Raw genomic sequence first — 60,948 nt, 5'->3', positions numbered from 1 at the left:
TCATTCAACCACAGGGCAAATTTCCTAACAACTGATCAGGGTACCCTTTCCTCCTCAAATTCTGATTCTGTAGGCCTTTTTTATCCCATGATGATCACCCTCCCTTCCCCTATCAAAGGAGCCTTTGTTTTGCCAGATTTAGTGTGTGCAATGAGGGTATGAACTGTGAACACTGATGCAAGCGATATATGCAGGAAACCACCAAATGGCCACCTCTACTTGGGATCTGGGGAAACACTCCACTTGCCCACGTCAGATCTTTTTCTTTCTGTTTTATTTGGCTGCAGCAGGTCTTAGTTCTGACATAATGGAATCTTTGTTGTGGCATGTGTGCTTGTGCACTGCCCTGCAGTATGTGGGATCTTAGTTCCCTGACCAGGGATCAAACCCGGGTACCCTGGAGGTGGATTCTTAACTAGTGGGTCACCAGGGGAGTCCCATGATGGGCCATTCTAAAGGTGATTTGTCCCCATTGACTGTTCACTTTTTCAGGGTAAGTAACAAACTTTGGGATTATTTTACTCCAGCCCAATCTCCTAATAGCCTGCAGGACTTGGAGCAAGAGGGCAAGCAAGAGAGAAATCTCAGGAGGCCCCGAAACCTTGAGCATGAGTGATGAGAGGAAATCAGCCCAAAGAACGCAAACGCAGCTCTGACATCGCTGGAACCAGCACTGGGGATAGCGCTGCCCAGCGCTTCACACTTCCTACGTGCTTTGTTATTGTGAGGTAGCAGCTTTGACCATCCAAGCCAGATTGAGTTGGCAGAATTCCCGCCCAAACCCCAGTCAGGCCAGCTCCCATTCTTTCTGGAGACCTGGTAATTGTGCCCAAGAAACTCTGTTGCTATAAACCATGGAATTGTTTGCTTTCTGGTTTCAGACACATTTGAGATGTGAAAAGTTTATCTCCTTGGTCTTGTGACACCCAGCTAAGGAGATACCTCAGCATCTGCGGATGCAGCCACGAGGCTCCATGTTCTGTGCCTGAATACCAGGAATGTGCTCAACCCAGGACACGCAGTCCTCACAGAGACAGCGCTTGGGTGACAGATGGTATGCCGTGGAAGAGGTGACAGCCTAGGGAGGTAAGCTTTTGGGGGGTAGGGTAAGAGAGGCTGATGGAGAGAGCTTGGGCAGGAGGGCCTTGGAAGCATGGGATGAGTGAGAGATTCAGAGAAGAGAGACGAGAGGGAAGGCTGTTAGCTATGATAGAAAGTGAGCGTTGGAATTAGACCAGGGGGAGACCCCAGTTCAGCTGTTGACAAGCTCTGTGATCTTGGATAAGTTACCGTCCCCATTTTTTCCTGTTCAGTGGGGGAGAGGTCTACTTTGTGGGGCTGTCACTGCATTAAATAAGTGAAGGAGTGAGGACTTCTCTGGCGGCCCAGTGGCTGGGACTCCATGCTCCCAATGCAGGGTGCGTGGGTTCGATCCCTGGTCATGGAACTAAGATCCCATATGCCACAACTGAGACCAGGTACAGCCACATAAATTCATTAAATAAAAAGAAGTAAGCAATCAGGAACGTATGTGACACCAGCGTTGGTATGTGATCGTTAGACAGTGGCTGAGAGTGAACACCTGTTTGGGAAATGCTGAGGGCTGTGCTGAGCTCACTAAACAAGACACAGTCACAGCGCAAATTGACAGATGCAGTGGAAGGCAGAGAGGGCGGCCGACTCCAGCCCAGAAGAGCCACAGTCAGGGCTCGTGAGGGGTGGCGGCATTCTCCCCGAGAGGACAGCGTGTGCGGGGACACGGCACTAGGGTCTCGGAGCATTTTCTGGGGCTGGAATGTGAGAGCAGTGGAGGGTGGGGGGGGGGGTGCCATCGGAAAGGTCAGCTGGGGTCAGCTGGCTTGGCTGACGCTTTGAACTTTCCTCCGCATGACTGGGAAGCCAACAAAGGTTTTAAAACGGCAGTGACCGCGTGGGGTTGGGCATTTGGGGAAGATGACACTGCCATCTACGGATGCTCCTGGGTTGCGTTCCAGGCCTTCCCGCCGGGTGGTGTGTTCACTGCGTTAACGTTTCGTCTTTGCTGTCCTTGCACATAGGAGCTTTGATCATCACCTGTGTATGGTAAAGGAAATGGAGGCCTAGGGACAGTTCTTTTTTTGTGTAGCTTTTTATTTTGTGTTGGGGTATAGCCGATGAACAGTGATAGTTTCAGGTGAACAGCAGAGTGACTCAGCCATGCATACACGTATCCATTCTCCCCCAAACTCCCCTCCCAACCAGGCTGCCACAGAGCACTGGGTAGAGTTCCACGCGCTCTACAGTAGATCCTTGTTGCTTACTCGTTTTAAATATAGCAGTGTGTACCTGTTCATTCCCAACTCCCTAACTATCCCCTCCCCCCATCCTCCCCCCTGGCAACTGTAAGTTCATTCTCTAAGTCTGTGAGTCTGTTTATGTTTCGTACGTTCCTTTGAGTCATTTCTTTTTAGATTCCACACATAAAGGATATCATTCGCTATTTCTCCTTCTCTGACTGACTTCGCTCAGCCTGACAGCCTCTGGGTGCATCCGTGTTGCTAGAGATGGCATTATTTCATTCTCTACAATGACTGAGTAATACCCGTTTTCTGTATGTACTACATCTTCTTTATCCCTTCCTCTGTCGATGGACATTAAGGTTGCTTCCACGTCTTGTCTGTTGTAAGCAGCGCTGGGACGAGCATCAGGGTGCACGTATCCTTCCGGATCGTGCTCTTCTCCAGATACATGCCCAGGAGTGGAATTGCAGGGTCATATATGGTAGCTCTGGGTTTTTTTAGGCAAATTGCTTTTTAAAAGAACTGGACAAATGAATTCTAACAATCACAATGTAAAGTGAGGATATCTGAGATAGTTTTGAAAAACTACAAGGGAAAACAACTATAGGGAAGCCCTGTGTTCTATCAGTATCAAGACTTAATATTAAGGTACAATAACTGAAAGAATGTGATAAATGGGAATAACCAGACAGAGGAGTAAATTAGGAAACTAAATAGAAACAGACCTATATGTGTATGTGGGAATATAGTGAGAGCCAGAGAAAGCATGCACCTGAGTAGGAAAAGGATTAGTCCTTCAGTAAATGGTGTTGGAATAATTGGCTAACCAAGTGGGAAATAAAACAAATTTAGATCCCTACCTCACAGCATCCAGTGAAAATGAACTCACAAATGTGCCAGTCAGTTCAGTTGCTCAGTTGTATCTGACTCTTTGCGACCCCATGGACTGCAGCACTCCAGGCCTCCCTGTCCATCACCAACTCCAGGAGCGTGCTCAAACTCATGTCCATTGAGTCGGTGATGCCATCCAACCATCTCATCCTCTGCCGTCCCCTTCTCCTCCTGCCTTCAGTCTTTCCCAGCATCAGGGTTTTTTTTCCAGTGAATCAGTCCTTCGCATCTGGTGGCCAAAGTATTGGAGTTTCAGCTTCAGCATCAGTCCTTCCAATGAATATTTAGGACTGATTTCCTTGCAGTCCATGGGACTCTCAAGAGTCTTTTCCAACACTGCAGTTCAAATGCATCAATTCTTTGGTGCCCAGCTTTCTTTATGGTCCAGCTCTCACATCCGTACATGACTACTGGAAAAACCATAGTTTTGACTCTACAGACCTTTGTTGACACAGTAATGTCTCTGCTTTTTAATATGCTGTCTAGGTTTGTCATAGCTTTTCTTCCAAGGAGCAAGCGTCTCTTAATTTTATAGCTTTACACAAATGTGTAAAATGAGTCAAAGCTTTTAGGAGAAAATACAGAAGCCAACTAATATATACAGGGTCACACAAGCAATACATGGAATAACTGTAGTCAAACCCAAGGGGTCTGATCCCAGAAACTGCCTTCTCACCCACTCAGGAGTACTTTCTCCTGGTCACTTTAGTGTGTAAGTTGGATCGGAGCTAGGAGAAACTGAAGTCAGGAAGTGGCGAATGAATTTGCATCTGAGGACTTCCTTGCGGAATCATCATCACTCAGCCAGCAGGCCGGGCACTGACAATATGCCAATACACGGCCAAGTGTCTGTGTGACCGACCACCAGGAACTCAGTGAACGTGTACTGAGAGCAAGTGTATGGGTAGTCGTAACACTTGGGTGGGTGAGAAAAGGATAAAAGTAAGGCAACAGTGGTGAATCATCGTGTGGTGGGGTGGAAGGATATTAGGGAGTCATCTAGTCTAATCCTCTCACTTTGCAGGTTGGGAAATAGACACAGTGGGAAGGGACTTTTCACCAGTATTGGAGTCTGAAACCCGAAGCAGAGAATACGCATCTCTGGCCATGCTGTAAAGAACCAGCTGTTCCAACTCTGTGGACATGAAAACATCTCTTTTTTTTTAATGGTTATCCCACTCTGGACACCAAACACTGTCCAGCCGGTGCCGAGTCTAACCCACTGTCCATCACTTCCTCACTCATGCATTCACCATTATTTATTTAGTCTTTCTTGTGCCCATCTTCTCCCACTGCAGCCCCCCTACAGAATCCCAATCCTGAATTCACCCCTCTGATGGAAGAGCTGAGCCTGTCCAAAGAAAATCATGTTCTGTGGAGTCACTGTGGGTTCATGCGTCCCCTCTAGAAGGCATGCGGTGCCACCTGTCAATGGCTAGTGACTGTCACATTGACAAGTGCAAAGGCCACTTATTTTCTCCCTGACTTAACTCCCTGCTCCCCCCAACCCCCACAGTGTCCTGGCTTCACTTCTGGTTCTCCTCCCAGCCACAGCTTTCAGAGTAAAGTTCTAATACCCTGGAGTGTAAATCACTCAGTTGTGTCTAACTCTCTGCAACCCCATGGACTGTAGCCCATCAGACTCTTCTGTCCATGGAATTCTCCAGACAAGAACACTGGAGTGGGTTGCCTGCCTTTGGGGATCTTCCCAACCCAGAGATTGAACCAGGTCTCCCGAATTGGAGGCCGACTCTACCAACTGAGCTACCAGGGAAGCCAGTACCTTAGAGTACCCAAAATGTTTCGTGATTTGCCTCCTGCCCACCTTTGCAGACTCCTTTCTGCCACCTGCCTTGCCCCTTTTTCCCCCTGGCCTCATAGAACTTTCTGCAGTTCTCCAAATGCACCATTTATCACTGCACTGTTTCAGAATTCACACATGTTGTGCTACCCCCAGTTGGTTCTACTCCCCTGACCTCTCAGCCCAGTATCCTGTGAACTTTCCCAGCCTGAGGGCAGGAGCTCATGGAGGACTGACTGGTCACTTCCAGCAGGGCTGTCTGAGACAGACAAGGAAGGCCAAGATAGGTTGAAACTAGAGAAAGGCCGTTGTGGATGTTTGCAGTTTGCGGGTGGAGTCGAGGGGAATTTGTTTTACTTGGAGGGAACTTGATCTGAAAAAATTGAGTGGACCAATTATAACAACTAATATTTGATGAGTGCTTTCCACTGTACCAAGTACTCTCCCATCAGTTCAGACAGTTCCGTGATCTGCTTATACAGGGCTAAGGGCCAGGGCCCTGACCTTCACATCCACCCTCAGAGGCAGGTACTTTGATCCCTGACTCACTGTTGATGGAGCTGAAGCCTGGAGGCTAGAGAACAAGGGAAAGTAGGTCAGGTGTAGGTGAGATTTAGAAGGTGAAGGAAAGCTAGAGGGAGGCAACTACCTTGAAGTCAGGTTTCTGGTGCTGTCAAGGGGTGACCAGTAGGAACCCTGAAGTGGACGGAGTCCCAGACCTCCCCTGCTCAGGCTGCCAGTAATGTCACAATGTCTGGGGTGGGGTCTGTGGCGTCTCTCTCTGCCTTCATCCTGTGGACCTTGGGGTGAGGGCCGCTCCCCTGGGCAGTGTCTCTGAAGCTTGTCTTCTGCTCCTGGAGCAGCCCCCTGCTCCACCCTCCCAAAAGAGGCCCATGGGTCTCTGGGAACAGTGGAAGAACAGCTGAAGCAAAGATACTGAGGTGGGAAAACAGAAGATACACGTAGAACACCAGGTAACTGCACAGAAATAAGTGAGCCAGGGTAAGGAAGAGCCAGGGGACTTCCCCTGTGGTTCAGTGGCTAAGACTCCATGCCCCTGATGCAGGGGCCTGGTTTCAATCCCTGGTGAAGGAACTAGGTTCCATATGCTGCAACTGAGAGTTCTCATGCTGCAACTAAAGGTGCTGCATGCTGCAAATAAGACCCAGCACAGCCAGATAAATAATTTTTTAAAGGTAACCAGTCAGATTGTTTTGTAGTCCTTTACATTTATGGAGCAAGTTATTATTTGGGCTTCCCTGGTGGCTCAGAGGTTAAAGCATCCGCTTACCTACTGTTTAATCCACACACACACACACACACCCCGCTTTTTTTTTTTTGGACCTTGCCATGCATAGCTTGTGGGATCTTATTTTCCCCGACCAGAGATTGAACCTGGGCCCTCGGCAATCAAAGTGCAGAGACCTAACCACTGGACTGCCAGGGCATTCCCCCATAAACATCATTTCTTTCAGTCGACAGTAAGCTTATTTATGAGATGGGTATTATCAGTTACATTTTGGAGTCAGGGACTCTGAGATTCCAAGGTGTTGATTCCAAGGTTAGTTGAAGCCACAAGAGTGGCTAGCAGTGGGGTCAAGGGCAGTTGGGGCCAGCCTGGCGAGGTTAAGCCTGGGCAGCATATGGTGGCCAACAAGATTCTGCTGCCGTCTTCGTTCCGTTTTCTTTGTATGTCTCCCCCTTCCCAATCCCTGGGCACTGGCCAATCAACCCACCTCTCATTAACTCATTTATAGAATAAACAGGCGCTGATCCTTACTTACTGAGGCATTCTTTTATTTTTTATTTATTTGGCCATGCCAGGTCTTAGTTGCAGCGTGTGGAATCTAGTTCCCCTACGAGGGATGGAACCTGGGCCCCCTGCTTTGGGAGCACAGAGTCTTAGCCACTGGACCCCCAGAGAAGTCCCTGTTGAGGCATTCTTTACTCCTCATATTTTTTAAACTGTATTGAGCTATAATTAACATAAAATGAGCTGCACCTAAATTTAATATGGTCTTGACATGTGTGTTCAAATGAAACTGTGATAACCAAGGTAGTAGATCCATCCTTCACGCCCCAAGGTTTCTTTGTGCCTCTTTGTGATCCCTCTCACTCAACTCTCGTACTTTCTAATCTGCTTTCTGTCACTGTAGTTTGTGTTTGCTAGAGTTTCATATAGAATTATGCATCAGAATCTATGCATATGAATTCAAGTTGGTGATTTTTGCATACAGATATCCAGTGGTTCCAGCACCATTTGCTAAAAAGGCTATCCTTCTATTTGTAGATGGCTGTGTTTTTGTTTTTTGCCTTGGCCGTGCAATGTGTGACACGGGATCTTGGTTCCCCCACCAGGTATCAAACTTGTGCCCGCTGCACTGGGCGTGCCAAGTCCTGACTACTGGACTCCTAGGGAGGTCCCAGTGCTTTTTCTTTTGGGGCTGCTGGGTCTTCGTTGCTTTGCATGGGCTTTCTCTAGTTGAGGTGAGTGGGGACTTGTGGAGCGTGGGCTCTGGGCACATGGGCTCAGTAGTTGCAGGCGTGGGCTCTAGAGCCCGGCAGCTGTGGTACACAGGCTTAGCTGCTCTGCAGTGCGGGATCTTCTTGGGCCAGGGATCGAACAGTGTCCCCTGCATTGTAAGGTGGAATCTTAACCACTGGACCACCAGAGAAGCCCCTACTTGTGTTTTTATCGTGAAAGGATTTTTTTTTTTGGTCACATGCATCTATTGAATTGATTATGTGGTTGTTTTCATTTGTCCTATTAATGTGCTATGTGATTGATTTTCCTATAGTTGAAACCCCCCTTGCCTTCCTAGGATAAATCCCATTTGGTCATTGTGTGTAATCTTTTTTAATGTGCCATTGGATTTGGTCTGCAAGCATTTTGTTGAAGATTTTTGTACCTGTGTTCATTAGGAATATCGGTCTATAGTTTTCTTATGGAATCTTTCTCTGGCTTTGGTATCAGGATAATGTTGTCCTCACAGAAAGTGTTCCCCTACTCTAGTTTTTGGAAGAGTTGGAATAAAATTGATGTTACTCCTTCTTCACATATTTGGTAGAATTGACAAATGAGGACATCTAGTCCTGATTTCTTTGTCACAATGTTTTTGATTACTGATCCAATCTTCTTACTTATTATAGGTCTGTTGAGAATTTCTATTTGTTCTTGAATCAGTTTTAATAAAATTTAGAAATTTGTCAATTTCATCCAGATTACCTTGTTTGCATAAAATAGTTCATAGTTTTCCCTGATAATCCTTTTCATTTCTGCTTTAATTTCTGCTTTTAGTTATTTTCATCTTGTATTTTTTTTAGTCTAACTAAAGTGTTGTCAATTTTGTTATATTTTCAAAGAACTAACTTTTGATTTTGTCAATTCTCTGTTGTTCCCCACCTCCCATATTTATTTGTGCTGTATCTTATTTCCTACCTTCCTTCCTTTAATTTGCTCTTCTTTTTCTGGTTCCTTAAGGTTTAAAGGCAGGTTGTTGATCTGAGATCTTCTATTAATATAAGCATTTACAACTATAAATTTCCCACCGTGTACTGCTTTTACTGTATCTCGTAAGTTTTGATATGTCTTCATTTGTCTCAAAGTATTTTCTAATTTCCTCAGTGATTTCATCTTTAACCCATTGGTTTTTTTAATGAGTATGTTGTTCATTATCTGCATATTTGCTAATTTTCCAGTTTTAAATTCAACCCACTGCATTCAGAGAACATGCTTTGTATGATTTCAATTCTATTAAATTTATTCAGAGTTCTTTTATTGCCTTACATGTATATTAATGAGATATTGATCTGTAGTTTTATTTGTTTGTCTGACTTTGGTTAGTGAACTGAAGTAAAGTGAAAGTCGCTCAGTTGGTTCTGACTCTTTGCAAACCCATGGACTATACAGTCCATGGAATTCTCCAGGCCAGAATACTGGAGTAGGTAGCCTTTCTCTTCTCCAGGGCATCTTCCCAACCCAGGGTTTGAACCCAGGTCTCCCCCATTGCAGGAGGATTCTTTACCAGCTGAGCCACAAGGGGGCTTTGGTAAGAGGGCAATGCTAAGTTAGAATGAATTAGGAAGTGTTCCCTTTTATTCAAGTTTTTGGAAGAGTTTGAGAGGGACTGACGTTGATTCTCCTTTAGATTTTTGGTATAATTCATCAGTGAAGCCATCAGGTTCTGAGTCTTTCTTTGTTAGGTTTTAAAATTTGTTAAAATTTGTTTTGAGGCCTAACATATGATCTATCCAGGAGAAAGCTCCGTGTGTACTTGAGAACAATGCATATGCTTTGGAAGAAGTGTTCTGTATGCATGTCTGTAAGGTCTGGTTGATTTATAGTGGGTTTTTTAAAATTCAGTTAGTTTTATGTTTTACTACACTGGGTCCTTGTTGCTGTACGGGGACTTTTCTGTAGTTATGGCAAGCGGGAGCTACTCTCTAGTTGCTCTGTGTGGGCTTCTTGTTGCAGTGGCTTCTCGTTGCAAAGCATGGACTCTAAGCATACAAGTTTTAGTAGTTGTGGCTCAAGGGCTCTAGAGTGTGTGCGTTCACTAGTGTGGCACACGGGCTTAGTTGCTCCGAGACATGTGGGATCTTCCTGGTCTAGGGATCAAACCAGTATCCACTGCATTGCAAGGAGGATTCTTAACCTCTGGGCCACCAAAGAAGCCCTATAATGTTTTTCAAGTACTCTACTTCCTAACTGGTTTTCTGTATAGGATCATTTCAGTCGCTTAATCATGTCTGACTCTGTGACCCATGGACTGCAGCACGCCAGGCCTCCCTGTCCATCACCAACTCTCAGGGTTTACTCAAACACACGTCTATTGAGTCGGTGATGCCATCCAACCATCTTATCATCTGTCATCCCCTTCTCCTCCCGCCTTCAATCTTTCCCAGCATTACGGTCTTTTCAAATGAGTCAGCTCTTCGCATCAGGTGGCCAAAATATTTGAGTTTCAGCTTCAACATCCGTCCTTCCAGTGAACATTCAGGATTGATTTCCTTTAGGATGGACTGGTTCCAATACAAGAAACTCTGAAGAGTCTTCTCCAACACCACAGTTCAAAAGCATCAATTCTTTGGCACTCAGCTTTCTTTATAGTCTAACTCTCACATCCATACATGACTACTGGAAAAACCATAGCTTTGACTAGACAGACCTCTGTTGGCAAAGTAATGTCTCTGCTTTTTAATATGCTGTCTAGGTTGGTCATAACTTTTCTTCTAAGGAGTAAGCGTTTTTTAATTTCATGGCTGTGATCACCATCTGCAGTGATTTTGGAGCCCAAAAAAATAAAGTCTGACACTGTTTCCACTGTTTCACCATCTACTTGCCATGAAGTGATGGAACCAGATGCCATGATCTTCGTTTTCTGAATGTTGAGCTTTAAGCCAACTTTTTCACTCTCCTCTTTCACTTTCATCAAGAGGCTCTTTAGTTCCTCTTCACTTTCTGCCATAGGGTGGTGTCATCTACATATCTGAGGTTATTGATATTTCTCCTGGCAATCTTGATTCCAGCTTGTGCTTCCTCCAGCCCAGCATTTCTCATGATGTACTCTGCATATAAGTTAAATAAGCAGGGTGACAGTATACAGCCGTGAAGTACTGCTTTTCCTATTTGGAAACAGTTTGTTGTTCCATGTCCAGTTCTAACTGTTGCTTCCTGACCTGGATACAGATTTCTCAAGAGGCAGGTCAGGTGGTCTGGTATTCCCATCTCTTTCAGAATTTTCCACAGTTTATTGTGATGATCCACACAGTCAAAGGCTTTGGCATAGTCAATAAAGCAGAAATAGATATTTTTCTGGAACTCTCTTGCTTTTTCAATGATCCAGATGTTGGCAATTTGATCTCTGGTTCCTCTGCCTTTTCTAAAACCAGATTGAACATTTGGACGTTCTCCGTTCACGTACTGATGAAGCCTGGCTTGGAGAATTTTGAGCATTACTTGACTAGCATGTGAGATGAGTGCAATTGTGCAGTAGTTTGAGCATCCTTTGCCATTGCCTTTCTTTGGGACTGGAATGAAAACTGACCTTTTCCAGTCCTGTGGCCACTGCTGAGTTTTCCAAATTTGCTGGCATATTGAGTGCAGCACTTTCACAGCATCATCTTTCAGGATTTGAAATAGGTCAACAGGAATTCCATCACCTCCACTAGCTTTGTTCTCAGTGATGCTTCCTAAGGCCCACTTGACTTCACATTCCAGGATGTCTGGCTCTAGGTGAGTGATCACACCATTGTGATTATCTGGGTCATGAAGATCTTTTTTGTATAGTTCTTCTGTGTATTCTTGCCACCTCTTCTTAATATCTTCTGCTTCTGTTAGGTCCATACCATTTCTGTCCTTTATCGAGCCCATCTTTGCATGAAATGTTCCCTTGGTATCTCTAATTTTCTTGAAGAGATCTCTAGTCTTTCCCATTCTATTGTTTTCCTCTATTTCTTTGCATTGATCACTGAGGAAGGCTTTCTTATCTCTCCTTGCTATTCTTTGGAACTCTGCATTCAAATGGGTATATCTTTCCTTTTCTCCTTTGCTTTTCTCTTCTCTTCTTTTCACAGCTATTTATAAGGCCTCCTCAGACAGCCATTTTGCTTTTTCACATTTCTTTTCCTTGAGGATGGATGGAGGTTCTTGATCTCTGCCTCCTGTACAATGTCACGAACCTCTGTCCATAGTTCATCAGGCACTCTGTCTATCAGATCTAGCCCCTTAAACCTATTTCTCACTTCCACTGTATAATCATAAGTGATTTGATTTAGATCATACCTGAATGGTCTAGTGATTTTCCCTACTGTCTTCAATTTAAGTCTGAATTTGGCAATAAGGAGCTCATGATCTGAGCCACAGTCATGTCCCGGTCTAGTTTTTGCTGACTGTATAGGACATTCTTTCCGTTATTGAAATTAAGGTACTGAAGTCTCCAACTGTTAGTGTAGAGCTGTCTGTTTCTCCCTTCAGTTCTGTCAATGTTTGCTTCATTTATCTTGGGACTCTGTTGTTGGTGTATGCGTGCATGCTAAGTTGCCTCAGTCGTGTCTGACTCTCTCCAAACCTGTGGACTATAGCCCACCAGGCTCCTCTGTCCATGGGATTCTCCAGGCAAGAATGCTGGAGTGGGTTGCCATGCCCTCCTCCAGGAGATCTTCCCGACACAGGAATCGAACCTGTGTCTCTTATGTCTCCTGCACTGGCAGGCACGTTCTTTACCACTGGTGTCACCTGGGGAGCCCTGTTCACTGCATACATAACTGTTAAAGCTTCTTCATAGATTGACCTTGGTATCAATATAAAATGTCCTCCTTTGTCTCTAGTAACAGTTTTTGATGTAAAATCTATTTTGTGATATGAGTATAGCTACCCTAGGTCTCTTTTGATTATTCTTTACATAGAATATCTTTCCATTCTTTCACTTTCAACTTATTTGTGTCTCTGGGTCTAACGTAAGTCTCTTGACAGCAGCATATACTTGGATCCTTCCCCACCTCTTTTCATTCCAATCCCAAAGAAAGGCAATGCCAAAGAATGTTCAAACTACCGCACAATTGTACTCATTTCACATGCTAGCAAATTAATGCTCAAAATTCTCCAAACCAGGCTTCAACAGTACATGAACTGAGAAATTCCAGATGTTCAAGCTGGATTTAGAAAAGGCAGAGGAACCAGAGATCAAATTGCCACCATCTGTTGGATCATAGAAAAAGCAAGAGAATTCCAGAAAAAACATCTTTTGCTTCATTGACTGCACCAAAGCCTTTGACTATGTGGATCACAACAAACTGGAAAATCCTTCAAGAGATGGAGCATACCAGACCACCTGACCTGCATCCTGAGAAATCTGTATGCAGGGCAAGAAGCAACAGTTAGAACTGGATATGGGACAATAAGTTGATTCCAAATAGGGAAAGGAGTACTTCAAGGCTGTATATTGTCACCCTGCTTATATAACTTACCTGCAGAGTACATCATGCGAAATGCCAGATTGGATGAAACACAAGTTGGAATCAAGATTGCAGGGAGGGGAAAAGGGCTCACAGGAGAGAAGGTCACAAGTAGATACAGTTGAAAGTTTCCGTAAAGGGACACATGAGGATCCTGAAAAGTCCTAAGGCCTCTTATTCCTTGCTGCTCAAGAAATGTCTTCACTTTCAGAATATGCCTTGCGCGTGAATCGTCTGAGTGCCCGGCTATTTGGTGAGGTTGCCAGGCCTGCTGATTCCAAATCCATGAAAGTGGTGAAGCTGTTCAGTGAGCAGCCTTTGGCCAAGAGGAAGGAGACTTATGACTGGTATCCAAATCACAACACTTACTTTGCACTCATGGGGATGCTACGTTTTCTTGGCCTCTACAGAGACGAACATCAGGACTTCAAGGATGAGCAGCTGCGTCTAAAGAAACTTCGTGGAAAGGAGAAGCCAAGGAAAGGAGAAGGGAAAAGAGCAGCGAAAAAGAAATAGTGCTGGTCCATCAGGGGAGGACTTCTCTCTCAGCAGCTGAAAGTAGGAGGAAGTGTATTTACAGTCTGTCCACGTCCTGGAGGAGTGTCAGCTTCCCAGGTTGAAGACTGTTTGGAGGAACACCATCATCTCTGCGTTGAAATCTAACCCAGTTGAATTGTGACTGGTTTCATTGTAATTCTGCAAAATTATCTGCCTTGGTTCTGTAATCTGAGGTTTACCTTATTCCCCAAAGAAATGGAATGCATGACAAAAAAAAAAAAAAAGATTGCAGGGAGAAATATCAATTACCTCAGATATGCGAATGACAACACCCTTATGGCAGAAAGTGAAGAGGAACTAAAGAGCCTCTTGACGAAAGTGAGAGAGTGAAAAATTTGGCTTAAAGCTCAACATTCAGAAAACTAAGATCATGGCATCAGGTCCATTCCTTCATGGCAAATAGATGGGGAAACAATGGAAACAGTGACAGGCTTTATCTTCTTGGGCTCCAGAATCACTGTAGATGGTGACTGCAGCCATGATATTAAAAGACGCTTGCTCCTTGGAAGAAAAGTTATGACCAACCTAGACAGCTTATGAAAAAAGCAGAGACGTTACTCTGCTGACCATGTTTCATATAGTCAAAGCGATGTTTTTTCCCAGTAGTATGTATGGATGTGAGATTGGGACCATGAGGAAAGCTGAGCACCAAAGAACTGATGCTTTTGAACTGTGGTGTTGAAGAAGACTCTTGAGAGTCCCTTGGACTGCGAGGAGATCCAACCAGTCCATCCTACAGGAACTCAATCCTGAATAGTCATTGGAAGGACTGATGCTGAAGCTGAAGCTCCAATACTTTGGCCACCTGATGCCACAGACTTATTGGGAAAGACCCTGATGCTGGGATAGATTGAGAAGGCAGGAGGAGAAAGGGACGACAGAGGATGAGATGGTTGGATGGCATCACTGACTTGATGGACATGTGTTTGAGCAAGCTCCGGAAGTTGGAGATGGACAGGGAAGACTGGCGTGCTGCAGTCCATGGGATGCAAAGAGTCAGACACGACTGAACGACTGAGCTGAACTGAGCTGAATGATTACTGCTGCTGAACATCTTTTCATGTACTTACTTGGCCATTTGCATATCTTCTTTGGGGAAATGTTTATTCAAATCTTGCTAGATCATTTAAAAATCCGTTCTGCTTTTTTTGGTGAGTGATAAAATATACATAAAATTTACCATTCTAATAATTTGAAACATGTAGTTGAGTGGCATAAATTCATTCATAAACTGTGCACTGTCACCAGTCTCTGTCCTTTAATTAGTGAGTTTAGTCTCTTTCCTTTTAAAGTGACTACTGATATCAGGGACTGACTTCTGCCGCAGCGCTGTTTCCTATATTGTCATCTTTTTTGTTCCTCAGTCGTCCCAGTACTGCATTCTTTTGTGTTTGATTTTTCTCCTAGTATGTACTATTTTGATTTCCTTTTCATTTCCTTTTCTGTATATTTCCTACTTATTTTTTGTTGGTTACTATGGTGATTACAATTAACATCCTAAGATTAAGAGTTGATTTATCATCAGAAACCATGAAGGCCAGAAGCCAGTAGAATGATACGTTTAAAGAACTGACAGGAAAATAAAAAATGCTGTCAACCAGTAATTCCATATCCATAAAAATTGTTATAGAGAAGTTCAGACATTCCCGGATAAACAAAAGCTATTGTTGTTAGTAGACCTACCCTACAAGAAATGCTGCGCGTATATGCTCAGTTGTTCAGTCGTGTCCGACTCTGCGACCCTGTGGGACTATGGCCCACCAGGCACCTCTGTCCATAGGATTCTCAAGGCAAGAATACTGGAGTGGGTTACATTTCCTCCTCCGGGGATCTTGCTTTCCCAGGGACTGAACTGGCGTCTCCTGCATTGGCAGGTGGATTCTTCCACCAGTGAGCCACCTGGGAAGCCCTCAAGGCTTCCCAAGGGGAGTCATTCTGACTAAAACCAGAAGTCACTGGCAACTCAATGTCATATAAAAAAAAAAAGTTCACTGATAAAGGTAACTACAAAGTAAAATAAAAGCTAGTATTATTGTATTTTGGGTATGTGACACCTCTTTAACTCTTATATGGTTTAAAACATAGATGCATAAAAACATAATTATGAATGTGTTAATATGCATGCAATATATAAAGATGTATTTGTAACGATACCAACTTAAAGGGGGACATGGAATTGAATAGGAGGAGTTAATATATGCCATTGAAGTTAAGATGTTATAAATTCAACCTAAAGTGTTATACATTTATCTGTCTCTCAAGTGTGCTTTGATAATTTGTCTTTGTTTCCATGTATTTTCCATTTCAACTGAGTTATTGAATTTATTTGCAAAATGTTGTTCCTAATATTCCCTTATTATTCTTTTATGATCTGTAGAATCTGTTGTGATGTAGAACCTTTCATTCCTAATACTGGTGATTTGTATTTTCTTTTTTCCTGACCAGTCTGGCTAGAGGTTTATCAACTTTGTTGATTTTCTCAAGAAGCAGTTTTTGCTTTCATCAATTCTGTTTTTCTGTTTTCTGTTTCTGCACTGATCTTTGTTATTTTCTTCTGTATACTTTGGTTTCAGGTGGAAGCTGAGGTCATTGACATCTTTTTTTTTTTAATAGATATTTAGTGCTATGAATTTCTCTAATAGAGATGTCCCACAAATTCTGATACATTGCGTTTCCATTCAGCTCAAAATAGCTCCTAATTATTGTTTGATCCAGAGGTGTGTTATTCATTTTCTAAATATTTATGAATTTTCCAAGGATCTTTTTGTTAATGATTTGTAATATAATTCCACTGTGATCAGAAAACATATCTTGTATGACTTGAATCGTTTTTATCAAGACTTGTTTTATGGCCAAGAATATGATCTTAAGACTATGTATCCTCCTAATGTTAGGTGGAATATTCTATAAATGTCAATGTTCTATAAATGTCAAGTTAGTTGATAGGGTTGTTCCAGTTTAATTCTGGCTGATTATTTATCTGCTTGTTTTATCAATTATTCAGAGTAGTATTGAAATCTCTTACTAAAACTGATTGTTTTTTCTTACAGTTGTATCCATTTTTGTTTTATGTATTTAGAAGCTGTCTTATTGGGTACGTGAACATTTAGAATTGGTCTATCCTCAATTAATCGTGTCATTATGAATTGACCTTTTTTTAAATCTCTCGTAATATTTTCTGCTCTGCAATCAAATTTATCTGATTTTATCACAGCCCTCCCAGCTTTCTTTTGACAAGCATAAACAAGGTGTATCTTTTCCCATCTTTTCACTTTTACCCTGTTAAGAGTCTTTGTAGTTAAAGTACATTTCTTATGGGCAGCATATAATTGGGTCTTACTTTTTTTATCCATTCTGACAATCTCAGCCTTTTAATTGGGTTGTTCATTTTATATTTTTTGGCCATGTGTGGCATGCAGGATATTAGTTCCTTGACCAGGGGTCGAACTCACGTCCCCTGGGGCGGAAGCGGGGAGTTTTAATCTCTGGATTACCAGGGAAGTCCCTTAACTGGGCTGTTTAGACCATTTTCCTGTACTGTGATTGACAGAGTTAGGTTTCATTTTATCATCTTGTTTGTTTTCTGGTTCTCTCATCTGTTCTTTGTCACCCTTTGCTCTTTTTCTACCTTCTTTTGGATTACTTGAGAATTTTTAATTGTATTTTATCTCTTTTGTTGGCTTATTAACTCTATTATTTTATGGTTTACATTATATGGATTTAACCTGCCACAGTTCATCTCATCACAGGAACAAACCAGACCTCAAACACAATCCCAGAGCAGCTGCCAGCACAGAGCTGTCCAGGAAGAGGGCCCACCCATCGGGGCCCATTCTGCCTTCCCCTTGCTGATCACACCAAGAGCCTTGGGAAGTCATCACACCACTCAGAACCTCAGCTTGCTTCTTTGTAAACTGAGGTCATCCCACCTGCCCTGCCCAGCTTGGAATGGTGTTCTGTCCTATGAATAAAGACCCCATGCCAAAAAAAAAAAAAAAAGACCCCATGCCTTTCCACATACTAGCCTAGCTACTGCAACCACTAGGCCTGCTCCTAGGACCACCAGACTCTCAAGATGTGTGGTTGGAAATACTGAGAATGGGAACAAAGGTTGAGTGTGTGGGCAGCCAAGGGCCCCTGGGCTCCAAAACCTACTGCTTGATTCCTATTTCCCTGTAAGGTTGGGGAGGCCCTGCCTGGGGAGGTGCCTCCTCCCTCTGCCCTCCTAACAGAAGCCTGATGGGCGGTCTCCCTACTCTCCAGACCCAAACCCCAGAGAATACCAGGAAATCTGCCTGGAGTTTCCAGGGTCAATCTTTTCTCTCATTCCTTTCCCTTTATGTGATTCTCCATCACAGTCAGATGGTGGTATCTGGAGGCAAGAGGCGAGCTTGCACCTGTCTTCTGGTTCCTAATTGGGTCATCTCTGCACCAGATCTGCTCTCATCTAACCACTTCTGGAAGGACTTGGGAAGACTGAGGCCTGACCAGACCAAGTGGCTCAACCACATCTGGGCCATTGGCCGTCCCTGGCAAGTACAGGGTGACCTAGGAAATTCCCTGGCAGTCCAGTGGTTGGGACTCTGTGCTTCCACAGCCAGCAGCATAGGTTCCATCACTGGTGGAGGAGCTAAGATCCGTGTGCATCCTCTGACTGTCAAAGAAAGAATAGGGTGAGGCACACGGCCCTTGTATCTTCCGGAGCATCTGAGGACCGGGAGGATCTCAACCTGGCTCAGCTGCCATGACCTTTACGTTCTTGGGTGTTTTCCATTACCTGCCAATCTGGAGTTTTCCCAATTGTATGTGATTCTGATGGGGGAGAGCTAACTGTAGGTTTACCTACGGTTGTAAGAAATAACGAAGATAGAGCCCTTCTACACTTGGCCTAGCTTCCCCCAATGCTAACTTTTGCAAAACTGTAACATCACCATTAGGATACTGACATTGCTAACATCCACCGATCTTACTCAAATTACCCGTTAAGTGTGTGACATTTTAATGATCAGCCCACGGAAGCTTCGACCCAATCTTAACCTACTTGGCAAGCCTACTGTGACGCAGAGGGACTTCACCCCGCTGGTCCATTTTTTTTGTGCCCCAGAAAACCGGAAAGAGGTTAACAGGAAAATTTAAAATTCAGGGCATGTTATGTGCTAGGCTCCACTCGTGCCGTCGTTTGCTGCCTGCAGCAGCCTGTTTTACCAACACGAAGAGTAAGTAAGGCGCAGGGAGGGAGGGTGGCTGGGCGCGAGGTCCGAGGCCGGGCAAGGGCTACTCTAGGCCCTCCTACACACTCCGAGCACAGCACAGACGGGCAGTCACGCTGCGTGCGAGGAGGCCTAGAGGGCTCCACAGACATTAACGGAGGTCCCACAGGGCCTGCGATGCCCGTTAGAGCGGAGCCCGGCTCCGACCAGCAGGGCGAGGGGCGCGCGCGCCAGGCCCCGGCCCCACACGCGAGCTCCGGAGCGCGGCCGCCCCGGGGACGCCCCGCGGGACGCCGGGAAGCCGCGCGCCCCGCCCCGCGCCGCCGCGCAGCCCGCGGCTGCCCCCTGCCGCCGCGGCGTGGGCGCTGCAGCCCCGGCTGTATCCGCCTCCGGATTGGCGGCTCCGGCAGTCTCCGGGCCGGCTGCCTGCGGCCATCGGATTGGCTGCACCCCGATACCGCGGCCCCGCCTGTTTCCCCGGGTCCTTTGATCACGCGCCTGCTGGCTCTTCCGGGGCCCGAGAGCCAACCGAGGGCGTTCCTTTCCGGGCTGCAGCGGCGGGAGGTAAGGCATGGCCGGGTTGCATGGGCTGCAGAGCGCCGGTACAGGTCCACGCCTCGGGGTGTCGGGATTCCAGGATACTCGGGTCGCTCTGCGCCCCCCTCATGTTCTCCTCCCCTGGCCTGAGCCTCCCAACGCCGTGGGAACTACCCCTCACTCTCCCTTGCTGGTCCGCAACCTAGGGACAGCCTGTCACCCTCCCTACCTCAGAATGTCCCCTCGACCACGGGACGGGTGTGCGACTGGGCGAGTCCGGAGCCCTCATGGGCACCGAGACAGGCGGCTCAGCCCTTAACCTCCGATGGAAACCCAGGCGAACCGGGGTCACGGACCTCGGAGCATCTGCGTGCAGCCACCCGTGAAGAGTCTCCTTGCATCTGTCATGGGAGCTGACCCTCTCCACTTCCGCCTGTCATGCCAGGCCAGGAGGGGAGGGACCCGGGCGGAGCCCCGAGTGAGGACCAGGGGGAGGTGACATCACCTCGCAGATGCAGCCCAGCCCTGCCCACTGGTGTCCGCTCTGACACAAGACCAATGGGGGAGACGGTGCCCAGGTTCTATGTCTGGAGTGACACCAGGGACAACGAAGGCCCGGGAGCTATAGCCTGAAGTGTAGGCACTGGGCCAGGATCGAGGGGGGTCCTCCAGATGCTCCTGCTTCACCCCTTGGCTGCAGTGAGGACCCCGTGTTTTAACCTAATCTCTCCATTTTGCTTCACTGGATAGCTTCTGGTAGCCCAGTGCTCCAGGAGGAGGGGGTGGGAGCTGGGGACCTCCACCTAATCTTCCCTCAGTAGCTAGTATCTGCAAATGTTTGGCCAGCACCAGCACCTGAGTGAAAGCCCCACCCTGGGCAGCACTCAGGCCCCGGGTCTGGCCTCCCCTTGGTGCCCCTGGGTAAACCCCAGGATTTGCTGAGAGTCACTGGAGGGTTCAGCCCAGCACACTGACCTGGAAGACCCCCTCCCTTCCCTTTCTAGGACCTGACCTTAGTTTTCACGTATTACTCTCTCGGGGAGGGATCCAGAGTCTGGCTGTCACCCTGGGTGGAACTGACACCCTCCTTCCTCCTCTTCAGACTTCCCTCATAGCTCAGTTGGTAAAGAATCCGCCTACAGTGCAGGAGACCTGGGTTCAATCCCTGGGTTGGGAAGATCCCCGGAGAAGGGAAAGGCTACCCACTCCAGTATTCTGGCCTGGAGAATTCATGAACTATATACAGTCCATAGGCTCCCAAAGAGTCGGACATGACTGAGCGACTTTCACCTTCACTTTCACTTTCCCCCTCTCCAGGGAGCCCGGGGGAGGCACCCTCCCAAGGCGGTACTGCCCATGCGGACTACCGGGCCCTCCGGCTGCTGATGTCATGAGTAACACCACAGTGCCCAATGCCCCGCAGGCCAATAGCGACTCCATGGTGGGCTATGTGTTGGGACCTTTCTTCCTCATCACCCTGGTCGGGGTGGTGGTGGCTGTGGTAAGGAGCCTCCACACGTACACACCCCCCCACACTCTTGCTAAGGCAGGGGCGAGTGGGCCCGGACCAGCCTGTACACAGCATCTCACTGTCCTGCCGTCTCGGGAGCAGAGGCTCTCGGGAGGGGAGGGTGTGGAGGCGGGTCCCTTTCCCCCATAGGCCATCCTGGGCTCAGCCGCCTCCACAGTGCTGTCTCTGTTACAGGTGATGTACATCCAGAAGAGAAAACGGTGAGTGTCCCTGTCCTGAGTGCCCCCCACCGCATTCTGCTTAAAAGTTCTTCCCATAGGATCTGAGATCCCAGCATACACGTAAGATGCCCTCAGCCATTCAGAAGACAAAGCTGAAATTCCCTGCACGCCAGTTAGGTTTTTTCTTATCCAGATGTGTCCTTAGAGCTCTAGTGTACCCTGAAAGGCACCCGCTGGAGGTGCCCCGTTGGGGGAAACAAGAATCAGGTGGCTGAGCACTCCCCTGCCCCCCAGGGTGGACCGGCTTCGCCATCACCTGCTCCCCATGTACAGCTACGACCCTGCCGAGGAGCTGCATGAGGCCGAGCAGGAGCTGCTGTCAGACGTGGGGGACCCCAAGGTGAACACTCTGGGGGGACGGAGAACCAGCAAGGGTGGGCCTGCTCTCCTCATAGCCCTGAAGCCAGAACCTGCTTCTGCCCTCAGCCTTCACCATTTGGGCAGGGGCCAGTCAGGTACCTCCCTGCAAGCTGTACTATGGCCCGCTCTCCCCTGCTACAGGTGGTCCACGGCTGGCAGAGTGGCTACCAGCACAAGCGGATGCCCTTGCTGGATGTCAAGACATGACCTGAGCCCCCTGATCCGCCCCTCCCCAAATCACGGGGTCTTGATTGCCCAGGGCCCCGCAGCCTGCTGCTCCCCCAGCACCCTTCCCTCCAGCCCGGCTCCTAAGCCCTGCAGAGCCACCAGCCTCCACTGGACCCACCTCCTCACTCCCTCCTAGGCTTTCAGTCCTTTGTGGGATGAGCCTACCTACCAGTCACTCCCAGGAACTAATGAGAATGTTTCTTCCTGGGGTGAAAGGGTGGCTGGGATTACCAGGTAGGGCTTTGCCCTTCCACGGGCACCTTTCTCTAGCCCTCCCAGACATAGCTTTGGAGCTGTTCCCATGGTGACAGGGCCTAATGTATATTCAGTATATATATTTTGTAAATAAAATGTTTTGTGGCTAGGGGTATAGGTGATTTCTTCAAAAGGGGCTTACCTTCCCTGTAGTCAACTCCAATGCCTTTTCTTTTTCACTCAACTCACTAGAGATCCCTGGTTTCTAACATTCCCTATTCTAGGCACCCACCACAGAAAAGACTCAGTCCAGAAAAGGATATTTTTTTATTCAAGTAACTGCAAATAGGAAACCAGAGGGGAGCCCCAGGCTGGGACAAATAATGGCTACCTCCTCCCTGACAGAGCAGGTGGAGAAGGTGGCCCCTACACCTGACAGTCAACACGGGCCCCCTCCCCGCCCGCCCTCACTCTGCTGCAGCATCCTAGGGGCAGGACCCCACCTTCCCTGGGACTCGGGGAGTTGGTACCCAGCCTGCTTTGCTCCAGACCCCTTCCCCTAAGAGCTTCTTGGAGGAGGGGGACGTGGGCAGAACAGGAGGCGATGAGGATGGACATTTGGCGCTGGTAGCAGCAGCAACGACGGATGTCTAAGAATGAAACATTTAACAAAAAACAACACAACTGTCCAGAGGTAGTTTGTGAACAGAGGAAAGATGGAACCAGAACCTTGGGGGTTGGGGAGGAGCAGAAGGGTGGGAGTGGGCAAGACTAGCTCCTTGTTATTAGTGCCCCGAGGGAAGGGAGGAGGGGAACTGAGGCCTGGAGCGGAAGCAGACAGGGGTGGGGAGTGGCTCCAGCTCAAGAGGCTGCTGCAGGGAGCCCAGGCCTCCTGGGCCTCACCTGGATAAAGGGGACTCTCTCCATCATTGCAATGGGATTCCAGGGTGAGGGCAAGGTGGGCTAGAGCCTGCCTAGAGCTGGGAGGGGGCTTACATTCCTACCTTCCTTCCTGAGCCCCCAAGAGGGTGGCCCCACCTAGTGTGGGAACAAGGCAAGGCGGGAAGGAGAGGGGGTGGTGGGGGGCATCTCGGGGCAGTCACCCCTCTCCAGTGGGGGCACCTGCTGCCGCTAGTACAGTGAAGTGGGGCGTGTCCAAATGAGAATGAGATGGGGCTTGCGCCCCTCTTAAGGCCAGGGGAGCCCTCCCAGGCCCCTTATCGGGAAGCCAGAGGGGAGAGGCAGAGGGGATCCCCAAACCGAGAGCCCAGCCAGCAAGGCCCCCACCACGCAGGGAGCAGGGGTGCGGCAGCGCAGGAGTGGCTAAGTGGAAGTCAGCTTTGTTGGGGAGGGCGGCTGGGTGAAGGGTCGCTGGGACCTGAAATCAAAGGGAGCGGCTCCCCACTCGGGCCCGGGGACCCTGTGGCAGCTGGTCTGCAGTGTAGTGTGGCGGGGAGGGCGCAGGTAGGGGGTGGGGGGGGGGGCCTGGGGGCGGGGGGCAGGAGCAGAGCGGAGCTGTCCAGTCCCAGAAGGAAACTGCTCCTCGGGAGGGAGCAGGCGGCGGTCACTGCTCCTCCTCTGAGGACTCCTGCGAGATGCCCTCCTCTTCCTCCTTCTCCTGCAGGGTAGGCAGGGCCATCAAGAGAATGCCAGGCCCGCTCCCTCCTCCGCTGCCGCCCCCAGAGGCCAAGCTCACCACCCCCCCCACGCCCGGCCTCTCCAGAAGGGGGATGAGTCAGGGCTGAGTGTGTGGGTGACTCAGCAACCTCCACGGCCCAGTTTCATTCATAAAAAAGGAAGAATTTAAAGGGAGGGAAAAAAAAAAACCCACACACGCTGGTCTCACACACAGCCAGGCCCCTCAGCCCCCAGGGGCAGGGGGCTCCTGGCAGAGCACAGGGCAACCCTGGGCTCAAGTTGGCAAGGAAGTGACTGGTCCTGGGGTGGGAGACAGCAGCCAGGGAGAGAAGGGGAGGGCAGGGGTGGCTGGAGGCTGTGAGCCCCCTCCACTGAGGGTGCCAGGTGGCCTCAGCGGCCCGCAGGGGCAGCTGCTAGGCGGTGGAGTGGCCACGGCCGCAGGCTGACCCCAGGCCAGGGCGGGGAGCGAGGGGAAGTGTGTGCCGGCCGGGGCTCACTCACTGGGCGGGAATGTCGGGACACCACACAGGGCCCCCGTGCCAGGCACAAACTCCAAAACAACCCGTTTCCTGTTACTCATTCTTGGGGCCCTGCCAGCACCCCAAGCCCCCCTCAGCCGGTGGTGGCTCAGCTCACACAGCTCGAGGAACAAGCCGCAAGGAGGACAGGTTGCAGGGGCCCAGCCTGCAGATCTCTGGGCGCAGCCCACCAGCCACCACTCCCAGCTGCCTGGGGGCCCAGATGGGGGTGGGGCCCCTCAGCTCCCACCCAGCAGGCTATGACCCAGCCCCGTTCTGGAGCTGAGCTCCTCTACTGCTGCTGCTTAAACCCCTTCTTCTTCTTCCTTACTACAATGGGGGAGTGGGGCGGGGTGGGGAGATGCTACCATATGACCTCAAGGTCCACCCTAGAAGTTCTGACTCTGAACCAGAAGCAGGGGAAGGAAAAGATAAGAACCACCCCCAGTAAGGCAGGGCAGGGAGTCTAGCCTGGTTTGTACCCGGGACCCTACACTTCTCACGGACACAGCTCTTCAGAAGCCCTAGGCTGAGTGCCAGGAGTCCGGGGGCCCTGGACAAACCCTTTCCCTCCCTAGGCCTGGGTGAAAACGTGAAGTCCCACCATTGCTGGCCCTGCAGGTCAGGGAGAGCCATCTCCCTCTGTGGGCGCACAGGATGGAGCATCACTCACTCTTCAACAGTCTCCCCAGAAGAACCAAACTGCCTCTGCCCCAGTCACCTACCAGTTTTTTGGGTCTGCCCCTTGGTTTTCTCCCTGGAGTTGTGGTGGTTTTCTAGATGGTCAGAAAAAAGATCCACTAAGTCAAAAATGTCCCCGATGGTGCCCACCCAATGACCAGTGCCCCAGATGGTGAGGGACAGCAGGGAGGGGCGGCCCGGGACTCCCACCCCAGCAGGCCCACCCGAGTCCAGCTGGTGATGACTGGCCAGCCACACTGCCCCCCCACCCCAACATACACACACGCCCCCCAACTCCCTCCTCCACCCATGACTCAAGAGGATATGAGTCGTGTCTTAGAAAAAATAAAATAAAAAACAAAACAACTTCTCTGAAAGGCTGATGCCACTATGAATCTGGCCTCCCCCCTCATTCCTGCAGGAGCCAGGGGACCTCCCACAGAGAAGGTGACAGTCTCAGCCCCGGGTGGAGCTGCCCCCTTGCCTCTCCAGACCAGGAAACCTGCTGGACACCTTGACTTCCCCACTGTCCTGGACGGGCCAAGGCCCAGAAGTGAGACCTCAGTCACTGGCCCCCCCTCACCTCCACTGGCACAGGCCCGTCACCACCCATATGCCAGAAGCAGGTGCAGAGAATTAGGACAGACCAGGCCTCCCATGGCTGCTGTCAGGGCAGAGGGCCCCCCATAAGCCTCACCCGGGTCTTGGCGGCACCCTTGTTTTTGCTCCCCTTCGGTCGGCCCCGAGGTCTCTTAGGTGTTGGCACTTCACTGGGCTCCTTCTGCAAAGACAGATGAGACAGTCAGAGACGTGGAAGCCACCTTCCCTGCCCCTTCAGGACAGAGCCCTCTGCCCCAGCCCAGCAGTGGTCTGCCCGCCCCCGCTCCAGAATGCACAGGAACCATGGCAGGTAACCCTTGGGATTCAGGTTCTCCATCTGACATTCTTTTGCAAAGCCTTTCCCCTAGCTTCTCTGCAACAGCAAAATGACAAGACACCAGAAGGCCTCTGGAAAGGGTGTCGTGGGGGCAGAAAGACACGAGATAGCTCTGTCCACACCCCAGCTCAGCCTCTGACCAGCTCTCAGATCTTGGGCCAGATGCTGAATGAAGACAGGACAGTCTGCAGTACTGGGCTGTCATCACTGCCCACCCCACCCCCACCTCCGCCAGAAGGCAGGGATGCAGAAGAGGAAAAAGGATGCCCCTTCCCCTAGAAGGAGCATCCAGCTCTCCCTGCAAACCAGACTCCTTCCAGGTTGCCTCCTAGGGAGAACTCATGTCCACATCTTGGAACCCCAGAGACCCCTGCCATTTGGGCCACTAAAACTTTAATAGACCCGAGATAGAATAAAAAGCTGCTACATAATGCACAGAAGCCGGGCAGTAAAGGCACATCAGTGGTGGTTTCCCAGGGCGGCTGCCTGTGGGCTGTTCATCGCCCAGTAACCGCACACCCCTTCTGACACCCCTCACTGACAAGCCCACAGGCAGCAGGGGGGGGCCAAAGGAATCAGACTAAGGGGGTGACTTCTCCACCCGTGAAAAGGGCTCTGAAAGAGACAGATGAATTCCACCGCCCATGAGACTCCTCACGGCTCCTCAAGAGCTAGTACGGAGATTCCCAGTGGGGGCGGGGAGGCGTGCCTGGGGCCTGGTGGACAAGGATCAGCTTCAGTTCCTTTCCCCTTCTCTCCCCCAGGAAAGGAAAGGAACAGGGCTTCACCCACAGCTGCGCCCTCATGTGGGACAGCTCCCTCTCGAGAAACCAAGGTCTCCACCAGGTAACAGGTGGCCCACACAGCCTGACTGGCCAAGCTCCCCGGGGTGCCCAGAACCAGGGCTCTGAGTCACTCTGCCACCAACTCCCCAACGTTGTAAACTTTCGGGCTTTTACAGAACCAGGCAGAGCCCAATGCAGGGTCACTCAAGGAAGCCCACGAACAGGTGATGGCCCCTGCCCCGGGATGAAGAACTCCAGAAACGGACAGGAAGCATTAAGTAAGTTAACAGAGTGCTGCCACGCATGCTGCTGGGCTTACATACGTAAACGGTCACGTTTCTATAATTCATCTTTGTTGGCGTTTAGTCGCCAAGTCACCTCCAACTCTTTTATGACCCCACGGACGGTAGCCCGCCAGGCTCCTCTGTCCATGGGATTTCCTGGGCAAGAAGACTGGAGTGGGTTGCCATTTCCTCCTCCAGGGGATCTTCCTGACCCAGGGATCGATCCCACATCTCCTGCTTGGCAGGCAGATTCTTTACCACTGAGCCACCATACTTCAATACACTGGTCCACAATGGACTGGAAATAAAAGGTGAGTGGTTACCAGTGGAAGCTCTGGCCTGCATGACTACAGGCTCACTCCTGGCTTGAACTCAGGTTCAGCGCTCCCTTGGGCCACACTCCTCTCCCGGGGTCTCGGGCACCAGAGACGTGTGTGTGGGGAGCGCACATATGTATAGGAAGGATGCCGCACCCTGCCAGTCCTGTTTTCACCTGCCAGGATGCCGGAAACCTCCCTAGCCCTAAGAGGTAAACCAAGGCGAAGGTCTGGACAGCCAGCTACCTCCTGCCAGCGCAGCCCCAGGGCTCACCGGAGGCTGCTTGCGAGGCCGGCCCCGCCCGCGCTTCTCAGCGCCGTCCTTCTCCTGCTTGGAGGCCAGGGGCTGGCTGGACTTCGAGCTCGACTCGCTCATCTTCCCTCGTCAGCAGAGCAGGCGAGGAGCCACGGCTGGGCTGCTGGGAGGCAGGGAAAGTGTTTTAGATGAAACTTCTTGCGTTAGCCACCTCCAGACCCTCATCACTCCCGCCCAGCAGGAAACTGCCTTCTCCCAGGGCCCCCCAGGACTCCCACCCTGGCCTAGGGTTGTCTGCCCAGCCCGCCGTGCAGGCTGCAGGGTGGGGCTGGGCCGTTGGCCCTAATCAGGGCCTTATCTCCTGCTCAGAAGGGCTCTTTGTTGCCCTGCCACCCCCACTCAAGAGCGCAGCCAGCCCAGACCTGGCTGTGGGTGAGGCCGTCCCGGCTGAGGTGTGGGCGAGATGGTCCTCAGGCTGCCAGGCCCCCCCCTCCACTGTGCTGCCCCTTCTCTTTTAAGGAAAGCCAAGCCTGGGTAGCTCGCGGGGAGCACGGGAAGAGAGGCGAGCAAGGAACGAGCCCTGCACATCTACCTGGCAGCCATGCCACCAGTCCCTGGGCCACCTTGCCCACAGCACTGCCCAGGGCCCCACCGGTTCTCTCTGCTTCCCTCTCCCTGGGTTAAACCTTGGAGGGTCAAAGATGCAAACAATTTGGGAAATGGGGGCTAAAACCACACTGGGTTAGGTGCGGGGAGGAATGGAAACCACCCAAAGCTGAAAGGGGAGTCTCCTCTTCCCCTCAGCCCACTCGCACCCATCTGGAGTCAGATGGGATCTTTCTCTTTGATGCCTCCTCACATGAGGGGCAGGGACTTCTCCAACTGAGAGGGAGAAAACACTAGCTGACCCCCTGAAGCCCTAGGAGGGCTGATCCTCAAAGCACCTTGGTCCTTTTCTAGCATATTCCCTCTTCTTAAGAGGACTCTTTGGACTTCATCAGTCCTACAAATACAGAATTCATGTAAAACCACCCTCTGCAAGGGGCACCTGCACCTGTATTGGGGAAGTCTCTTCCAGAAGCTGAGAAAGAGCAACAAGGGGCCCCCACACCTATCCTCCCAGTTAGTATCCCCAAGTTACAGACAGAGATTGGTCTTCGGAGGCTGCCCTTGGCAAAGGGTGGGCCCAAGTGGCTCTACTTCCAGAAAAGCCCCTCAACCTATAAAATGGAGGTAATGATGCTCCACCTGTCTTGCCTACGTCTGCAGCAAGAATCAAACTAGGTAAAAATTAAAAACGCTTAAACAACTGAAAGGTTCATTCCAATCAAAATGAGAACTAGAACATTTGAAAATGACTCTCCCTTTTCAGATTCAGACTATTTCCAATTTTAACCCAAAGAGAGGAAAGCCTGTCTTTTTTGCAAACTTGTGATTGTTACGAGGGGCCTAAGGCCCCTGATTCTCAAGTATTGAAATGCTCCAGACGGCGAGACTTCGTCTGGTAATTATTCCATTTCATAATATTTCAGACTTGAAGACCCTTTTAAACAAGGTGGTTGGCGATTTATCCTGCTCCATCATTAGTGGCTTGGCCTGCTCTGTAATTACAGGCAGTGATTAGAATCTTACATTACACCACAGATCCCCCTTCAAAACTAAACATCAAAATTAATCAGCTAAATGAGCGCTGACCTCACATGAGGTTTGCTGGAGGCCCCCTCCATGAGGGGGTTCTAGTTGGGCGAAGCCAGCCCCTAATCCCACAAGGCCCAGCCCAGCCTGCCTGGGGACCCTGTTGAGTGCGTCTGGTATTTCCCCACTTCTTGCTGCTGGGGACCCTTTAATCCGCTCACCCCCACCCCAGATCCAGGCCTCCATGAACTGAATTAAGGCCTGAGGCCCTCTCTGGTGAGACCAACAAATGCTTGTCTCTTCCACCTGTTTCTGAACATCAGGGAGGCCTGGCTTGGAGAAGCCACGTTTGAGGCCCAACTTCAGTCCTATCGTCGGTAATAAGCCCTTTCGGGCCTAAGTAGCCTAGAGAAAGGGTTGATGAGGTGCCCAAGGTCACAGAGCAAATTGGAATGGGTTCCTGGCGACCCTTCTCGCCCGCCAGTTTCCTTACCCGCCCGGGGGCTGGTAAACCCCTGTCGCCCCTACTCCAGACCGGCCCTGGGTGACTCTGCAAGTGTCTGCGCCCGGCCGTTGCTGGTCGGCCGGAGGGACGAGGGGCCGGAGCGCGCGGGGGGAGGGGCGCAGGCCGCGGGTGCAGGCGCGGGAAACCGGTGCCCTCCGACCGCATGCACCGCCACGAGGGTGCACCCGGCCCCACTTCCTGCCAGAGGGGGCACCCAAGCCCGCCTTGGGGCAGGAAACCTGGCGCGCGCGGGGGAGAGGAAGAAAGCCGCCTCCCTCCGCGACTTCCCCGCAAAATAAAAGCCCCAGTTTAAAAAAAAAATGAAACGGGGAGTCAAAGGGACTAGTTCCAACAGAGCCCAGCAAAGCAGAGAAACCAGTTTGTGGGGGCGGAGGGCAGGCCGGGCCCGGGGGGCTGAAGAGGCGCAGGCCGGGCCAGAGGTGGGGTCGGGGTGAAGCCCCAAACCCAGGCCAGGGAGTCGGCCTCGGCTGCGGAGCGAGCGCCGGGATAAAAGGCCGAGCCCGGAGTTCAGGCCGAATTGCGGGGTTCCCGCCCATCCCACCCCCCCACTTACAGAACTTCCCCAGGCTGCGGGGCCGCCCGGCCCCGGGCTCTCCCGCCGCGCCCCAGCCTGCCCCTCTCCCCGCCCCCACGGCACAGGCCCGGGCTCGGGCTCGGGCTCGGGCGGGAGCGGCGGCCGCGCGAGGTGCACCGAGAGCCGCCGGGTGCACGACTCGCGCTCGCCGCAGCCGCGCACCCCCTCCCCCACCGCGCGCTTCTCCCGGGTCCCCGCCCCCCGCACGGCGCCCGCGGCGCGGGGGCAGGGGTGCGGCCGCCCTCCCCGCGCCGCCCTGCCCCACCGCCCGCCCCCCGCGCCGCGCGGCCCTCCCCCGCCGGCGGCTCGCGCAGCCCCGGCCTGGGAATAAAGCCGGAGGCGCGCGCTGCAGCCCCGGGGCGGCTTGCAGGAGGGGGCGGCGTGCGGCCGCGGCGCGGGCGCCCCCCCCCGCCGCCGGCCCCGGGACGGACTCACCGCGAGCTCGGCTGCCGGCCTGCGGTGCGCGCTCCGAGCTGCCGGGAGCGACGGTGTTGGGCGCTGAGGACCGGCCTGGCTCCGCCGCCGCCGCCGCCGCCGCCGCTGGTAGCAAATGCGGATCTGAAACCGGGAGAGAGAGCAGAAGCGCTCAGAGGCCGCCGCCGCCGCGTGCTCGCCGCCCTGGCCCCCGCGGGGTATTTATATGTCACATCCAGGCCGGGGGGGGGGAGCACAAAAATATTCCACCTCCCCCGAAGGATGGCGAGGGGCAGGAAGCTAGGCACGGCCCGTGCGCGGCCTCAATAAATAAATAATTTATTTAAATGATAGATTAAAAAAAAAAAAAAGGAGCCACCAGAGGGGCCGCGAACTCACGCCTTCTTGGAGCCGCGCCAGGGCCAGAAATAGCCCGGGCTCGGAGTCCCAATTAGAGGAGCGCAGCCCCGGCTCAGGGGAGCTTAAAAAGAGCGACCCAGGGGCAGGGGGGACGGGCCCGCCCGCGCCAGCCGTGTCACTGGGGGGCGGGGCCATGCAAATGAGCCTGGGGATTTAAAAGGGCGGCCGCCCGCCGCCGCCGCGCGGGTGGGTGCTGACGACGGCGAGGGCTGTGCGGAGACGGGCGTCTGGGGGCGGGCGCGCAGGGGGGCCGGGCCGGGGCCCAGAGGACGCGGCCCCCTCCCCGCAGTCCCCTGCCGGCAGACATGGGGAGCTGTTGAGAGGGGTCACCAGGAAGCCCTTCCCAGGGGCGGGCGTTCCCTGCGTGGAGTGGGCTCGCGCGAGAGACGCCTCTGGGGCCTTCCGGGCGTTAGGCCTGGCGCCCGCGGGCGCGTGAATGTGCGCGGGCGCCGGTGCCTGCGGGGGGCTGCGCGGACGCCGGTTAGAGAGTCCCGCGGCCTACCCGCCGCCCTCTCCGCCTAGATTACGCGGCTCCTTAGTTTCCCCTGGGCGGACAGGTGTCAGCGTGTGCATTTCGGTGCCAGCCGTGTGTGGCTGACTGGTGAAATGTAAGGTCTTGTGAAACTCGAATGTGAAACTTGTGAGATCCAGAGTTTAGATTTAATGGGTCCGAGTGAGCCATAATCAAGGTGCGGCCTCCACGCGAGGTAAACGATTGGCTCCTCTTCAGGTAAACCTGAGGGGAGGGCTCATTCCTTTTAAGTGACCCGGATGGTGTTGTAGAGATCAACGGCCCCACTGGGTGCCCTGGCCCCTTCCGCTGTGACTTTTTTTTTTTTTTAGTAAAACGTGACCCGGTGGTCGCCTGGAAGCACTCTGAAGGCAGGGAATGAGTCTGCGCACGATGTACCCCGCCACGCCTGGCGCCATAAAGACCTATTGCGCAGCCCAAGCGGGAAGATGGCGGGGAGGGCGGTGGGGGAAGAAAGGGCGCTGTCAGGGGCGCGCCCTGCAGGCCGGGCCCGGGGCCTTCTCGGGCGCACTTCCCCGCCCCTGGTCCCCGAGGCGGCCTTCCCCATCTCCCCGTGATGCAGGGACTCGCAGTGCGGCCCAGTGACACACGGCTGTGACTCATGTTTCTCTGTGTTCCCCTTCTTCCTCCCCGGTCAGCGGAGGCCTCGGCTCAGCCCCCTCCTCAGGGGGCGAACCGGCGCTGGAGGGTGGGGGCGGATGGGGGGACGCCTGGAAAATCCTGCGCCCAGAATGGAGGCGGGGTGGGGAACCGGAGGGGCCGGGCCTCCCCGTTTCAGGAATGTCTCAGGAATGTTTCCGGTGGGGGTGGGGGGCAGGGCCGGGCCGGGGGCAGCACGTGCTCGGCCGGGTGGGGGCGGGGACGCCAGGGCGGGAAGGCGCTGGGGCCAACGGAGCGGGCTCAGGGAGGAGGGCGCGGGCCCGGGCGGGGAGCGGGCCGGGAGGCCGACCTCCGCGCGCCCGCCCTCCGCCCCGCGCCCAGGTGAAAGGCTGTCCCTGAGAAGTCTCCGGGCTGCCCCGGGAAGGGAGAGGAAGTCACCGAAGGGCGGCCTGAGGGAGAGGAGGGTGGAGGGGGAAGGCGAGGGCGAGGCTGGGGGAGGGGCGGCCTGCCCCTTTGTGTGGAGTGGGGGTGGGGCGGGGTGGAAGGCGCGCCGCTCCTTCCGTCTTTGTGCCCGGCCCGCCAAGCCAGCGCTTAGTAGGCCGCGAGTCCATTTGGCTGGAGAACCTTGAGTTGCCAGCTCGAGAACTTCTGCAGCGTTGAGTGGAAGAGCGAGCCTTCAGCCCTTACCCTACCCGCCTGGGTCACAGGCCCCTGCCGGCCACCCGGGCGCCCACGCCTGGGCCTGGGCGAGCCCCCCCAGAGCCGGTCTGCCCTGGCCCATAAGGCAGCCCAGGCCTCTAGGCCCAAGCTCCCAGGCTAGCCGCCCTTCCAGGCCCCTCCCCTCCGCGCGCTAACCTCGGGGCCGCTCTCCCTGGCCTGGGCGGCCAGTGGTGGCCCCTGAGAGGGAGGGAGGTGGGGAATAGGAAGAGAGCCTTCCGCCTCGACAGGGCTGTGGGAAAACTTGGCCAACTTTTTGGCCCGCTTCTAAACGAGCTGACTTGATCTTATTTTTCCTACTCTTACTTCCTCCTCATCCTGACTTCACCGACTTGTTACCTTGTATTATGTCTGTGTTTTTGTAAGCCACCTCAAACCCTCTGAAAGGAGGCAGGCGTAAATAAATTGGTAGGCAAATATAGTAGTTTGTTCCTCTCCGGGATTACCCACACCCTTGAAATCCAAATAACTCTACCCACTGACCCCCCACCTCCATTCTTTCTGGATTGCACATGCCCCAAATTGACTTCCTTTCTTTCCTCTTTCAATAAGTAGTTATTAAGCAGAAGGATGAGTGACAGGGATAAAGATGAATAAGACAAGTCATAGTCCTTGCCCCAGCGAATTTCCTGGGCAGAGACATCTAGAGGAACACAGTCCCAGAGGTGCTGTGAGGAGATAGCATTCAATCATTCATGCCATATTTATTGAAGGCCTACTGTGTACCAGGAACTAGTCCAAACTTTTAGGGTAAAACAATGAACAAAAACGTTCCCTGCATTCTTGAAACCTGAATTAGGGGGTTAGGTGCTTAAAGAGACACTTAATAGCTGCAACAGGAAGAAGGATGGGAGCTGAGGGGTTAGGGGGGTAGTTGCCAGAGAAGCCTGGAGGAGATGGGCTTTGACAGGCTTTGATGGGATTTGGTAGATGGAGGGCCAGGGGGAGCAGGCTGGGAGAGGGAGCTATTCTAGGCCTGGGGCATCCACCTCTTTAGTCAAAGCCTGAAGTAGGTGTCCCAAGGGAATTGGTCATACCAGAACCAGTCTTCCCCACAGGAAGCATTTTCTTACCATCCGAGTTAGATTATACATTTTTCACAAGGGCAACCCAATGAACTTCAGTGAACTCAACAAAAATGTCCAGAGAATGGGGAATTCGGGTCAACTTTATTTTTCAGGACAGCTGAAGGTTAAGCTCATTTCCACTTGGGCTGTTGAAATTCTTCCTGACAAATGTTAGTTCTTTCCTTGCCTTACTGAGTAGCAGGGCCTGGTCTCTCAGTTGTGGCTTGGAAATGCAGGGGTTTGGGTAGGTTGGGGGAGGGGGGGTGTCTCTTAGTGTCCTCTGGGTATTCATGGCTTAGTTCGTCTCTGCAGTCAATATATTCCTGAAGACGGGAAAGGCTACCCACTCCAGTATTCTGGCCTGGAGAATTCCATGGACTGTATAGTCCATGGAGTCAAAAAGAGTTGGACTCTACTGAATGACTTTCACTTCTTGCTTCTGAGTCAACTGCAGCTCTTAGGAGAGTAGAAGAGAAGACAGGTGTGATCATTCCATTTAGTGACTGGGTCAGTGGAGATTTTCCAAAAGGCATGGGGGTGAGGTGTGATGTGATGATGACGTGTGTTCAGCCCTCCAAGGAAGATGGGAGGAGGTGGGCAGAGGAGGGACAGGAATTACTATTGTTTAAACCAAGATACTTTTTAAAGTAAACCTTTTCCTGATGAAAACTGTACATATAGAAAATGCACAAATTCTTTATTCAGCTCAGTACATTTTCATAAAGTGAGCACCCTTGTGTCCCCAGCATCCAGATAAAGAAACAGAAATCTCCAGCTCCCTCTTGGCACAGTCCCAACTTCTGTTAGAATCCTTTGGTTTCACCTTCCAGGTGTACTGTATGGAAGAAATCATTTGTTAGGTATTCCTGGTTTCCTTTACCCAACAATTTGTCTGAGATTCATTCATGTTATTGCACACATGGCTGCAGAAAGTTCATTATCACTGCTGCTAAGTTACATGATGTGAATGTACCACAGTTTAGATATTCACTCTTGTTGAGGACATCTGGATAGTTTCTGGTTTGGGGCTATTACAAGTAGTGCTATTGCGAATGTTCTAGCGTATGTCTTGGTGAATAGATGTGCAAACTTCTGTTGGGTCCACACCTAAGAGAGGAATTCCTGGATCATAGGATATGTATACTCAGCTATTAGAGACAAGCAGAGCACTTAAGAGCAAAAGGAGGTACTATTAATAGTTGTGACTCGACTAGGGACGTGAACCTGACCTGGCCGATTTCAACTGGGGTTGACCTCAACCATATCAACAGGATTGGCCTGGGTAAGCTTGGTGTCGGGTCACTCTACTGCACAGTGACCACTCTCTTGGAGAGTCACCCAGCTACTAGTACATCTGGTCATCTGGCAGGATCCGGCCTCCAGGCCCTGCTGACCACAAGCTCTGCTGCCAGGAAGCCTGGCAGGCCCAGAGTGGGAGGAGGGCCTTTTCTGCTTCCAGCTTTCAAGGGAAAAGCTCTCCAATGAATAGGAGGGCCCAGGAGACAGGCACCTCTCTGCCCCCTGCCCTGAGCCAGCAGCCCACCTTGCATGGCCCCAGGACACCATGAACTTCATCAGCTGCCTACTTCAGGGCCAGAGCCCAGGGAAGCCCAGCTCCTCTCCAGCCTTGGGAAAAACCCTAAGGAAAAGGGGGAGCTGATGAGAAAATACTAAACATTTATGTTCCCTTAGCGCCCTCAACCCCCTACTAGTTCAGTAATGCTAGTGCCCCCATTCTACAGGTGTTAAAACCAATGCTAGGGGAGGTTAAATAGCTTGGAACTCTGCCACTTTCCTCTCCACTGCTTTTATCCCACACTGAACAGGCTTGCTACCTTCTCTCAGCCTGGCCAGATAGGAGATGTGGCCTTGAACAAGGTAGCTACATTCCCTGTCTTCAAGTGGTTTACTTTGAATGAGTTGGGGAGACAGACAAGTACATGGCTTCATCAGTGTGGTACCTGCTGTGATGGGGAACACAGGACAGGGACCCAGAGTATAGGTGGAGCATTCCAGGAGGCCTTGGAACCAGGTGTGGGAGGGAGAAGGGCATCTGATATAAGATGGGCTTCGGGCTCTGACATACACAGTGAACTGGCATTCAGCATCCCTTCTCACACTCCTTTGAAGCTATAGTTTGGGATGTGAATTAGGTTCCCCTTTGAAAAAGTGAAATTGGAAAGGCGGAAGCAAGGTGAGGGGAGTCTTGCTGTGTGGGTTGTGGAGATGTGGGGTCACCAGCTTTGTGAGGTCAAAGGCAGGGGTAGTGGCGGAGGGGCCTTCTGCCCTGGATCAGAGCTAAGCCATTCAGGTGGGGCCTCCTGATTTCCTACCCCCATCCCCCAATCAGGACAGAGGCAGGCAGTTTAGTTTGTATTGTTCTAGGAGACTCAGCCCAGAGCTGGCTCCTCCAGTTCTTCCAATGATTTTGTAAACACCGAATTCCCAGCATTGAATGTTAAATTCTGCCTAAAACGTTAGGCATGTCCCTTCTCTTCTCAAATCCTCCAGGGGCTCCTGTCTAACACAGTGAAAACAAAGTCCTCACGAAGGCCCTGCAAGTGTATTACCTGCATCCATACCCCTGTGCCTCTCATCTCCTACCTGTGGTTCTGTTTTAGACACACAAGCCTCCTCAATCGTTCCCCAGACCTGCCAGGCATGAGGTCACCTCAGGACCTTTACACTTGCGACTCCCTCCGTCTGACATGCTCTTCTGCTAGACATCCTCAAGGCCTGACCTCTCAGTGCCTCAGGTCTCCTGTTCAGTATTACCCGTCCATGCTATTTAAAATTGCACATCTCCCCCAGCAACCCCTGACCCACTTTACCATGTTTTTTCTCCCATTTTTTTCTCCCCTGTAACACTTACCAGTTTCTGACATGCTATCTAATTTTAACTTTTCTATTGAACTATTATCAATAAAAGTGATATGTATTGCATTTGCTGTTAGTTCTCCCCACTGCAAGGCCAGCACCACGAAGGCAGGGAATTTTATCTTTTGTGTCCACTGGGTATCCCCAGGGCCTAACTCAGTATTCAGGCTCAAAAACTGTGTTGAATGAAGAATGATTAGAGGCCAAACCACAGGCCGGCAGTTTAGGAATCTGTCCTCAAACTTCAAGGCAAAGAAGAGAATAAGGAACCCAGCAAGTCATCATGGGAGTGATACAGTGGCCCAAAGGGAGTGAGACAGGGCTTCTCCACCTTACGGAGACACCTGGTTTTTGTGAGTAGGTTAATGTTGCTGCACCATCATCACGGGATCTGAGCCCAGACTCATTTCTGGTGGAAATTACCTTCGGATTTTCTAGTTTGCCACCAATCGTGGGAAATTGTTTTCTTTTTTTTCCCTTTTGGTCTCAGGTTTAGTCAGGAGCTGCCAGCTACCTGACAACCATCTTGGCCTTGTGGCTGGGCAGACTGGCTGGGTTGCTTGTTGGTGACTGGGCAGTGTGGTAGCTCAGCAGCCTGGGCTCTGGGAGAGGGTAAGGTTTACCTCACCTGGAACAAAATAGTTTCCCTTTGGCCTAAGGTACTTTCTGAGAATGTCCAGTGCAGGCAGCTCTGCAGGTTAAATGTCCCCAAACATGCTGCCACCTGCCACTCAGGAATGACTGAAAACACACACTTTAAAGTCGTGCAGCCTGTGAAAGCCCTGTGCACATGAGCCTGTGGAAGGAAGTGTTAGAGCAGCGAGGGCAGGCCTGACTCCCTTCTCTGTGGGCTGGACAAGTCTTTGAAGCCCTGGAATGGGTTTGTCTCCACCCCCCACCGCCGCGGGGTAGGTCGTCCTCTACAGCTCCTTAACCTGAGAACTCATGTCCTCTGGCTGCAGCCACCTGTTCCCGCCCGCGTCACGCTTCTGGAACAGACTCTTAAGCTTTCAGGAGTCTCCTGTGGTCTTTGACTTCTGTTTCTCTTGTCTCTATTTCTTGCCTGCTTTTCAGGTGGGGATGTGTTCTGGGCCTGGGAAGGGACCACTAACCCCTGGACCTTCAAAAGTGACTGTTCTCCGTAACTAGCTGCGGGGAGGCTCCCTCCCGCGGGAAGTCTGGGGTTGAAGGAGTCTTGCCGGCTTCATTCCGCCTTTGCGGGGAGACGCTGCTGAGTGGGGAGACGTGCCCAGGGAGACATAGTGCTTTGTCCCCTCCATGCCACTCTGAACCCTCACCCCCAACTTTTCTTGGGGTTGACAGTGTGGCCCTGGGGTCGGGGGTTTCTCCATACTGCGCATGCCCAGGAGGAGCTGCTGCCTGCCTGAACCATAAGCGCATGGGACGCTGCGCGGGACTCAGACCAGCGGGCCAAGGGCCTGAGTCGACTGGGAAAGGAAAGCAGGGTGGAGGTCGAAGGGCGGGGGCCCGGGCTGAGGAGGAGGTGGGCTGGGGTGGGGGGAAGAGCCCCAGCCCTGGGATTCGTTGGGATCCTCCAGGGCTTTGTTTGGTTCTCCTGCGCCCCGAGAAACTCGCCCCAGGCCCGAGGGGGCCTTGGCTCGGAAGAAGTTTGGTGAATGGACAGATGAATGAGAGCGAAAGGGGCCGCGGGCGGGGCTGAGCTCGCGGGGTGGGGGAGGGGCGGCGGCCACTGGCGGGAGACCCGGGAGGAGGGAGCCGGCAGGCTGGCCGGGCCTGCCGGTCTAGGATCCGGCCGGGAGGCGGCGGGGAGGGGCCGAGCGGCCGCCCGCCCCGACAGCCTGCCTTAGACCTCGTTCCTCTCGGCACTCGGCCTCCAGGTCTCTACACCTGGCGAGCCCTGGGGGTCGTCAGTCCTCCAAGGCCTAGTCCTCGCTGTGAATTGGTGGCCACCTTCTTTTGCTTCCTTTCTTTATTACTTTCCAGCCACTAGAGGTCAGCGGCCTTGCCCTCCAGGACTTGAATTATCTGAGTGGCCCCGAGGGTGGGCATCTTCCCTCTGTTGGCCCTCTGTGAACCCTCCCCCACTCCCCTCCCCCCACAGTTGCCTTATCTCTGATGCCTGGATGGTGGGAGATACTGGCTACTGGGATCCGAGCAGCAGGGACAGGTCTCTAGGCCTAGAGCAGTGAGCCCGTGAGCAGAGAAAACCCAAAGGCCTGCCTTGCTGGTAGCTGCCAGGGACTCTGGCGAAAGCAGGAGCCCAGTGTGGGCAGTGCCAGGCAGGAGCTGCTGACAGCCAGGTTTCTGGGTCACCATCCAGGGTGCCCTGCCAGTTCCCAGGCTTTGGGGGTGGAGTGGCGTGAGGGCAGGTCTGCATCCAGAGCCCAGACCCTGCTGCCTCCTTCGGGCAGTTCTGGGCCCTGCTCCCATCCCCTCAGCAGCCCTGGAGTTCCCCAGGGAGGGGCTGGTTGTTCCTCAAACTCCCTTTGGGCCTGGGGGGTCTTCTCTCCTGGAGGTGGGGTGTAAAGGTGGTCCAGAACCCCTCCCACCCACCCTCCTCCACCTGTGTTCCCTGGGCTCTGTCCACAGTTCCTATGCATCCCCCTTTCTGGCAGTTTTGCTTTTCGTGAGACTTTGGCGGCAGGATAGCTTTCATGGGCATAAATCCTTCTAGTTTCTAAAGAAGGAAGTCATCTCAGTACGGTAAGGTTGGCACCTGGTGCCCCACCATCTGGGCACTGCCTCGTTCAGCTTAAGGTGGTGGCTTGGTTCCCTGGAAGTCTTATAATACTTTACTCTCAAGAACTCAAGTACCCCTCACAGAGTGAAATTGAGGTTGAAAGACCTGAACTGTGTTGAAAGATGTTGCTGTGGTAAGGGGTAGAGATGGATAAAAAATGGAAGGTCTGGAGATGGGTGGGGGGAGCTGGGATGTCTTTGTGGCCATTAGGTGCTGGGAATGGAGGGGACGTGACTGGGATTGGGAAGCTCTGTGCTGGCTGCTGTTATAGACAGCTGCGGGGGGGGCCCCCCCGCCCCCCCCCGGGGCGGGGTTGGTAGGGGGGACAAAACTATACTAAAGAATGTACATTACTCCCATCCACACAGGAGGAATCATGTCCCCATTTCATAGGTGAGGAAACTGGGGCCATCCATGAGGTCAGGAGACTTGCCAAGGCCAGTGCAGAGCCAGGATGCAGACTATCTGCTGCCTCACTTTTCTGAATCCTGCTCCACCCCACTGGGCTCTCCCTGCTACCCTGCTCTACTTTTGAAACATTCAGAGGCCTTATCTGACATCTCGATTCTGCTGCCCACCATGTTACCAGTTGATACAGGTGGTGGCTGAGCACTCCATATGTGATGAGTTTGAATTCAGATGTGATGGAAATACTGTGAAGTCCTCACTGGCTTTCCAAGCCTAAGTATTTTTTAAAATGTAGAAATAGTAGTAGTAGTCTGTATATGGTAATATTTGGGTGTATTGGCTTAAAGGAAATCTGTCATTAAAATTGACTTCATGTGCCTCTTGTCGCCATTGCAGCTTACATTGCGTGGGCGCCTTTCATTCTGTTTCTGTTGGACTGTGCTGGTCTGAATCGTTTAGTTAGTTATTGTCTTCCCACCTCCCCAGAATGTCCGTTCTTGGAAGGCAAGAGTCCACATATTTTTGCTCACTGTTTTGTTCAGGGTTGTATTTAAGGTTTTCAGAGCCTGGCACTGGGTTTTTCTTTTATTATAGGTGTTCAATAAATATTTGTTTAATTGAATGGAACCAATCTAATTCCGGGTCAGTCTTGGAGGGTTAGTAGGGGAGCCTAAGGGAGGGGATCTTTCATCCTACAGGACCTCCCAGGTTGCCGATCTCCCGTCTCCTCCTGCCACCCCGCGGGCTTCCACAGGGTGAACTGCTCGAGCCGGAAGGGGTCCTTCTTGACCCCGTGCCCCCCACGGCGTGTGGACAAATGAGTCTGGGGGTCTGGCAGCAGACCAGCGGTGCTGGAAGCTAGGAGGTTTGCCTAGTGGAGGAAATAGACCGAAAGAGCCCCTGGGACCCTAGATGCAGAGTGCCGGCCCGGAACCGCGGGCCGGGCCCTCCCCTCGGTGCGCTGGGGGTGTGCGTGTTGTCGTCTACGGAGAGGGTGTTGGGTGTGTACGGCCCGGGCTCACACAAGGTCACTGTGTCAGAGGCGCGTTCCGAACACTTTCTCTTTCCTTGCGATTCGATTGCGGCTCCGAAAGCCCCTTCCGTAGGGACTTCCCTCCGCGCCTGACTCACGCTGCCTCATGCGTGTGACTCAGGCCGGGCGCCGCGCCAGCCGCGCTCTCCCCGCCCCTCCCGCCGGCCCGGCCCCCGCGCCTGCCGCAGGGGCGGGCAGAGCGCCGGCGGCGGCAGGGCGGCGCGTCGGGGGCCGGGCTCGCCCGGAGAGCGGGGGACCGAGGCTCTGGCGGGGCACCGGGGTGCGTCTGGAGTGGGTGGTAATGCAGGAACTGAGCTGGGGAAACGGGTGAGAGTCAGACCCCGCTGTAGGAGAGGCTGCCGGAGGGAGACCGAGGAAATGGGAGGAGAGAGAAAGTGGAGAAGGACAGAGACAGGAAAGAGAGCCGAAAGCCCTCCCGGGGTCCAGGCCGACCGAAGGTGGGAGCATGGACAAGTGAGAGGAAGGGAGGGAAAAAGGAGGGACCCAGAAGGGGTGGGAGCTGCCGCCCCGGGTCCTGATAACCACCTGGGGGCCGGTGGCCTGTCCTGGGTGGTTGGGCCGAGGGACCACAGCCTAGAGCCTCACTGTTCTCTCCCAGCCCCGCCTTCCCAGCTCTATGCCAGCAGGCACGTTACTTCCTGTCTCTGGGTCTCCATCTTCTCATCCGCAAAATGGGAGGCGGTGGTGGGGCACAGTCCTGCCCGCCTCCCCGCCCCCACACTGTGCATGTGATTCTCCTTCATCCACCCCTGCTCCAACCAGCGCAATGCCTCGGAGGCTGACCCCTTGACCCTTGTCCCCGGGCCCCCTCCTCAGCTGGCTTTCTCTTGGGCAGTACGCACTAGCAGAGGAGAAGAAAAGTTGGGGGTCCTTCATCCTCTGCTTTGTCCCTGGTTTGGCTGCCCCTGCGTCTCTGAATAACCACAGCTCCAGGAACTAGCATCTGGCCTTGCCCTTTCAGCCTTGGGGATTATAGGAATTCCTGCCATTGCTGGTCCCAGTGCCACATCACCCTTCTCTGATATCCTTCACCGGACAGCACCCTTGTAAAGAGCCCCTCTGCTGAAGTCTGTTGAAGCCCCTGGGTTGGGGTCCCCTTTCCTACCAGGGCCCCGACTGCTGCGTTGGAGGGTGAGCACTCAGTGAAGCAGCACAGTGCTTACTGTGCTTAGTCGCTTAGTTGTGTCTGACTCTTCAGCCCCATGCACTGTAGCCGACCAGGGTCCTCTGTCCGTGGAGATTATCCAGGCATGAATACTGGAGTCAGTTGCCATACCCTTCTCCATGGATCTTCCCAACCCAGGGATCGAACCCAGATGTCCTGCGTTGCAGGAAGATTCTTTACCTTGTGAGCCAGCAGGGAAGCCCCCATCAGTCATACCTCTTAGCTTTTTCTGTTCCTTCCTTCCACAGTGGGGGCAGCCAGAGATGATAACCCTCAACAGATTGTGTGTGTGTGATTCACTCAGTCGTGTCCAACTGTTTGCAATGCCACAGACTGTAGCCCACCAGGCTCCACTGTCCATGGAATTCTCCAGGCAGGAATACTGCAGTGGGTGCCATTCCTCTCTCCAGGGATCTTCCCAACCCAGGGATTGAACCAGGCCTCCGACATTGCGGGCAGATTCTGTAAAGAGCCACCAGGGAAGCAGAGTGATACCCAATATTAAAAAGCACTCAGCAAGAGGGAAGGGATATATGTATACATATGGCTGATTCACTTCATTGTACAGCAGAAACTAACACAAATTTGTTGTGTCCGACTCTTCGCGACCCCATGAACTGCAGCATGCCAAGCCTCCCTGTCTATCACCAACTCCTGGAGTCCACCCAAACCCATGTCCATTGAGTCAGTGATGCCATCTAACTGTCTCATCTTCAGTCATCCCCTTCTCCTCCTGCCCTCAATCTTCCCCAGCATCAGGGTCTTTTCAGATGAGTCAGCTCTTCTCATCAGGTGGCCAAAGTATTGGAGTTTCAGCTTCAACATCCGTCCTTCCAATGAACACCCAAGACTGATCTCCTTTAGGATGGACTGGTTGGATCTCCTTGCAGTCCAAGGGACTCTCAAGAGTCTTCTCCAACACCACAGTTCAAAAGCATGAATTCTTCAGCGCTTAGCTTTCTTTATAGTCCAACTCTCACATCCATACATGACCACTGGAAAAACCATAGCCTTGACTAGATGGACCTTTGTTGACAAAGTGATGTCTCTGCTTTTTAATATGCTGTCTAGGTTGGTCATAACTTTTCTTCCAAGGAGTAAGTGTCTTTTAATTTCATGGCTGCAATCACCATCTGCAGTGATTTTGGAGCCCAGAAAAATAAAAAGTCAGCCACTGTTTCTACTGTTTCCCCATCTATTTGCCATGAAGTGGTGGGACTGGATGCCATGATCTTCGTTTTCTGAATGTTGAGCTTTAAGCCAACTTTTTCACTCTCCTCTTTCACCTTCATCAAGAGGCCCTTTAGTTCTTCTCCACTTTCTGCCATAAGGGTGGTGTCATCTGCATATCTGAGATTATTGATATTTCTCCAGGCAGTCTTGATTCCAGCTTGTGCTTCCTCCAGCCCAGCATTTCTCATGATGTACTCTGCATATAAGTTAAATAAGCAAGGTGATAATATACAGCCTTGACGTACTCCTTTTCCTATTTGGAACCAGTCTGTTGTTCCATGTCCAGTTCTAACTGTTGCTTCCTGATCTGCATACAGATTTCTCAAGAGGCAGGTGAGGTGGTCTGGTATTCCCATCTCTTGAAGAATTTTCCACAGTTTATTGTGATCTACACAGTCAAAGGCTTTGGCATAGTCAATAAAGCAGAAATAGATGTTTTTCTGGAACTCTCTTGCTTTTTCGATGATCCAGCGGATGTTGGCAATTTGATCTCTGGTTCCTCTGCCTTTTCTAAAACCAGATTGAACATTTGGACGTTCTCCGTTCACGTACTGATGAAGCCTGGCTTGGAGAATTTTGAGCATGACTTTACTAGCATGTGAGATGAGTGCAATTGTGTGGTAGTTTGAGCATTCTTTGGCATTGCCTTTCTTTGGGATTGGAATGAAAACTGACCTTTTCCAGTCCTGTGGCTACTGCTGAATTTTCCAAATTTGCTTACACTCCAATAATAAAATTTAAAAAACTAAAAGAAAAATATAGCACTCAGGGGACTTCTCTGGTGTCCAGCAGTAAAGACTCTGTGCTTCCACTCCAGGGGGCATGGTTTTGAGCCCTTGTCAGGAAACTATTTTAATAGGATTTCACATACCTGAGGTGCGGCCAAAAGGTTAAAAGAAAACACAACACTCAGATACCTATTAGCTCTTTAAATCATCACCGTGAGTCTGTGAAACAGGGGTGAGGTTATTAGCTTCATTTAGATGAGAAACATGCAGCTCGTGTGTTTAAGAAGAAACACAATGGAATAAGAATAGTGGCAGTGAGCTGTTTCCTATGGATGATAGACCAGGTTAGGGAGGGGGCAGCTATGAATAACAGTAACAATAGTAGTAAAGATGTATTAATACTTCCCAAATGCCAGATAGAGTTGATATACTCTTAATGAACTCATAATCCTTGCAACAACCCTGTGAGGTAGCTGCTTTCCTTACTGCCATTTTACTCTTGCGATAATTGAGGCACAGAGAGGTTAAGTAACTTTCCAAAGGTCACACAGCAGAGGTAGGCTGGAACACAGTTAGTCTGGTTCAAGATCCTCACTCTAAACTTCTCCTAGGTACCCCCTTGGTGAGGGGTAGGCAGGGCAAGCACACCTGAGTTCCAGGTTGAGCAGACAACATGGGCAGGGCATTGGTGGGGAACAAGCTTTTGTTGTAGGCTCTGGAAATAACCAGCCAAGTTGTAGTGCCTGGGGTAGAAGGAAGCAGTGAAGGGAGTGAATTGGAGCTAATTTGGGGAATCCACCTGTCAGCCTGGGGCATGACTTTATTCTGAAGGTACTAGGGAGCCATGGAGGGTGTTGAGCAGGGATGGTACAGGTGGGCATTTTAGAAAGGATAATTTTAAAATGCAAGGGAGATACTGTTTTCCTCCTGTCAAATGGCAATGAGCTTTAAAGTGATAATTCCTGAAGTTGGCTGTGTTTCAGAGCATTGAGTGCTCCACATGTAGCTGATGGGAAGCTGTTGGCTTGACCTTCCTGGAAAGCAGCTGAGCCCTACGTAAGCTTGAGGAGGGTTCAGCCTTTTGACCAGCTAATTCCATGTCTAGGAGTCTCACATCTGACATAATTAGAAAAGGGTGTTAGAGATTTATGTCTCAAAATCTGAAATTCATTCCATCGTTGAAAATAATAGTAATAATAAAAGGAAAGAATATAAATGTCCAACAGGAGGGAATTGCTAAAATAAGAATTAAATATCACTGAAAGTTTTATAGCCATTAATATAATTTTTTGAAGAGAGTAAGCGCATCAGAAATGCCACAGATTTCTAGAACTCTTAGACGTGATAACTGAGTTCATTGTGGCTGCAAGGTACAAGGTTAACACACAAAAATCAATCATATTTCTATATGCTAGCAGTGAACAACTGGAAACAAAAAGACAGTAAATACTATTTATAATGACTCCAAAAAGAAAAAAACAGTAAAGAAATACTTGGGTATAAACCTAGCAAAACATATGCAAGATGTCTATGCTGAAAACTGTAAAATGTTGATGAAATATATAAAAGACGATCTAAATACACGGAGAAACATAACGTGTTCATGGATTGGAAGGCTCAGCAGAGTAAGGATGTTGTTTCTCCCCAGACCAATCATATTTGCTGTAACAAAGTACCACAAACTGGGTAGCTTAAAACAATGGAAATTTATTGTCTCACAGCTCTGGAAGCTGGAGATCTGAAATCAAGGTGTCAACGGAATCATTCTGTCTCTGAAGCCTCCAGGGGAGGATCTTTCCCTGCAGTCCTGGGTGGCCCTCGGCTGGCGGCTGCAGCACTCAAACATCTGCCTCTGTGGCCAACCTAGTGCTCGCCCTGTGTCTGTCTCTCTTGTGGGGACCTCAGACTGAGGACTCACCCTCTCCCGCTGTGACCTCATCTTAACTAATTGCATCTACAATGACTCTATCCAAATGAATTCACATTCTGAGGTGATGTGTTGGGCCCCAGTTAGGACTTAAGTGGATCTTTTTGGGGGACACAATTCATAAAATTGATCTGTAGATTCAACACAGTTCCAATCAGATCCCAGCAGGAATTCTTATAGATACAGAAAAGCTGATTCTAAAGTTTACATGGAACGGCCAAGAAACTAGAATAGCTAGAAACAATTCTAAAAAAGAATGAAGTTGAAGGAATGAGATGATCTGATTTTAGGACAGAACAGGCTTGCAACGTTAATCAAGAGTATAGTGTGGTCAGAGGAGAGGACACATAGATCAATGAAACAGAATAGAGAGCCCAGAAATAAATCCACGTAAATACAGTCAATGGATTTTGACAGAGGTGCAGAGCAATTCACTGGGGAAAGGACAGTCTTTTCAACAAATGGTTCTGGAACAACTAGAAGACTATGTGAGAGAAAAGGGAATCTTGTCCTAAACTTCACACAGTATACTAAAATTAACTTAAAGTGAGTTATAGATCTAAACCTGAAACTATAAAATGTCTGGAAGAAAACATAGAAAATCTTCATGACCTGCGATTAATCAATGTGTTCCTAAAGCATGACACTAAAACCGAGATTCATGAAAAAAAAAAACCCTGATAAATTGGACTTTATCAGTTTATCAAAAGTATCTGTTACTGTTAAGAGAATGAAAAGACCAAAAAAAATTATAAAGGAGAACTAAAAGACAAATTATAGGCTGAGAGACAATGTTTGTAAATCATATATTTGATGAAAGACGTATTCAAAATTCATTAAAAACTCTTAGAACTGAACAGTAAGAAAACAACCAACCTGTTTTAAACAGGCTAAAAATCTGCACAGACACGTCATCCGAGGGGATATACAGATGGCAAATAAGCACACACAAAGATACTTAATGTCATTGAGAGGGTAACAGGTAGGAAGGCCAGAGGTCCCCAAGCGGCAGGAAGAAATGCACTGCCGGTGACAGACATTCTTTTCCTCTCTACACAAAATTAAGAAGCTTCTTTTAACTCTGTGTTGATGAAACTGCTTCTGCCTAAGACTAACCTTTTTTCTTTCTTTTCTCAAACCTTGGACTGATAATGGCTCAACAAACTAGTATGCATGTCAATTGTTTTATGGCTGGGAATGACACTCCTTGTGCCATCCTATCTCAAAAATGCATATTGTGGGAGAGGGGCCTGGTGAAACTCCCTCAACCTAGAGGTGTCTCTCTCATCTGATTAATAAGCTTGCTAACAGACATAAAGTAAATGTCGCTCAGTGGTGTCTGACTCTTTGCAACCCCATGGATTGTAGCCTACCAGGTTCCTCCATCCATGGGATTTTCCGGGCAAGAATACTGGAGTGGGTTGCCATTTCCTTCTCCAGGAGATCTTCCCAACCCAGGGATTGAACCCAGGTCTCCCATGTTGTAGGCAGACACTTTACCATCTGAGCCACCAGGGAAGTCACCTTAGGTAAAGAGAGAATTAATAGGACTTGGGCATGAGGTGCCTACAAGTGAATATGTAAGACTGCATTTGTTTCTCAAAGGATCAAAATTTGCATAATCTATAGTTCTGAGTGGTGAGTAAATGAATATTTCCTATATTATTTACTCTGTGTTTTAAATGTTTTTAATGAAAATATACACATATATTTTAAAAAGAAGAAAGTGAACATATAATATCCAAACTGAAAATTACCTAGGAGATCACTTAATCCAACCTGTTTCCTTTATAAAAAAGAACTAAGGAAAGATGTCAGAATAAGAACACAAAATGAATACTATTGTAAATTATTGCCATTTTAAACACAGTAGGTAGCTAAACAAGCACATACAGGAATCAGATCTTAATTGTTTGAAAGAAAACCTTAGTACGCTGAAGAGTGATCAGCTCCAGTTTCTCAAAATCTGGTGCACACGCACATACACACCCTCCTAGAAATGCCTTGTCAATTCAGGGCAAGCACAGGCAGTGAAGTGGGTCTCTGGCCCAAGCCCAGGCTGACCTCTAGCTCATCTTTACTTAAAATTATTTAAAAGTTCTGAAGCCTAGAGTTCATTAGTCCCAAGAGCTGTCTAAAAGTAGTCCTGAACTAACTATAAAGTAGTTCATTTATCCAATACTTACAAATATCTAAAAGATTACATGAAGAAAAAAGAGACAGCAAGTATTTACTGTTCATGTAGAATTTTCAATCCATAAGTAAATAAATCATTTAATTTCAGCTGAGATAAGTGACCTACCTATTTTCCAACTGAGAACCATCAATTTTAAAATTCACCCCTCCCTACCTTTCATCAACCCAAAAGATCAAAGAGGAATTTTGAGAGGGAGGGAGTAGATTGACTCTTCATTGAGTTAAGTGAAACCCTAAGATTTTGCTTTTTCATTTTGAAGATAATTTGAAATATACTACACCTACAATTAAATTTAAAGAAATAAAAGACTTTAAATGCAGAAATCTAGTTTTATGTATGTAGAAGTCTAACATCAGTTCATCTATTACTTAAGTGTTCTCAATTTCAACATTATGTCAACTTTTAAGAAGAAGTTCCATTTTACCAAGCACAATATACCCCTATGTTCGCTACCAATTTTATCCATTTAATTTTCTATTTTCCTTTTCTATCCTTTAAACATGTTTAATATGCCCTAGTCCATTTAGGCTGTTTATTCAACAAAATACCATAGACTGGGTGGTGTATAAACAACAGAAATTTATTTCTCACAGTTCTGGAGCCAGGAAGTCCAAATTAAAGCACCAACAGATTTGATATCTGGTGAGAATCAGCTTCCTGCTTCATAGATGATGGATGGTCTTCTGGCTATATCCTCACATGACAGAAAAAGGGAAGAAGCTCTTTGGAGTTTTTCAAAGGGCACCAATTCCATCAGAAGGGCTCCATTCTGAAAACCTCATCACCTCCCAAAGGCCCCCCCCACCTAATGCCATCACAATGGCAGCAGGGTGAGCCGGCTAGGAGGGGTGTTAGGATTTCCATATCTGAATGGGGGGTGGGGCGCTACAGAAACTCTCATAGCCACAGCAAAATGTATGAAAAATTTAATATGAATGAGGCAGCTTCACTAATTAGGAGAGCATCTCATTTCTAAAGAGCTCTACATTTGGATTATCTTTAACAGCATAGTTTTCCATCACCAACACAGAATACAACTCACATCAGAAAACTAGAAAAGAAAAATTTTATCTAATTATTCTTTGTGTAAAATAGGGTTTATCAATCAGTATACATGTCAAATATAACAGTTGCTCAAAAGACACCTTTTGTTTTTGATTCTCAAAACAAAACCTTAACTTATTAGCAAAGGTAAACATTTAGTATCCTTATTCATGGCACACCATAAGGTTATCAATATTGACAGACACACACAAGGCACAATAAACAGAATTCCTAAAAAAAAATGCTAAGAGATAATAAGCTGGAAATTAACCTACATTTCTCCCTGTGACCTATTAGCTCTATATAAAAAACACTGCTGAGCATCTCATCCTTTCCCTTCTGAAGAACAATTATGTTTTACATGTAAGAGATAAGAAAGTATTTTGTGGAAAGGATGAAGAAATTCCGGTAGTGGTATCTGCAGTGCTAGAGCAATCATCTGGGAGGAAAATAAAGAACATCACTTTTAGAAAGGGTGCTAGAGAGTGCAGAGAAGTGACAAAATATGACACTTGTCCATACAGAGTGGTACACACATAATCATTACATTATTCTCTGTACTGTCTGTATGTTTAATTTGGAAGGAAAATTCAGAATTTACTCTGCATCACAAAGAATATAAAATAAATGAGTTAGCATAATGGCTAGATCTCACTAGGCAATTTTACACCTTGCTAAAAACTAGCAAGGGGACACTCTTTCTGTCCCCTTCTGATGTCTATGTCAGAAGCTTTCCCTATCTCTATTATATTTTAGTAAAACTTTGCTACACAAAGGCTTCAGGTGGTCAAGTCTCGTCTCAGGCTCCAGATCAAATTCCTCTCCTCTGGAGGACATGAATCCCGGCATAGCACACGCCCAGCATGGCACATGTCTCACAGCAGCAACCTTTCATCATTAGCCATTGCTGCTGCTAAGTCACTTTAGTCGTGTGTGACTCTGTGCGACTCCATAGACGGCAGCCCACTAGGCTCCCCCGTCCCTGGGATTCTCCAGGCAAGAATACTGGAGTGGGTTGCCATTTCCTTCTCCAATGCATGAAAGTGAAAAGCGAAAGTGAAATCACTCAGTTGTGTCCGACTCTTAGTGACCCCATGGACTGCAGCCTTCCAGGCTCCTTAGCCATTGGGTAGGTGCAAATTGGAACATCAATGACCCAGCAATTCCACTTCTAGATACTCCCTAATGTTTGTTACATTCACACAAACACCTATACAAGAATGTTGAGGACTTCCCTGGTGGTCCAGTGGTTAAGAATCCACCTGCCAACGCAGGGGAAATGAGTTGGATCTCCGGTCCAAGAGGATTCCACATGCCCCGGGGCAACCAAGCCTGTGTACCACAACAACTGAGCCCATGAGCCTAGAGCCCAAGCCCGCATCAAGGAAAGCCTCCGCAGTGCGAAGCCTGTGCACTGCAGCTAGAGAGGAGCCCCGTGTGGCCACGACTGGAGAACACCCGCGGACAGCAGCGGAGAACCAGTGTGGCCGAAAATACACAGGACTGAAAAAATGAATGGTGATAGCAGCTGTATTCATGATCACCCAAAACTGGAAGCAACCCAAATTGGGAGAGTGGAGTCATGAACTATGGTTCATTTAGGGAACCCGGCAATAAGAAGGAACGAACTCTTGCTACGCATAACCGTGGGTGAAAGAAGCCAGGCTCAAACAACGCGCGCTGTGCGCTCCGATTTATGTGATTGTCTGGAAGAGACAAAGCAGTGGCGATGAGAGTAGCTCCGTGGCTCCCAGGCTAGGGATGGGGAAGGGTGTGCCCACTTAGGGATGGCGAGAGGGAGTGTATTGAGGATGATGGCACTGTTCTGAATCCTGACTGTGGTGGTAACATGCGTCCGTACATGTAGAATGCATAGACATGCACACCAAAAACAGGTCTTTGTTTGAAAAGATAATTTGAAAAACTCTATCTCGCTGGGTATTTTATATGATGATTTTTATGTGATAAAGTCAGTGGGAGAATCTGGGTGATGGGTGTGGGTTTTCGCTGAACAATTCCTCTAGCCGTCTGTTTGAAGGTTTTCATAATACAATTTTGGAAAAAAATATATTCAGAACGATCCTAAGTTTGTTTTCAGAATGTGTCTACCTATCTGTCTATCTGGTCTGTCTCACATATCCAAATATATGAAGAAGACTGACGGTATTGTATCAAAATATTAATGAGGATCTCTCTGAAGGGTGAAATTGTGAGAGATTAAACTGGTCTTTAGTTATTGGAAATTCCCTGGTGGTCCAGTGATTAGGAATGGAGTCTTTCATTGCTGGGAGCCTGGGTTCGATCCCTGGTCAGGGAATTAAGATCCCACAAGCCGCACAGTGTGGCCAGAAAAAAAAATTTTTTTTTAAATTGTCTGTATAGTTCTGAGCACATACTGTTTTATTCAAGGAGAGCATAGACTATATTTATTTTAAATGCCTTTTTTTTCAGTTACATGTGCAATTCTGACTTATTGTAAAGTTCAAATGTACAGAAATATGTAACCCCACAGGGAAAGTCCCTCATACTCACTCCCAGAACTGCTAACATTCTGTGTATATCTAAAAGGCTAAATCTTAAATTCAAGTCCATTTTTTTCAGATTATGTCATCTTTAAAAAAATAAGCAACTTTATGGTTGCCAGGGGGAAGGGTAGGGGAAAGGGATAGTTGGGGAGTCTGGGATGGACAGTCACACACTGCTATATTTAAAATGGATAACAACAAGGACCTACGGTAGCGCAGGGACTCTGCTCAATGTTACGTGGCAGCCTGGATGGGAGGGGGGTTTAGGGGAGAATGGATGCATGTGCATGTGTCTTTGAGTCCCTTTGCTGTTCCCCTGAAACTATCACAACAGTATTAATCAGCTATACCTCAATACAAAATAAAAAGTGACACTTCCAAAGTCACCCAGTGGCTAAGACTCCTCCTGCCAATGCAGGGGACATGGGTTTGATCCCTAGTCCAGGAAGATCCCACAAGTCAAAGATTAATTAAGTCTGTGGGCCATAATTACTCAGCCTGAGTGGTGCAACTACTGAGCCCATGCCTAGAGCCTGTGCTCAACAACAGGAGAAGCCACCACAGTGCGACGCTCACGCGCCACAGTCCCCCGCCCGAGCACAGCAGGGAAGACCCAGCCCAGCCAAAACTCAATAAATGCTTTTTAAGAGGAGTAGTGAACCTTATTTCTGGGCGGCAGAGTGGAGGGTGCTGCAGGACTGCTGGTTGTCTCGAATGCCTGAGCTCCCTTCTTCCTGAGGGTTAGACTTTTATGTTTTTAGCAGAGCACATGGTTACCCTCAGAAGAGACTGTTGCCTTGCTTTCCTTGCTAGATGTGCTCAAGAGAAAACAAGCAAAATGTCTTTAAAGAGAAGAGATGTTTTCTTTGTCTCCAATTAATCCTTTCTAATGGCTAGAACATGGACATGATGACTAGAGCACAGCAGCTATTTTAGACCATGAGGAAACTGTGAGTGAAAGCCACACGCTGAAGAGCAACCAGTTAGAAAGAGGCCGGGCTCCTCACACTGTGGTGCACCACGCTAACTTTCCACCACCTGCCGCTGGACTCCTTGAATATGAGAGGGAAATGTACTTCTGTCTAGTAGAATTCACTGGTATCTTTTTAATTGAATTATAATTGACAAACAATACTGTATTAGTTTCAGGTATAGTGATTCGCTATTTTCATATATTATAATCACCACTGTAGGTCTAGTTACCATTTGTCATCATACAGAGTTATTACAGTATTACTGATTGTATTCCCTATGTTGTACATTACATCTCAGTGATTTATTTTATAGCTGGAAATTTGTACCTTTTAATCCCCTTCACACTATTTCACCTGTGCGCCTAACTTACCTCCCATCCATTGGTATTGGGATTTTGTTATTTGCACAAGACAGGAGAATCAGTGAGGAGAATTTCTAGTTATTGAAGGGAGAGAGAATGAGGACCTGAACCATGGTGGGAAGTGGGTTTAAGAGACATTTGTCAGACTTCCCTGGTGGTCCAATGGATAAGAATCTGCCTGCCAATGCAGGGGACATGGGTTAGACCCTGGTCAGAGAAGATCCCACATGCTTTGGAGCTGCTAAGCCTGTGTGCCGCAACTACTGAGGCGAGCCTGAACGCCCTGGAGCCTGTGCTCAGCAACAAGAGAGCCACTGCAACGAGAAGCCCGTGCATCGCAACAAAGTGTAGCCTCACTCACCGCAGCCAGAGAAAGCCCGCACAGTGAAGACCCAGCGCAGCCAAAAATGCTTTTAAATTAAAAAAAATTTTTTTAAGATATTCATCTAGGACATGCCCAAGTTCATGTGGCAAATTTGGGATGGTGAAGGACAAGGAAGCCTGGCGTGCTGCAGTCCATGGGGTCACTAAGAGTCTGACATGACTTGGCAACTGAACAGCAATAACTAGGACATGCCAAGTTCCCATGCCTGAGAGAGGGATCATTTAAAGGAGGCTAGACTGCACTGATCTGGAGTTGAGCAGAGAAGTGTGAGCTGGAGGAGACTTAGAGTCAGAGAGATGAAGGTGCCCAAGTCACACGGCTGAGAGGGCCCTGAGCGGAGTGTGCACTAGTTATCCATGCCGAGTGAAAGATCACTCCACAGCTCAGCAAGAGGGAGACGGGGGTCTGGGAGCTGGGTGGTTCTAGCTTGAGGTCTGTCTCATCTGAGACTGCAGTTAAGTCATTGACCAGGGCTGCAGTGCCCTGAAGGGCTTGGTGGGGCTGGCGGAGCCATTTCCAAGGTGGCTGGTCCATGCTGAGGGTCTGCCCGGTGCCCATCCTGTGTGGGAAATATTACCTGAACAAAGATGACATCACTTTGGGGGGTGGAGGAGAGAGGCAGTGTGGCATAGTGGCGGTCTCTGATAAGCTCCAACAAGGGCAGTGGGTATGAATAAGAAACACGCTGTCTCGAGGCTTATGGCCAAAGCAAGAGCTCATCACACCTTAGCTCCTGGAGGGTCTGAGGCCAGACCATCTGTCACCCGCAGCCTTGAGCTACACGGTGAAACCACCAAGTCCCAGCTTTGCCACCTAGCAGTTGTGGTGCCTAGAGTCCTCAGCCCTCAAATGGGACGCTAATACCCTTTAGAGGGTTGTCATGAGGACTGAAGCTGGGGCCCGACGCATCATAACTGCTCAAATAAAGCCTTTATAATGGCTAATTGTCCTGCTCAGAGTTCTCCCAGGGCTCGCCCATGCCACAGCACCAAAGCCACTCAGAGCCTCCTCCATCGAGCCTTGCCTGCTGTTTTTCTTCGCCCCTGGCACCCTGTGCCTCCACATGCCACCGCCATGCCCAGCCCTTTCCTTCTGTTCATCTCCCTGTTTCTTCCTTCCTCAAGTCTTTCCTGGCGGAAGCTCCCAGATGGGCCTCACCTTCCCCTGTGCTTTGCAGGGCACACCCCCTGCCTTGATCTGTGTGCCTGACATGGTGCTGGGCACAGCCTGGGTGGGGTAAGATCCATACCGCAACAGTTTCATGAGAGGGGTGGCCAACTCAGCTGAGATGGAGGGCGTCCAGAGGGCTGACTGATGGGAAGCCGGGACGACCAGGGGGTGGGCAGTGGGGAGGATGCTCTGAGCTGGGAAGGCTGCCCCCTCCAGGAGGCCATGGGTTGGAGGCTCTGAGTGGCTTTGGTGCTGTGGCACGGGCGAGCCCTGGGAGAACTCTGAGCAGGAAAATTAGCCATCACAAAGCTTTATTTGAGCAGTTATGATGTGCCGGGCCCTACCTTCAGTCCTCATGGGTGGCAGGTGTGGCCATCATCTGCACACTCTAGGCACTAAGAGTTGCTTTTAGAGTTAACTGGAAGGAGCGCCATCTGAGGATTTGAAAGCTGATAAAATCCCTGCCTTTCCCCCAAACACCTTCTAACAGTTTGTTCAAGGTACCTGAGAGTTTGCCATTGAATCATGTTTGACTTGAAAGGCAGTGTCTGCAGGAGCTCCCGCTGAAGTCTGCACCCTGCGTGTTCCGTGGGCGGGCAGCGGCGTGGCCCATTAGTCCTGATGGACCAATATGAGAGGCCATCTGTCACCCGCAGCCTGGAGCCGCACGGTGAGGCCACCAAATGTGTCACCCCAATTTGCTCCTCCTCATGGCCGCCGCTAATGCCTGAGTCGCCCCCTGGTGGTCTGGACTCCCTCTGAGTAACCCCATTGGCCAAGGTTGTACTGCCGCCTTCGTCAAAACTCCCCCCTTTGAGGCCAGGCTCAGGTCCTTGCTGGGCTTCCCTTGGTGAGGAATGTGAGGCAGAATAAGCTCTCAGGGGAGCCTGCAGGGGAGGCGGCCCCTGCCTCCCTCCCTCTCCTCATGCGAGGGTCCCTCCCTCGAGCCTTTTCCCACAGAGTGTAGGAGCAGCTGTGCTGGGGCGGAGTGAGATGGCATTACACGGTCGCAGAGCTCAGGGCTGGACAGGACCCCAGTGAGCCACCGGGTCCAGTCCTCTGCTGGTGGGCAGGCAAGGTGCTGTTCTCCATGGCTTTAGACACAGAAAACTCCTAACAGCCATTTCACCCCATCTGCTGTTCTCCATGGTTTCATATACAGAAAACTCCGAATTGAGTTATTTCGCCCCATCCGCTGGATCTGGCCAGGTCCGTCTCTCATGGGGAAGCACTTTCCACCCGTGGTTTTGCACAGGACCACCTCACAGCACTTCTAAGAGGGAGAGGTGTACCGTGCTGGAGCAAGATTCGAGATGCCTCCACCTGACACCTTCAAATGGCTTCAGCACTGAGGACAGTTCTGCTGCCGGTAACAAGGTGACCAAGGGTGAAGTGGTTCCAGTGCTGGCTGACTGAGTGGCTCAGCAGTGTCACTCACCACAGAGGTTGCTTTCAACCTCCACCTCCCTGCCATTGCCAAGGGGTTGGCATGTTTTCCCTCACTGTCACAAGATGGCTACTTGTCACCAAGCATCATGTCTAGGCGTGGCAAATGTACAGTCAAAGAAGAGACCTTTCCTGGGAGCTCCCAACAATTCATCTTCGTATCTGAGTGGCCATAATTACACCATTGCTCATTCGAAATCCAATATTAGTGCAACGGTGGGAGACAGTTCACGGGCTGCTCGTGTTTCTTCACAACTCTCAGAGAGGCTTATATAGTGAACAGCCTTTAAAATTCCTCCAGATCAAAGGGCAGATTTGTTTAGTTCCTATTTGAAAAGATTCCGGTTCCCTAAGCTGGAGAAGGAAATGGCAACCCACTCCAGTGTTCTCGCCTGGAGAATCCCAGGGATGGCAGAGCCTGGTGGGCTGCCGTCTATAGGGTCGCACAGAGTCAGACACGACTGAAGCGACTTAGCAGCAACCTCAGGGATCCTCTCAGTAACACAGGTCATGTAGTCACACAACCACACCTCGCTGCAAAGGAGGCTGGGAAATGTAGTCTTTAGCCAGATAGTCAAGTGCTCAGCTGAAATTTCCATTTCTGCAGAAGAAGGGGAGAAGGAAATGGAAATCCACTCCAGTACTCTTGCCTGGAAATCCCATGGACGGAGGAGCCTGGTGGGCTGCAGTCCATGGGGTTGCTAACAGTTGGACACGACTGAGCGACTTCACTTTCACTTTTCACTTTCATGCATTGGACAAGGAAATGGCAACCCACTCCAGTGTTCTTGCCTGGAAAATCCCAGGGACGGGGGAGCCTGGTGGGCTGCCATCTATGGGGTCGCACAGAGTCGGACACGACTGAAGCGACTTAGCAGCAGCAGCAGCGGAAGAAGGGAGAATAGATACTGGGCAGCTGGGAGACTCTGCCATAGTGACTCCAATAAACTGAAGTGCTTTTAGGCAGTTGAGAGGAAAGTGCTGGAAAAGTGATAATACTAGCATAGTAAGTGATGTCTTGGTCCTATTTTGCAAATGAGGAATTGAGCTTCCCATAAGGGAGCTGTCAGTGACTTCAGGTGTTCCCATCCTTTTCCTGCCTCCGCATCTGTACAGATCAGGTTAGGCTGGGGGCCTTCTCTTTCTTCTCAATCACTCAATTCCCCTGGCTCCCATAATCCTCTCCCTCCTGCTGTTCGTCTCTGGTCTTTCTGGCTCCTTCTCCACCTTCTCCTCTTCCTAGCCCATCACAGCCGAGTTCCCAGGCTCAGCTTTCTCACTTGTGCATGAGTGTGTCCACCTGGCCCATGGCATTAAACAGTGGCTCCTTGCTAAGACACTTTCACACCTGTCTGAATTTTGGACTGCTCTTTGTGATTTCTTCTTTTTTTAAAATATTTATTTATTTGGCCACTCTCTCATTGCGGTGCTCAGTCTTAGTTGCCCTGTGGCATAGGGGATCTCAGTTCCTAAACCAGGGATTGAACCTGTATCCCCTGCATTGGAAGGCAGATTCTTAACCACTGGACCTCCAGGGATATACAAGTGCTTTGGATTTGTATATCCAACAGCCCGCCAACACCCCCATTTGAGCATCTTGCAGGCACCTCCAACATCACAATCCAAAACTGAACTCCTGACGACACCCACAGACTTGCTTCTCTTGCATTCTGGCCAATCTCAGTAGCCATCCTTCCCGCCAGCCAGCACTCTTGGCTTCGGTGTGACCTTCTTTTACTTCTTCTGCACACACTCCACCTGCATAACCATGCCTGGATCATTGCTGGAGTCTCCTCCTGCTGCCCTCGAGATGCCTCGGCTCACTCTAGCCATTTCTTACATCTTGAAACAGAGGTATACTCACAACAATCTTGTTCTTAAAAACTTCAGTGGCTCACCACTGCTTTTAGGATAAAGACCAAAATTGTTTTCTAGTGAGGCAGAGGTTCTTGCCCCTCCCATCCATTATTTTCTTCTTTAGAAAGACAACTCGCTATTTGTAGCTAGGCACTTAAATCCTGGTCAGTTGGATGCAGACAGGTGTTGTGTGGCGTTTTTATGTGGAGGTGGGGTGGAGCTTTCCTTGTTTTACCTCATTTCTGCTGACAAGAATGCAGACGTGATGGCTGACACTCAGGCAGCCATCTTGGGAGGCAGCCATCTTGGGCTATGAGGAGTAAGCCCCTGCAAAGTTCGGCAGAGCAATGAGACAGAATGGGCCTGATCACTGACACTGATGCACACGTCTGCTTGCCTTTGGGCTTTTCTTCTTGGAAACAGAAATAAACTGTGATCTAGTTTGTTGCTACTTCTGCATTTTCTCACAGTTCAACCAAATTCCACCCCAATCACATGACTCCTGCTGCCTCTGGAGTCTCTACTTGTGGTCCTTATCTGTGCTCATCCCACTGGAGCCGCAATATTACTGTTGAGTTGCTCTTACATCCCAGGCTCAGCCCTGACTCAGGGCCTTTTCATGTGCTCTGCTCTGCTTGGAGCAGCTTTTTCCCACCTTCCTACCTAGAGTATTTAATACTCAATGAAAACAATTATTCTTAAAAAAAAAATACTCCTCCTCTACACATTGGTTTCAATAATAATCATGGGTCACCATAGTAATAGTAACCAATAAAATATACAGTGAAATTTTTTATTGAATTTCATATATATAATCATTATGGTAAAAAATAACAACAAATACTGTGGTAAAAAAAAAAAAGAAATGGGTGGAGCCAGGTCTTGGTGCCAGAATAGTGGCTTCCAGGAGAGCTCATGCCACTGAATATTCCTCAGTTCCTCTGCCACTAGTGGCCTTGTCCCCACAGTGAGCCACAGCTGCCCGCCCCACCTCCTCAGGAGACCCTTCAAGATCAGCAGGTGCCATTGAACGAATGAGCCTGAGCCAGGCAACAGCTGAAGCACTGAATGCAGTTCACGGATTCACTGCAGAAGAAATTCGAGAACTGCCCCCAAAATGTGGCCAAGACAGAACCATTCTAGAAGCTCAGACCACCATTAACCCAGATCCGATCAAACATTGCCATCTTCCCTAGCGACTACCAAATCCTCTCCATCTGCCCCAGGACCACTTCCAGAGCCAGTCAGGCCCAGTATCATTCTGTTAGCTACACCATGCTTTCCACAAGTGATTGCCTGCAAGCTGGAGAGAGAGAAGCTGGTGGATCAAGGCTGTATTCGTTCATTCACATATATGCACCATCATAAGACTCCTGAGAAAGAAGTATTAATTATTCCTAAAAATGTATATACATTTTTACCTTTAGATAACAAAAATATATTCAGATGGTAGACTACTAGAATTTTGGATTTTCCCCTTAAAACTATGACTTTGTAGAGCTTTGAGGGTTTTTGTTGAGTTGATGTTTACAATTTCCCTTATTGTTTTTCCTCTAGGATTCTTTGTATGTAAGTTAAGGATATCAGATATGTAAAAAATGTATAAATATGACTTACTAAGCAAAGGTATATCTTTAAATGTGAATGAATTTTTCTTTGCTTTTTTATTTCTAATATGCCTGGCTACTGCTGCTGCTAAGTCGCTTCAGTCGTGTCTGACTCTGTGCGACCCCAAAGACGACAGCCCACTAAGCTCCCTCATCCCTGGGATTCTCCAGGCAAGAACACTGGTGTGGGTTGCCATTTCCTTCTCCATCAAATATGCCTTATTGTGTAACAATTTTAAACATTTGATGAAGAGCATTTCTAGCAATCCAAGTAACTGGAAATTGCTATTTGTGATAATTTTAATACTGTTTAACAACTCAGGAAATGGTACTTTCTTAGAGTTTGATATCATTTTCTTTGCTGGAGAGGCAAACTTTGCAATTAGAAATATATCTTAGTTTGACTTGATGATTGTTTTGGTACTGAATATTTGTAAGACATTCTTCAAAAATGCAGCTGTTTTTGGCATATTTGAGGAAATAATCTAAAATATTTTGTGCAATTCACAGCCTTATGGTACTTTAACATGACAAATGTTGAAAAGTATATTTGTTAAAATGATTAACACAAAAAAAAGAAAGAAAAGAGTCAAAGATTAATACTTTAAAATTACATCACATACTTTTTTTGACAAAAGAGAAAAATGCACGCCTATATCGATGGCAGTAATGAATAACATTATACTTTCTGTTTTCCAGCCTTCTGCACGTCTGTCAATGACTTTGTCAAAATTATCTTGCATATTCATGTTAGAGAAATATCAGGCAGATTTGTTAACTTATCTTTGATCATAACTGACCAATGAATATTTTTATTAGGAAATTTTTTTTCTTGAATGAAAAAACAGATGCACAAATAGTTAGGGAAAGCCTTAACCATAAGGATAAATTTGGCAAATTTTGAAAAAAATCCATGTCACATTAAATGGGAACCATGGTCCAGTTGACATGTGTTTCTTCAGGACTGATTCTAGCAGCTTTCAAATATCTTCTCAATTGAAAATTTTTCGATAAATAAAAAGTCCAAATGATCACATAGAACTAGGCTACCAATGTTTATTTCAAACCCACAGTTTAAATGAAGGACAGTACAACAGGTATTCCAGACACAACTTTCCTCTGAAGTGAACACGAACCATTCTGAGTCCACATGATCGCGGTTAGCTGGTTTCCGGTGTGCTGGGCGTGGTGCTGAGCAACTGGGAATTCTCTCAAGTAACTTCCAAATGGAATACAATGCCCCTTAAAGAATAAGTTATTAAAATGTGCTAATTTGAAACTTACATATGTATTATGAAAAGTCAACAGCAACTGAAGCAATGGTTGAGGTCTTAAACCACAAGAAGAATTTTGCGGGAGGGCGTCACTTAGAACTGCTGGTACACAGCGATAATAAAAAGCAGATGGACTTTTATTTTTTTTTTATTTTTTTAATTTTAAAATCTTTAATTCTTACATGCGTTCCCAAACATGAACCCCCCTCCCACCTCCCTCCCCATAACATCTCTCTGGGTCATCCCCATGCACCAGCCCCAAGCATGCTGTATCCTGCATCAGACATAGACTGGCGATTCAATTCTTACATGATAGTATACATGT

The 60,948-nt window shown here is 49.6% G+C and overlaps 2 protein-coding genes and 1 pseudogene across 6 annotated transcripts; 2 read left to right on the top strand and 1 right to left on the bottom strand.

The window, feature by feature from the left end:
* Positions 1–13,034: 13,034 nt before the first annotated feature.
* Positions 13,035–17,484, top strand: LOC138425804 (small ribosomal subunit protein mS33 pseudogene; annotated as a pseudogene).
* A 1,292-nt stretch (positions 17,485–18,776) lies between these two features.
* Positions 18,777–21,936, top strand: SMIM29 (small integral membrane protein 29). Its single transcript, XM_069564132.1, has 5 exons — positions 18,777–19,259; positions 20,550–20,733; positions 20,938–20,963; positions 21,219–21,324; positions 21,486–21,936. The coding sequence occupies exons 2-5, from the start codon at positions 20,623–20,625 to the stop codon at positions 21,549–21,551; spliced, it is 309 nt and encodes a 102-aa protein (XP_069420233.1). The 5' UTR covers positions 18,777–19,259; positions 20,550–20,622; the 3' UTR covers positions 21,552–21,936.
* A 139-nt stretch (positions 21,937–22,075) lies between these two features.
* On the bottom strand, positions 22,076–30,872 carry HMGA1 (high mobility group AT-hook 1). 5 transcript variants are annotated; one of them, XM_069564134.1, is made up of 6 exons: positions 30,732–30,872; positions 30,354–30,476; positions 27,202–27,346; positions 25,302–25,385; positions 24,649–24,699; positions 22,076–23,385 (listed from the first exon to the last, which is right to left on the bottom strand). In XM_069564134.1, exons 3-6 carry the CDS (start codon positions 27,301–27,303, stop codon positions 23,332–23,334), a joined length of 291 nt encoding a protein of 96 aa, XP_069420235.1. In that variant the 5' UTR covers positions 27,304–27,346; positions 30,354–30,476; positions 30,732–30,872; the 3' UTR covers positions 22,076–23,331. The 5 variants fall into 5 exon arrangements, with proteins under 5 accessions (XP_069420235.1, XP_069420234.1, XP_069420236.1 ...); XM_069564133.1 differs by having other exon boundaries at positions 27,202–27,343; XM_069564135.1 differs by lacking the exons at positions 30,354–30,476; positions 30,732–30,872 and adding an exon at positions 29,898–30,111 and having other exon boundaries at positions 27,202–27,343.
* Between the last annotated feature and the right edge of the window lie 30,076 nt (positions 30,873–60,948).

Source organism: Ovis canadensis, chromosome 20 (genome assembly GCF_042477335.2).
Source record: "Ovis canadensis isolate MfBH-ARS-UI-01 breed Bighorn chromosome 20, ARS-UI_OviCan_v2, whole genome shotgun sequence".
Taxonomy (NCBI): domain Eukaryota; kingdom Metazoa; phylum Chordata; class Mammalia; order Artiodactyla; family Bovidae; genus Ovis; species Ovis canadensis.
Note: the sequence above shows the minus strand (reverse complement) of the source record. Positions and strands in the feature narration are given on the sequence as shown.

Excerpts from the sequence above, each read along its gene's own strand:
- SMIM29 (XM_069564132.1), top strand. The coding sequence starts at position 20,623 with ATGAGTAACACCACAGTGCCCAATGCCCCGCAGGCCAATAGCGACTCC. Across the intron at positions 20,964-21,218 it reads TACATCCAGAAGAGAAAACG|GGTGGACCGGCTTCGCCATC; the intron begins GTGAGTGTCCCT and ends CCTGCCCCCCAG. Across the intron at positions 21,325-21,485 it reads CAGACGTGGGGGACCCCAAG|GTGGTCCACGGCTGGCAGAG; the intron begins GTGAACACTCTG and ends CCCCTGCTACAG.
- HMGA1 (XM_069564134.1), bottom strand. The coding sequence starts at position 27,303 with ATGAGCGAGTCGAGCTCGAAGTCCAGCCAGCCCCTGGCCTCCAAGCAG. Across the intron at positions 25,386-27,201 it reads GGCCTCGCAAGCAGCCTCCG|AAGGAGCCCAGTGAAGTGCC; the intron begins GTGAGCCCTGGG and ends CTGTCTTTGCAG. Across the intron at positions 24,700-25,301 it reads AGGGTGCCGCCAAGACCCGG|AAAACCACCACAACTCCAGG; the intron begins GTGAGGCTTATG and ends CTGACCATCTAG.